Source organism: Euprymna scolopes, chromosome 1 (assembly GCF_053919585.1).
Source record: "Euprymna scolopes isolate OS-2025 chromosome 1, ASM5391958v1, whole genome shotgun sequence".
Taxonomy (NCBI): domain Eukaryota; kingdom Metazoa; phylum Mollusca; class Cephalopoda; order Sepiida; family Sepiolidae; genus Euprymna; species Euprymna scolopes.
The window spans coordinates 9,356,060-9,419,062 of NC_136482.1; the positions used below are offsets into that span (position 1 = coordinate 9,356,060).

A 63,003-nucleotide genomic window follows, 5' to 3' on the forward strand; every position below is an offset into this window, starting at 1 on the left:
TTGAGTGGCTTTTGGGCCTTGTTAAGTGGTTACTCCATGGAACAAAAAAAAAAGGAAATTAAAATCAAGGAAAAAAAAAACTGAATGGACCATGTTGAAATAATATTATTATTTACAAAGCCATTCTTAACATGGGACTGAAGACTTTGTTAATTATTCTGTACTTCACCAAATAACTAAATAAATAAAAGGACAATTCGGAAGCTTAACTCATTGTTCTAAGGGTGATAACTATTTTACTAAGAATTATAAAAAATGATTTTTTTAACTACATTTAACATGTCACAGTTTCAAAATCACCACCTCCATTTTTCTTTCTTTCTTCGCTCCCACTGTTCTCTTCTGCTTCCCTTCCCTTAAACAAAGGACGCGATAGGCTAACGTGAGCTAAACATATGAACATATATGGGTTCAGTGAATACATTCACCTTCCCTTTCTTTTCATCATCAACTTTGCTACACACGTCGGAATTCATATATATCAAACAAAATGCAAATAATTCAGGCAATTGACTTTTTACTTTTTAGATGAATTTAACGTAAATGGAATCAACAAACTCCCAAGCTACTTTTAATTGCATAAATTTCGTTCTGGAATTAATTAGAGTTGTTTATTTGTCTTATTGGGAGCGACGCCTTTAACATCACACTGGCCAAATGAATACAGCCAGCCTCGGCCCGATCAGCGAGTTTCGGCCGGGCACCAGACCCGGCTAAGAGAGTAGGAGGAGACTCCGAAGCGACGACTGACGTTACCAGTCAAGTCGACCAAATCCACCAGCCGAAAGGATTCCCAGCAGCAGCAGCAGCAGTTCAAACAGCCATTATCAGGGCTAAACAACAAGCCCTTATCAAGGCTAATAAGTTTTTCTACTAATGCGATTCACTACTGCTTGCCTCCTGAGACCCACCAGCAGTGAACTTCACTCTCAGTCTCCAACGCTTCCAGCTCACTCCAGCGGTTTCCTGCTCATTCCAGCAGCCTTTCAGCCCTTGGTGCCTCCAGCGCCTCACTCCTACAGCCTTCCAACCCTTGGTGCCTCCAGCTCACTCCAGCCTTCCAGTCCTCAGTGCCTTCCAGTTCCTCCTGCAGCTTTCCGGCAACCTCGCTCCTCCGGCCTGCAACCTCGCTTGCACCTCATTTCTCCGGCCTGCAACCTCGCTTGCACCTCATTTCTCCGGCCTGCAACCTCGCTTGCACCTTGCTCCTCCGGCCTGCAACCTTGCTTGCAACCTCGCACCTCCAGCCTGCAACCTCGCTTGCACCTTGCTCCTCCGGCCTGCAACCTTGCTTGCACCTTGCTCCTCTGACCTGTGACCTTGCTCCCTACTGATCGTCTGTTCCTTAACACTGACCCCTATGCCCCCAGTGTCGTCCATTCCTTAACACTGACCCCTGCATTCTCAGTGTTCACCGACTGTTCTGGATTGCCCTGGCATCCAGCCGATCATTTCAGACCCAGCAAGCAACTCTAAATCATGCTACGTTTAAAGTACCAGTTCCAGCCCTCCAAACCTTAGTCTCCAGTGACATGCAACTTTTCGACCAGCATCCAGTTCATACGATTTTTTGCTTCCTTTGCAAATAAAAGGCAAACCCTCACCTTTAACCAAACAACCTGTGTCTGTCATTCTTCTTTGCCTTTTTGCTGTTTACTTTTTGCCTGTATCTACCTTGTTAGTTGCTGGGTCAATTGTCCCCGGACGACTGGCCCCGCAACAAACGTAAAAAATTTTTCTAACACTAATAACACAAAAAAATGTAAAATGCGACGATATTGTAATTTTTCTTAAACAAAACATTAAGTAAATGTAAGAAAAAAATGATTTTTTTTTTCCAACTATTTCCGTAAAATAAAGTTACTTACCTTAAAACAATGAGTTAAACTTTCGAATTGTCAACAAAAGATACCGTAAAAGTGAATTTAACTTGAGAATCATATTAAAAGAATATGACTACTTAAAGGCCTACTTTCCAACCTTGTATAGATTGGAGATGTTGACTCTAATTAAAAAAAAAAAAAATGATTGAAATTTCTGCCATGTATTTCTATCGTGTTTGTCAATTATCGTCTGTTGAAATTTCATTGGCGGCTTATGTAACCTGCCGGAAAATGCCGACGATACGTCGGTTTTTAGTACGGTCCGTAAAATGGGGCAATTCCTTCTGAAATATTAAATATCTTTACGATTACGGTTTCAACTTTACTTCCGGTTGTATCTCCTCATGTTAAAAATGTTTTTTTCTTTACCCCCCCCCCTAAATAACATTATTGGCGGAGTGTACAACCATCACCCCATGCGTAATTTCTATACTGATAGTTTTTTTTTGAAATTTTTTCACTGCATTATTATTGATTGGACACTAACCAGATTATGAAAAAAAAAAAAAAAAAAAAAAATTAATACAATTGAAAAAAAAAATCATTATTTTTTATTGTTTGAAAGAATGTGCTCACTGTTTAGTTCTAACATTATTTAGGAAAACCTTTCTTAACGTGGATGGGTGGGTGTTTTTTTTGTTGTTGTTGTTTTTTGTTTTTTTTACCTTTACTATACTTTCACCTAACAATTTAAGGTGAAAGTGCACTGGGGGACCACCCGATTATTTACCTTTAAGTCGTTGTTTTTTTTGATATTCGACTGTTTACAGCTGCAGTCGGGTCTGCTGCTTAAAAAAAAAACACATTTTATAGTGTCGCTGACTAGAATTATGAGCAAAACTGACACATGCATTAGCTCGTGGTTACTAGTATAGTAATGTCTAGCCGCAATTTTTTGGGTTTACTGTCATCTACGACGGTGAAGTGGGTGCGCATGCGCAAAAATTGTCAGTGATTGTAGCAGATGATATTTCTTTTTCTTCAGTTTCAGCATTTACTGCAAACGAAAACCACTCCAAATTAAATCCTAAAACATTTTCTTAATCTTTTCTATGCCCCCCCCAATTTTTTTTTTTTGTTTTCATACATTTATCTCTTTATACATTTATTTCTTTCCATTTTTTGTGTTTTTGTTTCTGTAAAAAGTTTTTTTTAACATTTTCTTCGAGGCGGGGGGGGGGGGGGAGATGAATACCAATACTGTGGATTCCTGTGACGGTTGTAGCAACAAATATTTTGATATAGTAAAGGCATTTCACAAAGAAGAAGACACGAGCAGGCAATTTCTGCGAAGACATGGTGTTTTGCCGACAAGCGTTACCTGTCCGCAATGCAAGAACACGTGTTCGTTCCGAGAAGGTAAACAAATCTGGAGGTGCAGTGGAGTGCACGCACTACACAAAAGTGGGAACATCAAAAAAAAAAAAAAAAAAAAAAAAAGAAAAAAGAAAATATTGCGGTTTCACTGTCGCCGAAACAACAGGAACATTCATTGCTCGGATGCCAGGATGGAAAGTAATAATGTTCGTCAATCATTTTTTAAGCACTATGTGGAACCACCGGACAGTACGCGAAAATCTGGACATTTCGCGCCACTCCTCAGTTGATTGGCGGTCCTTCTGTTCCGAGGTCTGTGAGGACTGGCTTAACAACCAGGAACCCATTGGAGGCGACGGGATAGCTGTCGAAATCGATGAAACCCTTATCGTGCGCCGAAAGTACAATAGAGGAAGGATGATGGCTAGTCAAATATGGCTTTTTGGCGGAATCGAAAGAATTTAAAAAAAAAGTTTCGTCGCCGCATTGACGGGCCCAGATGAAAAACGGGACGCCAAAACTCCGCTGGTGCACAAGTTTATCCTTCCGGGCTCAAACATTTTCAGTGATTGTTGGAAGGCATATAGTAACATCGACCGGCATTTTCCACATTACACCATAAACCACTCACAAAATTTTGTGGACCCTCAGGATCCCAGCATCCACACACAAAATATAGAACGCATGTGGCTAGACATAAAACAGTGGATTAAGCGGCCTGGTATTCGAGCAGAATTCATGCAGCATTCAGCATTACCTAGCCAGGTATTTATTTATAAGGAGTGAGACAGGCAAGACGAAACTGTTGCATAAATTTTTTTTACAGGCTGCTGCAGACACAAGTCGGAACTTCGAGAGATTTCTTGTTAAAAAACCCCCCAAAACCTTCCTTCCCTGTAAAACAAACAAACAAAAAAAAACCTTCCTTCCTTCCTTCCTTGCAAAAAAAAAAGAAAAAAGGGAGATAAAATAAATTACTCTCAACTTTTTTCTTCCTTTTTAAGCAAAAAACAAAAGTTAACTCTGAACTATTTTTCTGTGTAAAATTAAAAAAAAACAAAACAGAAAAGGTGTGTGTGTGGGGGGGGGGGAGGATATTAACCCAAACCCTTCCTGTAAAAAAATAAAAATCTCTACAAAAAAAAAAAAGTTCGCTGTCTTTTTTTTTTTTGTCGCGGTTTGTTGCCGGCTGTCTTGCATGGCAAGAAACATGGTGGCCATTAACTATTACCGAAAGCATTGTTTTTTTTTCCGTGTTATTATTGTACATAATTCTAGTCAGCGATACTATAAAATGTGTTTTTTTTAAGCAGCAGACCCGACTGCAGCGCAGCTCTGTAAACAGTCGAATATCAAAAAAACAACGACTTCTTAAAGGTAAATAATCGGGTGGTCCCCCCCCCCCCAGTGCACTTTCACTCAATTTAATAAACAAATGATATCGAAAAAAAAAAAAAAAAATCAAGTAACAACGAAGGAGAAACCGAAAGTGAATTTCAAACAGAAACCGTAAAGGTAACCAAAAATTCCATTCTTAACTGATATTTATTTTTAATAAAAAATAGACAAGAATTACGAAAGTCGAGAATAATCTTCGTTGACATGTTGCTTAGCAACAATATTTACTATGTTTCTAACTGGAAACTTTTTTCTTGCTGACAAGAAGCGACATTTCACGGACGCAGTAATTCTGTGGAACGCGTAAGAGGTTGGTTTATTCCTACTTCAGTCACGTAAATTATTTTGAGTGAAATGGGGTCCGACATTAATTCTCTAACAATGATGTTTTAATCGAAAAAACAAAAACATTAAAAATCAATAAGTTGTAATATGTTTCAGCGTACACGTGAAATAAGGAAATGAAAACTCGTACGTAAAAATATAGTTGCCATCTTTATAAACAAATCGAGAACGGAACTAAGCGTAATAAATTCAAATTCATAATTTTCTAGTTAAAGTATGGGACTTGGCTATGAGCAAAATGTAGTATCTGTTTCGATACTACATTTCATCTTTTCTATCTTCGGTCAAAAACAAAGGAGAAATCCTTCTATACTATGGCAATGTTGGGTGATTTAGCAGAGAATCCAACAACAACAACAACAACAACAACAAAAAGGGTAAAAAAAATGAAAATATACAATAAATAGATGTTACTATAACCAATAAAAATTACTTTTGTACGCCCTCTTGCACTTTAAGGAAACAAAAGTACGAGGAATAAAATGGGACATAAGTCGTATTACACCGGTTGAAAGAATGCTATTTGATTGGCTAGTGAAATATTGACGTCATTGCTATAAAATATTGATAGAATTTAAAAATTGAAACTATTGTAAAAGAATTTAATAAAAAATAATTATTGTAAAAGAATTAAATAACTAAGTATGTAATAAGAGTATAAAAATAATTATTGGAAAAGAATTTTATAACTAAGTATGTAATAATTAATAGTATAAAAATAATATTGTAAAAGAATTTTTTAAGTTAAGATAGAATTTAAAAATTGAACTTAATTTAAGAATTTAATAACTAAGTATTTAATAATAGTATAAAAATAATTATTGTAAAGTCATATTTAAGTAACACAATTCTTTCACCTATTTATAGTGAACTATTTTACTTTTATCTTAAATTAAAAAAAAAACTTACTTAAAAAAAATTCTGTTTTCTAATAATGTAAATTTCAATATTCCTTTTTATTTATAAAATGACATCAATATGTCGCTATCCAATCAAATGGCATTCTTTAAACCGGTATAATACGACATGTCCCATTTTCTTCCTCGTACTTTTGTTTCCTTAAAGTGCAAAACGGCTATTTACCTGGTTTATTTTATTTTATTCTCTTTTTTTTTTTTTTGCGTTTTAAAGTAGTTTTAATGCTTTCTTTTAATATCAAATATTCAGTTTTTACCAACGGTTTTACAAGCAATAATAGCGGCAGGTTTTCTGACGGCCGCCATCTTGTTTGCGAAACTGCTTGTAAAAACCGAATATCTGAGATTTAGAAAAAGCATTCAAAACACACAGACACAAAACTGTTAATGTGTAATTTAGCAGCGTAAATTATTTGACATCATAAAACCATAAAATACTATTTATTTTTATATAAAGCACATTATTAGACCCAAAGGCTGAAATTAAAACCACAAAAAGTATTTTTTTTTTTTTTTAATTATTATAATTTATTTATTTATCCCCCGCCCCACCTTCACCCCAAACAAGGAATATTTCTACTTGGACGTGGGACCATGCCTGAGAAAGATGTTGATTTACGTTGCATTTGGACTTTCTACATATCAGTGCAGTTTACGAAGCAGGTAGAAGAAAGAGAATTCCAAAGACTAGCCGTTCCAGAGAAGAAGCTATCAGAGTAGAAAGCCCTCCGACATTTAGGGACCTCAACAGTGAAGGGCCAAGGGGTGTGATTTCGCTGCTAAGCGAGTTTGTCGGGATATGCACGTCGATGCAATGAGTTCATCAGAGCACATTCCATTAAAATACTTGTAAAACAGGCACAGGGATGCAGCAATGCGGCAATGGGACAGGGGTTGGGGCCTAGTTGACAAAGTCGGACCTATTTATCTTTTTTTATTAAATTAAATGTACGACATTCGAGGCCCCAGAGTGTAGCCGCCATATTGTTTTAACAATTTGGCCTTTTTAAGGTTTGACAGATTGGCCTCTTTAAGGCCAAATTTTGCCTTTTTTGAAGCAGTTTCATGGAACCATGATTTGTTTTTTTTGTAGTAAATGTGCACTTCAGGTGCGTAAATTATTGTTAAGACATTGATGGCCTTTTTTCTTTTTTTTTTTATGTTAAACTGAAGAGACGTCTTTCCAATTTTGATCCGGGCCTCTCGAATCAGTATGGATGGAAGTGTTAAAGTCCAGGTTGGATGTAGAGTGGTATTTGAACTTTTACAAATATTGTAAAGAATATATTTGATGAACTTACTGCACTTGAACTTTTCAAATGAAAATACTCCCAACTTACCCAACTGAAAGAAAAATTCCATCTCTTTATGGTAACGGTCCCTAGATGTCAGAAGATTTTTTACTCTGACAGAGTAAATAATATGAGATAGGGATGGAGTTGAGAAAAAGAGAGATAAATGAAGATCTGTCTAATCAATTTCTAAAAGCCGTCCAACACATGTCAGCATGTAAAACAGATATTAACCCGATGATGAAGATGATCAACAAAATTTGATTACTTATGAGGAAGGTTTATGACAAATGTTTATTAAGATTGGATGTTTTAGTCTACAGAGAGGCAGTCCATGGTATTGTGTTCCACAGATGTGAAGTTCTTGAAAATAAACTCTGTTTTGGGAAATTCTGTTTCATGTTAGGCAAACAGAGAAAGAAAAGGAAGTTCTCGCTGTGAATGTTTTAGGAGAAGGATTCAAAGAATGAAGCTTAGTCGAGCACCTTTTATGAAAATAATGATTTCAGTGAAGGTTTTTTTTTTAAACTGTCCATCTCACAATGGTAAAGGAACATAATAACAAACTGTTGTCCCAGATGTGCTAATAATTTGAATTGATCAAGAGTTTATGTCATCTATATATGGAAAGCAAATGTTCACTAGACAATACTTAAACTTCATCTCCCACTAGATGGTGAGTCTAGATGTAATGAGTCTGTTCATGAAAGTACACACTGACAAGATGCAGATGGTGGTACACGATAAGCTGTCTTCAGATGCCTCATTGAAGGAATGCACTTAATAGAGATGTTGACCTTCTGTGTAGAGACAACATACTTTGTGATGGGATTTGATATATATCAGTAGGAAGAACGTTTGTGGATGAGATCACCATTATCCTCAGTACTGGCAAATGTATATGTGAAATGACGTTAGGATCAACATCACTAAAGCCAACAATGTGGCTGCGATATGTGGACAACAGATTCATACTCTGGCCTCACCAGGAAGATGTTCAAACATTACTGGACCATCTGAACTCTATCCGTCCATCTATACAGTTTACAATGGAAAAAGAATATAATAACAAATAGTCCTTCTTAGATGTGCTGATAACTCGTACGAGTCAAGAGTTTATGTCATCTGTATATTGAAAGCCAACTTTCACTGGACAGTATCTAAATTTCAACTTCCACCATCCATATAATGTAAAGAAAGGAATCATTCATTGCCTACAACACCAAGAAAAAGCAATATGTAGCAATAGCAATACATATCAAGAGGAAATGGATAGTTACGAGAAACCCTTCACTGAACCAGGGAGCATGACGTCAGCTCCAAGAAATCTGAACCAAACACCAAAAGACCCCACTCAAAAACTCACCACAATTTGTATACGATACATGAAAGGTGCTTCGGAAAAACTCCAAAGAATATTTAATCCATATGACATAAGGACAGTATTCAGAAGCGATTCGACTCTCAGGAAACAGCTTTTACGAGTCTCCCCCCCCCCTACAGAAAAAATCATAACTATGAACTGTGTATATGAGATCCCAAGTAAATGTGGAAAATTATACAACGTGAGACATGTCATTCACTAAAAGTAAAGTTGGAAAGAACATCGAAAAGCTGTGATATGTGGAGAGACTGAAAAGTCAGCTTTGGCTGAGCACATCTGGCATTAAAAAGGATACATCCTTATGGGATGAAGTAAAAATTATAGACAGAAAAGAATGGTGAAGAATAAAACGACTCAAAGAATATATATACTGGGCGATGGTCACCTATTAAGCAGACCAAGTATAGAATTTAATACAATATGGAAACCATCAATTATAAATAATATATATATATATATATATATATATATATATATATATATATATATATATATATTTATAGTAATAATACATAGTGATATAAAATATATATAGTAAAAATATGTAGTAATAAATAGTGAATATAATATATATATATAATAATAATATATCTATAAATATAAAAGCGAAAATGTATGTATGTATGTGTGTTCGCTTTTTCTGTGTGTCTACAAAAGGCTTCTTTCAGAGAAGCGGTCGGTCAGTTCACAACTTTTTAAAACTTTTTATATCACATATAAATCGTAATATCTCACAGTTAACAACGAAGCTCGCCTGTCTATTTAATTTGCTCGATTTCGGGAAGATAAATATTCAATATTTGTCGCTCGCCGCATATGGGTTAGTCTTTTTCCTATAACATCTTGGGGGAGAAGAAGCGTTCAGCAGTAAATGAAATCCAGTAGTCAAACTTGACCTCATTAACTCATTAAAATGCGCACCTGCTAAATCCAAGTAATTAAATAAATTCAAACACGTTTCTGTTAGCATGTCGCGGTGGGGCAATGGCTAACGTCACACTTTTTTTTTCACAACTTTGCCTCAACGGTTTGGGTTCGATCCTCATACTTACTTTTTTTTTTAAACCCCCCCCCCCACACCTCCAAACACTCGGGCAACGCCGGGTACCCCTCGCTAGTAGTAATATAAAATATATATAGTAAATGTATATAATGTTTGTTTCCAAACAAAATCAAACTCAACTTCTACACGTTTTTGACTTCTTTCTCTCATCAGGATTTCATAAGGATGGCTGATCTTCTTTCAAAAAATGCCGAACACCTGGCGGTGCAGTTGGTTTCCAACGACAATGATCCAGTTGAAAACCAGATGTATTTCCAGAACATCAAGATGCCAGCTGGTAGAAGAGAAAGAGAACTGCTGCAAAAACAGATGAGTCTGCGAGCAAAGTTGCCAGTTTTAACCACTAAAGAAACCACCAAGTAAGTACACGGAGGGTCGCACACTCATTCACGCAGTTAATTTTGAGAGTTTGAATGACTTAATAGACACCATCCTCGAATGGCTTTGGTCTCTCTGTACAGGGTACATGAGGATACTTCACACTACAATCATTTCTCTCTGATAAGTTCATAAGAGTAGGGGTTGATGGGCAGAAATCAGAAGCTCATAGTATTAATGCTGAAGTCCCTCAGTGGTCCATCCTGGGTCCAAGAAATCTTCCTGATCTACATCAATGATCTTCCAAATCACATCCTTAGATCATTCGTAGACACTACCATCTATCGCAGCACATCAAAGACTGTAAATGACCAAGTTCTCTTTGATTCTCTTTCCTCTGATATTGAGCATGTGATAAAATAGGGGGAAAAGTGGCTGGTTACTTTTAATGCATCTAAAACCAAGCTTCTATCTTTAGATCATCAACACTCTGATCCCCATCTAGCATCAATTGAAATGAATGGCTCTCGTCTTGGGGAAGATCCATGTTTTGACAAGCTTCTGGGCTTAACCTTTACTGCTGATCTAAAATAGAACAAATAGTTGCCAAGGTTGCTGGAAAAAATGGTGGGATCCTTCTATCAATCCAGTAGATATTTAGGTAAAGAAATGCATCAGCAGGTAGATATCAACTGGATTGATAGAAGGATCCCACCATTTTTCCAGCAACCTTGGCAACAGATTTGACGTATGTTTCCATTTCAGATCAGCAGTAAAGGTCAAGACCAGATATATAGGTGGAGAAGTCCAAGGATTTTTGTTTTTTACAAGGTGGTCACCACTTATCAAGGCCCGGAAGCCACTCAGGGATAAGGGTTATTGTATGTATAGCACGTTAGTGTTCAGATTTGATAAAGTGTCTTACTTAAGGGGGCGGTTTATCAGGAATTTGTTTATGTTGGACTTGAAGGCATCCAGGTTGTAGTCAGGTGGGAAACAGACAGACGGAACAGAGTTCCACAGGCGCGCACTTCTTTGTTCATGGAATCTAGGTTTTGATTTTGGCACAGATAAAGAGTGGGGAAAATTTTTGACAGTGGTTTCAGCTAGACTGGCATCAATTGAAATGGATGGCTCTCGTCTAGGAGAAGCCCCGTGTTTTGACAAGCTTCTGGGTTTGTCCTTTACTCCTGATCTGAAATGGAACACGTACATCAAGTCTGTTGCCAAGGTCGCTGGAAAGATGGTGGGATCCTTCTTTCGCTCCAGAAGATATCTCACTACTGATGCAATTCTCTATCTATATAAAAGCCAAGTACGTCCAAGGATGGAATACTGCTGCCATATCTGGGCAGGAGCTGCTAAAAACAGCCTATCCTGCCTTGACAGAGTACAAAATAGACTTCGTGTCTTAGTGGGTGATGCCCTTTTCTCTACCCTGCAACCTCTCTCCCACAGAAGAGATGTTGCGAGCCTATCCTTGTTTTATCGTTATTTCCATGGCAGGTGCTCGTCTGAACTCCAATCTCTGGTCCCCCCCTCGCCAGTCTTTCACGAAAAACACCCGTCTAGCTGAATCCACTGTGAAAAATTTCCCCCACTCTTTATCTGTACCTAAATCAAAACGTGGATTCCATGAACAAAGCTTCTTTCTTAGAACTGCACGCCTGTGGAACTCTGTTCCGTCTGCCTGCTTCCCACCTGACTATAACTTGGATGTCTTCAAGTCCAACGTTAACAAATTCCTAATGAACCGCCCCCTTAAGTAAACACTTCATCAAATCTCCACACTAACGTACTATACTTGCAATAACCCTTATCCCTGAGTGGCTTCTGGGCCTTGATAAGTGGTGACCACCGTGTAAAAAAAAAAAAAAAAAAAAAAAATTGGGAAGGCAGCATCCCTTTGAAAGGTGATGAACAATAGAAACTTCCTCAAACTGGTAGAACTGTTTGACAAGAATAGCAGTGTAGAAGAGGTTATTGAAGCTGGGGGTCGTCTTTAGTGTACCTGTACAATGGTAATGATGGAAAAACATCAATCATCTCTGACTAAGGCACTTTAAGGAAAAAGTTGCAAAAAGCTCAAAATATTTTGATGTCAAATCATTGCCATCAACAAGAGCAGCTACGAAATTCCACAGCCTTCGAGTTTATTTCCAAATTCAAGAATGGAAAAGTAGAAACCAGCTAAAACCTGACGAGTGGGGATGGAAACTTTCAGATAGTAAATTACAACCAATCAAAACTGATTTGCCACCTGCTCCTGTAAACTTGTTGGCTATAATTAGGTGTAACTGTACTTTAGATGCAGCTACAGGAAACATGGCATTCACTGTTCAAACTTGTGTGGTAATTGCAAAGGCTTTCATTGCACCAACTCACCACAGCCAGATCTTGATGATAATGAAGTTACCTTTGACTAGTTCTTGATAAGAAATATTGGTCCATTCATGAACTTGTTCTGTGGTGGTTATGCAAGAGCCTTGCTCCAGCATTTGAACAACTGACCATTCCTTTATTGTAAATTGTACTTATTTTACTAAATTTTATTTAAATTTGTACTTATTTATTTTGTACCTGTATTTTATGAAATATCAGGAATTAATGTGAAAATTGATGCTTTGAAGACGGCTACTTAGTCTGTTTTTGTACTTTTTATATTCATATTTATATAAATAAAAATGCATGAAAGCAATGGCATGAGTCTAGCCATTTTCTGGTGTTAGTTTATTATTAAGCATATAGTTACCTATCATTACAATTTAAAACTCCAAAAAAAATGTCAAGCTGGCTTAGGGTGGGCCCTGTGTGGGTTTTCATGCAAAAAATATTTTTTTATTTCTAACTTAATGAAGGTTTTTGTCAGAAAAAAAGGTTTATTTTTGTCAGTAATTGTCAGGAGTGATGGACATACGGGTTTGTATTACTGTACACATAGATTCGAAAAAGTTGTCAAAAAACAAATATAGAACAAATAAATGTTATCAAAGGCAAGATAAGTTACTTTTCTACCTAACTGGATATATTTTTTGTGTTTTTATTCAGTGTAACATGTTTATTCAGCTCGAAAAACATGCAGTGTTTACCGATGTATTAGAAAATTCAAAATGGCGCCCAACCGTCTCTTTAACACGGTAAGTTTGGGAAAAGATGTTATAAATAATAAACTAGACAAAATACTATTAAAAAACAACCGAATATATGTCAACTTATGTCACGGTAACATATATTGAGCGAATTTCTAACAGCATTTTGTCTAGTTTATTATTTATAATACCTTTTCCCAAACTTACCCTCTCCGAGAGAGAGTCGGCCGCCATTTTGAATTATAAGATCACGCTTGAAATTTGTACATATGCTAGAAAAAAGTCAATGGAGTTTTCATACAAACGGAAGTCATCCATTATTTTAACATATATATGCATTTCAAGCATAATACTAAACAAATTTTAATTCAAAATCGTTCCTCATTTACTATTATTTAAACAAAAACAAAACAAGATTTATTGCTAGTACACATTTAATTGCACTATGTTTTATCCTATCCTAGTTGGCAAACATTGAAAATTCTATCTTTTAGAAGAAAGAGATTTACTGCATGCATGGCATTCTAAAGAATGGGTTTTACCAAGGTTATTTGTTAAGTTTAGAAAGAATCTCCAAATCAGATGAGAAGCCACTTGGCTTTGTAGTCATTTTGAAACGAATTTAATATGGCCAATAGTAGCATTGTTAAAAACACCAAGGGAAATAACTCTAAATTCATGATATGTCACATTTAATCAAATTTTCCAAAGTTGGTAGTTTTTATTTATTTTTTTTTAATTCAGTTTTCACCCCAAACAAGGCACAGTGCCACTTTGAAGTAGGGGGGCTACTATCGGGGACATAAGTTGCAGGAATATTATGAAGGGAGATAAGTGGTAAGATGTCTGTTCACATTACATTTGAACTTCTGCATGTTAGTACAGTTGGGAAAGCAGAATCCTGGAAGTGAGTTCCAAAGTCTAGCAGTTCTGGGGAAGAACTATTGGAGTAGAAGGCTTTCTTACACCTAAGGATCTCTACTGTGTAGAGGTGGGATTTAGCTGCTTGTCAGGTTTGTCAAGGGTGTTCACGTCGGTACAAATGCTTGTAGTTCATCAGAGCATTCACCATTAAAATACTTGTAGAACAGGCAGAGGGATGCAACATTCGTCGATGGGACAGAGGCTGAAGCCTAGATGACAGTTCAGGACCTATCAGGTTGGCGACTCTCTTTTGAACCCTGTCCAGGAGTGACAGACAGATAGTAGATGCACCGGACCAAATGTGAAAACAATACTCCATACATGAGTGAATGGTGGCCTTATAGAGGTACAGGATACTTTCAGTCATAAGTAGTTTTTAGCACGGTAGAGAAAGCCCACTTTCTTCGCAGCAGCCTTGGCAATGCTCTCAATGTATCTATTCCAGTTCATGTTCCCTGTAAACATTAAGCCGAGGAGTTTAAAGGAAGTACTTTCAGGTTATGTGTTCTTGGCCATTGCTATTGGTGGTAGAGAAGGTTTCTTGTAATCATTGAAGGAAACAAGCTTAGTCTTGGCAGCATTGAATGTGACCTTCCATTTTTGTCCCCAGTCCACTACAGATTGGAGGTCATCCTCTAGTGTTTCTGCCATTTCCTTAGATATGTGTTCATTTGTTTTCCCCTCGTGCCTGTTATAGAGTGTGGTTTCATCAACAAATATACCCATCTCACAGACAATTTTATCAGGGATGTCATCTCCCTTGATCTATTATTGAATATACTTTATTTCAAAATGACTACATTTTATTGACTGGTTTCCATATATGATTCAACTTGTTGTAACTAACATTTTAATAGTATTTAAAAATAATTTTATTAAAAATATATTGTTTGGAAAGTGTTTTGTTTCCAATATATCAGCTGTTGAAAAAAAAATTTATCAACATTCCTTATTGTAAACATCTAACATGTACAATGTGATTTCTACATTTCTACATATGACATAAGCAAACACTATCCCTGTGATAGGATCTTTCAACAATTACAAAGAACCTTTCCGACCAACATAAGATGAGAGTCCATCACTCAAACTCCTCAGCCTAACATTCACAGGCAACATGAATTGGAACAAATACATAGAAGACATTGCCGAGGCTGCTGCAAAGAAGGTAGTCTCCCTCTACCATACTAGAAAAATATTCACGTCTGACAGTATCTCTACAAAGCCATCATTCACCCACATAGGGAATATTGTTGCTCTACTAACATGCAGAAATTTAAATGTAAAGTGAACAGACATCTTGCTGCTCTACTCCCTATATATATATATATATATATATATATATATATATATATATATATATATATATATATATATTTTTTATATATATATATATATATATATATATATATATTATCGTAATCACTAATAATTATCCTGTAGACATGGTTCCTAATTAACGGAAGCTTCTTACATCTCAGTGGCAATTTGCCTTGTTTGGATTGAATTTATAAAAAAAAAAGATCACAAATAAAATAAGCCTGGGTCTGGTTTTGCCATAACAAACCATGGCCTTTTTTATGATTGGTATAAATCAAAGACCAAGCAGTGGAAGAAATGGATAAGAAAGGAAATTAGACTAGCAATTGAGTGCTATTACAAAAGTAATCCCCACACAAAGAGGTTCGTTTACACATATAGAACATAATAACAAAGTTATCGATTTTTCCAAATTCCATGTATGGTGTAACTTTTTCTTTGCTATTTCCTGTTGCAGCTTTGGGAAATCCTTCAAGCATAGTCTGTGTACAGAATTGCTCTCAGCTGGTTTTCATCTCTCCTTTGACGAGATCTTCAACCTCATCCAAGAGCAAAAACAACACATTTCTCAGAATGGAAAGAAGGTGAAATTGTTGGAAGAAGAAAAAGGGAAGTTAAATATTATCAAAAAACAATTAATGGAAGCAGAGTCTGCAGTTATCGCAGGTAAAGTAATGGAATTCATATAAAAACAAAAACAAATTACAATCTTAAATTATTTACTTTAAAAATATAAAATAAATAATATTTGACTATTTATTGGAATTTATAGGAAACGAAATAAAAAAAAAATCTGTATATCCGTTGTGATGATTGTAGAGTGACTAATGAATAATCAGCCATGATTATCATGTACCTTCTGTGAAGAAACAATATAAGCTAAAACATTAGCTTATATTCTTTCAGGCAACGCCAGGAAACAGGTCCTGCAAGGATATATATATATATATATATATATATATATATATATATATATAAACTATTAATAAAAATGGCAATTCATTCAACATGACATGTAAAATGTTTCTTTAAATATATTTACTGTATTCATCTAACTTTTGAGTGGATTATGAAATTCAAAGCTTACACAAGGTGCAACATAAGAAAAAATTCAAGGGATTAATAAATATTCATAACGGTTTAAAATTGTGAGATTTATAAATAGATTATCTTTTATCTAGAAACATCCAATTGGATTGTAATGAAAAAGTCCAAGACTGAGGAAGCTGAAAGAACTTTATTTTACTGAGAACTAAGCAGGGAATGAATCGCTGCGAATCTGCAGTTTATTTAAAATGGAAAGAAAACTCAAGGGAAGTTACTCACTTCTGGAGAGTATAAGCGGAAGAGTTCTCTTTTTTTTCTTTCAGCACATTTTCCGCCGCTCAGTGAAATTTGAGGCCGTATGATTTCTGGGGACGTAAGGCTACATGGAATCTCAGGAGGGGGGAGGGTCTCTGTTTAAGCTGGAAAAAAGAGAAAAGAAACAGAAGTTCAAAGCTAATAGTTTTCAGTTAGATATGGAGGGCTTTGACGAATTCTAGTAGAGCGTCACAGATTCAACACCTCGTTGTCCTCTGATGATCTCTGTTGATCATCTGAGTGGGGAGGGGTAGGAGCTGAATTTTCTAGGATCTAGTTTTGGGCGTGCTTGGCGAAGAATCTGAATTGTTGCATTGCCAAGGTGTATTCTGTAGGTGTTGGTTCTCCAGCATTGGATCTAGTTCTGCCTCCAAACTATTTGTCCTATCACCCAATGGAGATAAGTGGTGTAGATACACTGTCGTCTCTCGTCCATTATTGAAATAAACATGAGCATAGTTAGGCTTGACTTCAAGTAGGTCTACAGTCTCGACTAAGGGCTCAAATTTGCTTCCGCATACATGTCGCTTTAAAAGGACAAGCTTAGCATTTGTAAGCCAGGTGGGCATGGAATCTCCAGTGGCCAATTTCCTTTGGAAATTGAAGAGACGTTTGTGGGGAGTACAATTAGTGGAGGTGGAAAACAATGAGTGAATGCTGTGAAGGGCTACATCTAGTACTCTTTCCCAACTTGTAATGTAAAGGTTTCTCGATCGCAGACTCACCGTTAGCCAAATGATACTGTTATATCTTTCCACTTGTCTGTTACCTTGAGGATTAAAGGCAGTCGTCCGGCTAGTAGCAATATCTCAAGAAAGCAAGAATTTCTTTAGTTCATCCAACATGAAAGCGATTCCATGATCAGAATGTACAAAAGAAGGATTTCCAAATATGGAGAATAAATTAGGTGTTTCCGAACTGTTGCAGCTGAAACATTGACACAAGGGAAAATGAAAAGAAAGCATGAGTATTCATCAATGACTGTCAGTATGCATCGGTTGCAAGAATTTGAAGGTAATGGTCCTTTGAAGTCCACACTTAGTCTTTCAAAAGACTGACTTGCTTTTACGAGAATCTAACCCAAACTTCTTAACTTTATTAGGGTGGATGAAATTTTCAGAGCTCCCAGTATCGACGAGTATCCTCGTAGGCTCACCTTTGATTTTTCCTCATAAGGACGAATGAGATAGACTTTCTGACGATAATTCATAACAGCTGCTGTTGGGAATCTGCAGACACGTGCAAAATGCCCCTTCTTTTTGCAGTTTTTACATATTGAATTTCTGGCAGGGCACCTTGCCCGATCATGTCTTGGGTTTCCACAAAAGAAGCATTTCTGTCCTGGGAGTTCTGCTGCTGTGGGTTGCTCCTCACACTCAAATCGGCCGTCCTCTTCCTCGGAGTTCGACTGAGTGTATGTTGACAATTGTTTGGGGACTGACTCCAACATGAGAGCTCGGTCATATGCAGTATGCGTCGAGTCTCTTATTCTCTAGAAGTCTCTGTCTGATGTGGGATGATGAAATTTCATTTATAAATGCATCCCACGCTTTCGTTTGTTTATTGGTAATGAATAGACGATAAATGGCTGCAGAAGATGTTGTTCTTGGGTTGAACAAAAACCTCCTCGAGGGTGTTCATGGCTGTCTGGTAGTCATTAATATTGGAAATGTGTTTAAATATTGCCGGAGACACCAGATTAATTAATAAATTTAGTTTTAACTTGTCGGTTACTTGTTAATTGCTAACCACCTCAAGGAATATAGTGAATAACCTCTTCCAGTGTCTCCACATGTCGACAGCGTCTGTTTTTGTAGGATCCAAATCCAGCTGTTCGAGTTTTAAGTATTTCTCCATTCTCGGTAAATAAATTGTAATGAAAAAGTCCAAGACTGAGGAAGCTTGAAAGAAGCTGTATTTTACTGAGAACTAAGCAGGGAATGAGCCGCTGCGAATCTGCAGTTTATTTAAAAGAAAGAAAGAAAAAGGAAAGAAAACTCAAGGGAAGTTACTCACTTCCAGAGAGTATAAGTGAAAGTTAAAGCATTCTTTTTTTTCTTTTAGTACATGGACAAATCAAGATATTTTGCACCTGGAGCAAAATCATATAAGAGTTTGCTTTGGTTGAAATTGTGATTGTATGGGGGTCGCTCCGAAAGTAATGCATCTCATTTTTTAATAAAAAAAGTTGAAGAGCTACGAAGACAGGAGTGGTATTATTAAAATTAGTGACTTTTTGTGCTTCAGAATTTATTTTTCTACATATTTTCTACCATTTGCAATGCACTTTTGCCAGCAATAGATTGATGGCTGTCTATAGGCGTCTGGGGCGTGTTTTGGCACTCATGTCTCTATTGTCACTTTGAAATCAAAGAACCCATCTCCTAACTGTGTTGACATCAACTGAATCGGCCTAAAAAATGTTTGACAGGTGCCAGTTAATGTTGATCGGTCAATTTTTTCTACATGTAAGCTTCTGAAGCATGTCAATGACAAGGGTTCTTAGAGTCTCACATCATCTATATCTGCAAGAGAGAGATGAAACTTTCAGGTCAGGAATGCATAAGCTCAGTCATTATAACGATGCAGTTTGCAATTCCCTCTGATCCATTCAGGTCGAATAAGAAAATAGGAGGTATTACTTTTGGAACATTCCTTGTATGTGGAGTCTAGAAGTGTAAGCCATTTTGAGTTTCAGAACAGTTTCAGATGGTTCGCTGTTACACACAAGTCCTGGGAGGTGACTTGTTTGTAGTAGACAGTTCCACAGAACAAAATATTCTTACCGTGTTGAAACCCGGGAAAGAACATGTGAAATTGCTCCAGAAAAGGTTTAATATTTATGAAGCAATTCTGGTTTCTGATTGGTTGGTAGCAGAACGTGAATTTATTTGATTCGTCAGTTCTTAGCAGCATCGTTTATAAATAGAATCGTCCGACTGTGTGGGATCATACCCCATTACAACTCCAAAATATTGCAACATCCTCCCTATTTTTTATAATGGGGAAGTCCCTTGTGTTTGTTCTGCTTAAAAATAAATATATATTTTTATATTCACTTAGACATAAGAAAAATTAGAAATCATTTGGATCTTAGAATTTTAGCATTTAAAAAGACGCCATTTTTAATTGTGTTCAAATGTCAAAAAGGAAAATTACAAAGAGTTTTATATATTTTTTATTAAAATATTGCAACATGGAGAATAAACGTAACATTAGTTGTAGGCCGACTAAAGTCATGCATAAAATGATGATTAAAATATGATTAATCATTACACTTTACTAAAAATATTACTAAAAATATTACTAAAATATTACTAAATATATTACTAAAAATGATTAAAAAGTGATGATCCTTCACCGCTCAAATAAGGAATCAGTCTTTATTGATACACCTGAAGAATCTCATCAACATTTTGAAGTAAAACCATAGTTTAATGGCCTGAAAATAATGCGATAAAAAAATGAGTACAAGCAATAAATATTGTTTCATCTTGTTTTTGTTAAATATTAGTAAATGACGAACCATTTTAACTTAAAAATCAATTTAGTATTACGTTTGTAATCTAAAGAACACAAATGAAATATATATATAAATGCTGAAAGAATTGCTAGAAAAAAGTCAATGGAGTTTTCATATAAACGGAAGTTATCAATTATTTTAAGATATATATGCATTTCAAGCATGACACTATTTATCGCTTGTACAATTTTTTGATCACATTATGTTCAGGCCTCTAAACTACAGTTTTACTCTATCCTGGTTGCCAAACATTCTTCTGGTGTCCAATATATTTTAGAAGAAAGGAATTTATTGCCTGTATGACATGGGTCGTCTCAGTTTTATTTACAGAGGATGGAAAGTATTTGATGTTCAGTTAAGATTATTCAGCACTGATTATAAGATGATTAAAAATGATTATAAGATGAAACGCCTCTCATATATAAAAATATCACTTCATTTTTGTACTTCATCTCAACACTGGTTGAGTTCCACTTTTTGCATTTCTGTAACCCATATATATATATATATATATATATATATATATATATATATATATATATATATATATATATCATATGATGCTTCAAGCAAATTACACCACTCAATTATTTTTTGTCTTTGCTTTTTAACAAAAGAAAAGCCAGAAGACATTTTTATTAATATTATTTTTGTTTTCTTGGCAGAGAATTATCGCCGTGCATATGAAGCGCGTTTGGTGTTAGCAAATTATTTCAACACTGAGGAGGACAAGTGGCTGTCAGATCATTTTCGTGCAACATGTTTAGAAGTCAGTTGCTTGGTTGATACGGACGAAGGAAAAACTTATGCTGAAGCGTACTGCAACATGGCGTTGGCCCTTAAAGATCGTGGTATGTCTCTTTGTCAACATTTTACACTGAAGAGTGGATACAAGTGATGAATTTTGCTTTGATAATGTATTATCATTCAAAGATTAAAGTAAGTAAAATAAACACACACACACACACGCGCACATATAAAAATAAAGTTTGGAGTCTCTGAACCATTTGTGGACATGATCAAAGCCCTGCGTGATGGGATGTCAGCTAAAATGATCCACCGAAGCAACCTGTCAGGGCCCTTCTCGATCATTTGTGGGCTTAAATAAGGCTGTGTGCTGGCACCGACACTGTTCTCCCTCTATCTTGCAGCCATGATATTCAAAATCCCCCCAAACAACTCCGGGATAGATATTAAGTTCAGGTTTGATCGAGGAATTTGTAAACTGGCCAGATTAAAATCAAGATGAATAATCAACACCATCAAAGTGACGGAACTGCAATACGCAGATGGCAACGATACTGTGGCCCAATACTCAGATGAACTTCAGCAGTCTGTAATCGTGCTTTGACCTAACAGTTAACAAGACCAAGACCGAAATAGTGGCTCAACCACCGCCAGGGGAAGTTGTGCCAGATTTCAACATCACCATGGATGGCACCACCATAGAATGCGTCGAGCACTTCCCATACCTGGGCAACAGTCTTTCCACTCAAGCTAACTGCTCGAAAGAAATCAAAAACTGACTACAGGCAGGCCACACCGCTTTTGGAAGATTGTCCACCAGGGTCTTCAAGAACAAGGATTTAACCATCCAGACAACGATGATGGTCTACAACACCATAGTTGTCTCCATCCTATTAGATGCATGCGAGACCTGGACCATCTAGAGTAAAGACCTTAAAAAACTTGAACAGTTCCACCAGAAAAAAATTGTGGACCATCATGTGGGTTAAGTGGGATGATTATATGTCCAACATAATTGTCCTTGAGAGAGCCAACATCACCAGCATCGAGGTCTTGATCATGAAACACTGACTGAGATGATCTGGCCACGTGACTCACATAAAAGACACTAAACTGCTGAAACAAGTGCTCTTCAATCAACTAAATGCAGGAAATCGACCCCGAGGCTGCCCGCTACTTAGATTCAGCTGGACAAATCTCTAGGTGAAGCCAATATAAATCCAAGCACCTTTGAAGCCTCACCGAACAACAAACATGAATGGAAGAACAGAGTCAAAGTGGGTATAAGCCAATTCGAAGAAAATAGAAGAGTCAATCTAGTAACTAAACGGCAACAAAGGGCCCTTAGAGCCAACCCCCTCCCCAAATACAATGGGACTCACCATCCCGATAATGACTAAAATTCTTACGACTCATAAAATTTTCTCTTCTGCTTCTTTTTTGTATTGGACTTGGGAACGATGATATTTAGACATGAATGCATGCTGCCACCGACGACAATAAGAATAAAAGAGTATTGTTACATTCCAACATCCAAATATTTATTTTTCATGTAGCATATTAAAATTTTGGTACATTGTTTACAGATATGTTTCATTATGCAGAAATAAATGGTTATTATTATGTCAATAGCAACTCTTTTTGTGCATATACACATATATGTATATAAATGACAAAAGTCTATATTCTAAATTTCAAGATGTTGACCATCTTACCGTTTATTTCTTTAAGTATGTTGAAATGTTCAATTCTTGACAACACCTGTTTCATAGCGTAGAATCATTTGTGTAACTATTATGTCAATTTTGGAATTTATTCGGCCCTACACTCATCAGAAGAAAAGGAACTCATCAACTTTAAAAGAAAATAAAGGAATATGGGCATGATTACAAAATCCGATAATCAGAAGAGAAGTTGCAATTGTTTTTCTTTTTATCACACCATCTTTGAATTTGAATTTTTAGAGTCACCAATGTTAAATCCACATATTAATAAATTGTATTCATATTGATATCAATTAACATAAACATATCTTATTTAATATTTTATTAATTTATTATGCATAATTAGTTTATATTTATTTACTTAGTTAATATGCCCGCTAATATATATATATATATATATATATATATAAGAGAAAGAAAATTAAAACTGTAAGTTGAACAAAATTTATTGTTTGACTGAATACTCCAAAGAATCATTTACAAAGTCCTTATTCCGCGGAGTTTCAAAGAATGCTATTCTTATTATTCTTCTCATCATAGGACATAAAGAAATCAGCAAATTATCAAATTAAGTTCAACTTACAGTTTTAAATTTCTTTCTCTTATAATAAGCTGTACTCTCTATTGCGTATTGAGCATTTTTAAATTCGGTTGGGATTGCATTTGCTGTATATAAATACTGTTATTTTTATTAGTTTGAAGTTTACTATTGTGTATATCAGGTAAACACTACATCCCTTTGTTTTCATTAATATACATAGACTCATACAATATCAATAAGCTTTGCCTTTCTTCCTCAACACTGATAACATTCCATTGCTTGCATTGTGATAGCCTTCTAACACTTACCTTTATGCATAGCTTACACATTAATATATATATGTATATATACACACTAATAGGTCACAATTAATTATCAAGGTCAGAAGCCACTTGTGGATAAGATTTATCATCAGTTGAAAATGATTACTGGAATGGACAAAATTTGATAACTTACATGTAGGAATATGTTCATGAGATGAAGAAAGCTGGTGCTTGAATCATCAAATTCTTTTCGCCTCTACCACTGACCAAAGACACGGTGGAGGGAGTTGGGTAAATATTTTTGGATTTGGCTTTAGAATTTTAGAGAAAAATTTTGTTAACCAGGTCTTATAGGTTTCTAAGTTTGCAATGGCTTATTATTTTCACATAGGTGTGTTACCATTTCAGCGTTTGAAAAAGTTTTCATTGATTGAAAATATTTTGAATTAACATGTTCCTGCAAAAACTATTTTGGGGAATGAGAAGGGAAGCGAATTCCAAAAAAGTGGAGAAAGAAAGAATGTAGTAATTAAAACCATTTGCTTTTTAGCATTTGTTGGAATCACTTTGCTATTTCACTACAAACTCCTCTCACTCACTCCATGATATTAGTAATCCAATCAAAAACTGTTGATCGGCTTAAATATGAAAATCGATGGAATTAATTGAAAATTGAATTTTTGTTTTTAAGAACTCAGACCAGTATTTGCTCAAACTGATTGAGCAGTTTTAAGTTGGTACCTTTTGTTAACAACGCTATTATTACTAAAGAAACTTTATATATAAAGAAGTAAAAATGAAACCCCATCTCAGAAGTATTGTCAAATGCTATGTTGGGTTTTATATTAAAATCGTATCAAATTCATAACCACTTTTTAAAAAATTATTTTTTTCACTTCAGGTGAATATCTGATGGCAATGGAAAAGTTGGAATGGTTTTATGATTTAACTGCTGGTCGAGAATGGACAAATGATGAGGGAGTCAATCTCCATCAACAGGCCAGCAGCTATCTTTATCAAATCTACACATTTATGGCGATGAAAATGAAAGAGAGTAGCCAAGCAGGAAAGGCTCTTTTTTATTTACAAAAAGCGCATGAAAGAGCTTTCGAAGGTAAGTTCAAACTTGGAGGAAAAAAATGATTTTTATTATTTGTAAAAGATGAATATTTTATATCTGCATTTTTTATGTTTATGCAGTGAGCACATGTTTGGTTTTCTTTCCAAACAGATGGTCATCATTTTATGTGTTGTGTTATAATAAGAACACATATGAGTTTAGAATAAACAAAGAAATGGTTGGATTTACATACATTTGTATATAAATAAATACGAGGGGTGTGCAATAAGTAATGCCCCTGACCCACTTCCCATAGCAGTAGAGCAACGAAACTTGGCACAGCTATTAGTCTTTCTCTACATAGGAACCACCCAGAGTTATGCATTTCTCCCATCGTTTGATGCAGCTCTGGAGACCATTTTTGTAGAACACCCCAGGTTGGTCTACGACGTGACTTCAGAAATCAAGGCTGCATCATCTGGGAAACGTTTTCCTTTCAAAAACAACTTCATGGCTGGGAAGAGGTGAAACTCAGATGGTGAAAGGTCAGGAGAGTAGGGAGGATGGGAGGTATTTCATAACTACATGCTCGTGCTTCTGATCTGGCAACATGCAAGTTGTGGACCGGAGCGTTGTCCTGCAGGAGGAGGGTACCTTTGCTGATCTTGCCACGCCTCTTGATTTTGATAGCTTGTCTTAATTTCCTCAAAAGTGAAGCATAATAGGCTCCTGTAATTGTGGTACCCTTTGCCAGGAAATCTGTCATCACTACTCCGTCCTGGTCCCAGAAGACTGTGAGCATGACCTTGCCAGCAGAGGGGTGCACCCTTACCTTCTTTGGAGGTGGTGAATCCAAGTGCTTCCACTGCATTTACTGGGCTTTGGTCTCTGGATCATAGTGATGGACCCAGGTTTTATCCTGTGTAATCAGTCTTTTGAAAAACTTTGACTTATCTTCTTGGCACATCTCCAAATTCATCCTTGAGCACTCGACGCGTTCTCGCTTCTGGAATGGTGTGAGCAACCTGGGAATCCATCTGGTAGACACCATATGCATATGCAAATGGTCATGAATGATAGTTTCCACAGACCCTGTATTAATCTTGACATCTTGGGCTATTTGGCAAATAGTAATGTGCTGATCTTCCAAAATGGCAGCCTCAACTTGACGGACAGATGCCTCATCAATGGCAGAAGTGTGTGTGTGGGGGGGGGCGACCAGGTCTGGGAGCTGTTTCCACAGACTTCCGGCCATGTTTGAATTCATGATGCCAGCGTTTTACAAGGTCATATGATGGGGCATTATCACCATAAGTTTCTTTCATTTCATCAAAAGTCTCCTGTGGTGTGCGTCCTTTCAAATACAAAAACCGGATCACTGCTCGACATTCAACATGCTCCATTTCACACCTGACTCAGTTGAAACACCTGTGAAACAGAAACCACAATTAGTTCAGAGCTGTAATTTGCCACACAACCCATAGAGATATAAATAATTGCACATGCAAAATTTCAGCTATATCAGACGACTGGAAGTGGGTTAGGGGCATTATTTATTGCATGCCCTTCGTATATATACTTTCATCCAGTCACATAAAAGTTAGTGAATTAAAAACGTGCCTTTTTCTAGTCCTTGAATGAAACTGTTATAAGTGCTGAGGGGGAATGAGAAAGCAAATGGCAAGTCAGACAACCTCCAGTGGCTTAAATGAATTTGGAAATAAATCCTTTATCTATATAAATAAAACAGTAGATGTATGTATGTGTTTCTGTGTGAAAATATTTAACCGATAAACTCGTAAACTAATGGTCACATGACACATAAATTAACAGGAAATAGTAATCAAGGTTGGTTTATAATGAGTAAAATCTTTGCTTGGATGAATACCGCATACAGAAATATATCAGCAAGTTGAAATGCAAAAATGTTCATTTCAATTTTCCAACATATTTCTATTACTTTTGTGTATGCGCAGATTCATTCTTAGCTTGAAGTAGGTCTATTTTAAACCTTTCTTATTTATCTGCCGATAGCTCACACAGTAGGGAACATGGTTGGAGTAGCCAATGGCACACAAGTCATTTTTTTATATATTAGGTACAATGTAATATTCAATAAAGAATTGGCTCTGTAATAATAATTACGAAATCTGTATGATTTAAAATATATTTAAGTATATTTAAGTGCAAGGCTGATACCACACAAAATAATCATGAAGGATCAAAGATGAAAGAACTGAAAAAAGACAGCACTAACCAGACCTTCACTAGCTAAGTGTGAAGAGTACAGGGACCTTAGGGAGGTTTATTACTACCCGAATTCCAGTGAAGACTAATGTTCATGCTGGTGGGAAATCAATATTAAGTCGATGAGTTTGAATGTTGGACTCTTGGGAAGGGTGCAATCAGCCATGGCATTTGGTGGTTTGGAAGATTTCTAAGAATTGTTAAAAAAAAAAAAATTTGTTTTGGTAGTATAAAATGTAATCATTTTTTATTATCAATGTTATAAATTTTGTTACATTAAAAAAGTCGTCACAACTTTCTTTTTTAAATGTTTTCATTATTAGTTTTTTTTTTAATAAAATGTATTGTTTGATAAATAAAAAAATTCTTAGTTTTTTTTTTAATAAAATATATTGTTTAATAAATAAAAAAAAATTCTTGTTTTTTTTTGTTTTTTTAATAAAATATGTTGTTTAATAAATAAATAAAAATTCTTAGTTTTTTTTTTGTTTTTTTTTAATAAAATATGTTGTTTAATAAATAAATAAAAATTCTTAGTTTTTTGGTTTTTTTTTAAATAAAATATGTTTAATAAATAAAAAAAATTCTTAGTTTTTTGTTTTTTTTAATAAAATATGTTGTTTAATAAATAAAAAAAATTCTTATTTTTTGTTTTTTTTTAATAAAATGTGTTGTTTAATAAATAAAAGAAAATTCTTAGTTTTTTGTTTTTTTAATAAAATATGTTGTTTAATAAATAAAAAAATTCTTAGTTTTTTTTTTTTTTTTTTAATAAAATATGTTGTTTGATAAATAAAAAAAATTCTTAGTTTTTTTTGTTTTTTGTAAATAAAATATGTTGTTTAATAAATAAAAAAAATTCTTAGTTTTTTGGGTTTTTTAATAAAATATGTTGTTTAATAAATAAAAAAATTCTTAGTTTTTTTTAATAAAATATGTTGTTTAATAAATAAATAAAAATTCTTAGTTTTTGTTTTTTTTAATAAAATATGTTGTTTAATAAATAAATAAAAATTCTTAGTTTTTTTGTTGTTTTTTTAATAAAATGTGTTGTTTCATAAATAAAAAAAATTCTTAGTTTTTTGTTTTTTTTAATAAAATGTATTGTTTAATAAAAAAATTTTTTTTAATAAAATGTGTTGTTTAATAAAAATTGTAATTCTTCTGCAATTTGTTTTTCTTTTTTGTAGCATTAAAAATTACACTTTTACAAATCTTAACATTTTTAAAAAGTTAGTGGAAAAAGAAAAAGAATTAGTTGCATTGCAGTTTTCTTTAATAAGATTTTCTTTTTTTTGTAATGTTGTTGTTTTTTGAAAAAAATTAGTTGCATCTTTCTTTTCTTATAATTCTTTGAAATAACATTGATTTTAACATCCTAGTGGGTAATTGTTACGGCTTTACCATTTCGTGTGCTACAAAAAAAAATTTTCCAGTCTTTTTGTCTCTTCCTTGTACTGCTCTAACCAAGTATGCTGACCTATTCCACAAATCCCAAAACCTCAACATGAAATATCTCCAGAATAAAAACTCGATTAAACCTAGAACCCCCATCTTCCAACGTAGACCCCTACTACCAGGTCTCCTTCTCCAACATCAGGGGTCTACATTCCAACCTTCCAGAGGTTGAAACCCAATTACAGGAGACGAAACCGAACATATTATTTCTAAGTGAAACTGGAATAGGGCCGACCACTTCCCTAGATGAGTTCATAATTAACGGATACTCTAATTTAACAGCTAAATCTGACACCCAAGATCGCCATGGGCATGGAATATGTGCCTACATTAAGGATGGCTTCCCGTGTGGCAGGGATATCTCTAGAGAAGATCCTAATTTACCCTATATGTGCTTCAGGGTTGCACTTGCTAACACCACTGCATTTATATTTGCCCTCTATAGGCCCCACAACAGCGGAGTTACTATCTTTAAGAGCATATCTGAGAAAATAGACCACATACTGTCTTCACATCCCTCGGCTAACATCCACATCTGTGGTGACTTCAACGTCCATAATGTGGAATGGCTGACCCATTCAAATAAGACAGATGATGAGGGGAGGATTTGTCATGATTTTGCCATTGCTTATGACCTCACTCAGATTGTTCGCGAACCCACCCGTGTGCCCGATACACCCGGTCAATATGCAAGCCTCCTAGACCTTTTTCTCTCAACTTCCCCTGAGCTATGTTCATGTTCCGTTCATTCTCCTCTAGGATCCTCCGACCACTCTGTCGTATCAGTTAAGATAAAAACGAAATGTAAGAAGCCCCCAGATGTACCCCTCCACCATACTGTATACCAATACTCTATGGCTGACTGGGATAGCTTCCGTACATTCATATCTGATTTACCTCTGCACTCCATGTTTAAAAAGGAAGTGTCCTCTATAGTATCAGATCTGACCGAATGGTTAATTGTAGGCATAGACCAATTCATACCATCTAAAAAATTCCAACAAAAACCTAACAGCCAGCCATGGTTCTCCCCAGAATGTGCTGCTGCTATCGCGCACAGAAATCACTTTTTCCATAGCTACCAACGTAATAGATGCACTGAGACTAAAGCTGCTTTCGGGTCTGCCAGCAACCACTGTAAAAGAGTAATAAAAAATGCAAGAGAGCTATATGCCCAGTCTGTTAAATCCAAGGTAGCTGATCAGCGGCTTAGATCCCACCAGTTTTGGCAAATAACAAATAGGATCCTGAACAGAAGTGTGCGTTCTATCCCAACCATTATCAATGGACCAGAGGTCATCTCGTCAGCGTCAGACAAGGCCAAACTATTTGCAAAGAACTTTGCAGCTAATTCTACCCTATGCGACGAAGGCCATCAACTCCCCATATTTCCTCCTATAACACAGAACAAGCTAGGTAACATACAAATATCCGTGCATGAGGTCGCCAAGTTAATAAAGAACCTAGATTCCAGTAAAGCAACTGGCCCTGATGGCATCCCAATTATAGTGTTAAAAAACCTTCAACCAGAACTTGCTCCCATACTTACGAAACTATTTAAGCGCTGCCTTAAGGAGAAGTGCTTTCCGACTCCCTGAAAAACCTCATCAGTATGCCCTGTATTTAAGAATTCAGGTGATAAGTCATCTCCCTTTCAGTACAGACCTATAAGTCTCCTGTGTGTTATGAGTAAGTTGCTGGAATCCATATTAAATAGAGAAATAGTCAACCACCCCAGCAGGAATAACCTTCTTAGTGACACACAATATGGTTTCCGCTCTGCAAGATCTACCGCAGATGTGCTGACGGTTATATCCCACAGGATTAGTGAATCTCTTGACAAAGGCTTCCTTTCTAGGGCAATTGCTCTTGACATATCAAAGGCCTTCGATAAGGTATGGCATAAGCGTCTACTTCACAAGATTTCCAGCTACGGTATAACTGGAAATGTTTTCTCAATCATGAAATCATTTCTCTCCGATAGGCTCATAAGAGTAGTGGTAGATGGACAAAAATCGGAGGCCTGCAATATAAATGCTGGAGTCCCTCAGGGGTCAATCTTGGGCCCAACTCTCTTCCTGATCTACATCAATGACCTCCCTAAACACATACTTAAATCATTCGTTGACATCTATGCTGATGACAGGATCATCTACGGTAACACATCAAAGGCTGTAAATGACAAAGCTCTCTCTGATTCTCTCTCCTCTGATCTCGAGCGCGTGGTTCAGTGGGGAAAGATGTGGCTGGTTACCTTTAATGCATCCAAAACCAAACTCCTATCCTTACATCATCAACGCTCTGATCCCCATCTGGCATCAATTGTGATGGATGGCTCTCGTCTAGGTGAGGCCCCGTGTTTTGACAAGCTTCTGGGTTTGACCTTTACTCCTGATCTGAAATGGAACATATACATCAAGTCTGTTGCCAAGGTCGCTGGAAAGATGGTGGGATCCTTCTACCGCTCCAGAAGATATCTCACTACTGATGCAATTCTCTATCTATATAAAAGCCAAGTACGTCCAAGGATGGAATACTGCTGCCATATCTGGGCAGGAGCTGCTAAAAACAGCCTATCCTGCCTTGACAGAGTACAAAATAGACTTCGTGGCTTAGTGGGTGATGCCCTTTTCTCTACCCTGCAACCTCTCTCCCACAGAAGAGACGTTGCAAGCCTATCCTTGTTTTATCGTTACTTCCATGGCAGGTGCTCGTATGAACTCCAATCTCTGGTCCCCCCTCGCAAATCTTTCACGAAAAACACCCGTCTAGCTGAATCCACTGTAAAAAATTTCCCCCACTCAATATATGTGCCTAAATCAAAACGCGGATTCCATGAACAAAGCTTCTTTCTTAGAACTGCACGCCTGTGGAACTCTGTTCCGTCTGCCTGCTTCCCTCCGGACTACAACTTGGATGTCTTCAAGTCCAATGTTAACAAATTCCTAATGAACCGCCCCTTAATTAAACACTTCATCAAATCTCCACACTAACATAATGTTCTTGCAATAACCTTTATCCCTGAGTGGCTTCCGAGCCTTGATAAGTGGTGATCACTGTGTAAAAAAAAAAAAAAAAAAAATCCTAAATTATCATATGAAAAAATGACTTAGTAAAATGTAGTTATTTCCCTTAACAGAATAACGAATTCTCTAAGAGCGCCAAAAATTTCTTTCTATAAATAAATGCTTGTAGGATAGACAACATTCTGTCAGAATATTATTATTCTATTTATTCCCTCTCTAAGAGTTTAGGCACAAAGTCAAGTGCAGGTTTAATGAAAGTGCTTCTGTGGAAAAAACTGGATTTGGACTTGGTTCACCCAGGTTTTTAGTTCATGTCATTAAACACTTAGCCACTATCACCCGAAATACAATTTTTGATAGAGCAAATAAAATAAGAACTTGTAAATTATAAAAAGTAAAAAAATAATAGAAATTTAAATATTGATTTCGGAGCTTAGTCCAGGAGTGCATAGGGGTGTTCATTAATTTCTAGGAAATATTGAGTGTGCCTCTGGGGCATTAAAAACTATGAATATACCAAAATGTATTTTCAATAATATGATTTACTTACATCTTTCCCTTTTCCCCAAAAAACAAACATAATAAAATATAAAACATGAGATTGAATCAGAGTAGACACAAGATCAGGTTTGATGAAAGTGTTTTTGTGGAACGAGCTGGAGTTTTCAGTCCGTGTCGTTAGCCACTTAGCCATCATTACCTGAGATGCAATCTCCAATAGAACAAATAAAATTATGTGCTTATATAAATATCATTTGTTGTGTTCTTAATTAGTGCAAGAAGACTGCAAACCATTGCAGTAGAAATGAGGAAGAAATAAGAAAAAGGACAAGGTATGTTCTACAGCCTGAAATCTAAACTGTGTATTCTTTATTGACTGAAAACTGACAAATCGTTGCTTCGTCTTATTAACTTTTGTTTCTGAATTTTTGAGATGAGGATTGATAATTCATATGTTTTTGACTACTGTTCTCATCTTGAGAGTTATTTGTAACCTCTGACCTTCTTCAGGTGTATCTTGTTAAACTTTGGTAAAATTAAGTTGTAAGTTACACTCTTCTGGAGATTGAAGGTTCAATCCTCAGTGCGGGCTATATGCAAAATACAATTGTGAATTACTTAGGACTTTTACCCAGACATGACTGATGAGAAATTAAAGATTTCTGTAGATTAAATAAAAGGTTGTGTTTGAAATTTTGTGCTGATTCCCGAATTCGACAGAAAAGGTTCCTGAGTTCAACAAGATACACCTGAAGAAGGTCGGATGTTACATTGACCAAAACATTGTGAAAATAACATGCAGAATGAAAACACTAGTCCTAATATTCCAATAATAAGAATTATCAATCCTCATCTCAAAAGTCCAGAAACATAACATATCGTTGGCATGATCTAAATATCTACTTTTTCTATTTCTTATTCCTTCCTTTCTTTTCCCAGCTAAAGATGAACACGACATTGGTGAAGCCATCTACAAACTGGGCATTGCTTATCTTGATGCTAAGGACCCGGATGTTGCCATTGAGGTGAATAGTTTTAGAAAAAAGAATATTCTTATTACATTACTCCCCTGTGTTATTTCAATGCAATTTGGCTTCAAAGATAAAATGAATCAATTAAGTTTTTAAGAACCCTAGAAAATAAGCAAAACAAAAGGGATGCCTTTGTATCGACGCTGGTTGACTTTCAATGCGCGTACATTTAAAGTCGATCGGAAGGCGTCCGTTCTATTCTTAAGTAAAAAGTTTGACAAGCTTTCCTTTTCTTTTAGTAAGCAGAATCTCAATGAAAGCCAGTAATTATTAGGGATATTACAACAGAATATTCTTTTCATTGTTTCGACTCTCGAGTATATATCCAACACAGTTGGACACAGTTAATCAACCGAGAACCACATCACTCTATATAAAAACATATAAGATATCAACGGATACACACTCGAGAGTCAAAATGATGAAAAGAATATGATGTTGTCCTTTGAGGGAAAAACTATTAGAGTAAAAAACTTTCTGGAATTTAGGGACCTCAACATTGAAGCTGTGAGATTTTGTTGTTAAGTGGGTTTGTCAGGGATATGTATGTTGAGGGGGGTACAAGTGCATAGAGTTCATCAGAGCACATTCCATTAAAATATTAGTAAAACCGGCACAGAAATGTAACATTGTGATGATGGGACAGAGGTTGGAGCTTAGTTAACAAAGTGGGACTTATTAGATTGAAAACACTTTTTCGGACCTTATTCAAGAGGGAGAGACAAGTGGTAGATGCACTGATCCAGATGTGGCAACAATATTCCATGCATGGGCGAATGGTGGCCTTGTAGAGATACAGGATACTCTCAGGTGTGAGTAGTCTTCTAGCTCAATAGAGGGAACCCACTTTCTTTGCAGCAGCTTTCGCAATGTCCTCAGTGTATTTGTTGCAGTTTCTATTTGCCTGTAAATGTTAAGTTAAGGAGTTTGAAGGAAGAATTCTCAGGTAGGGTGTTAGTTGTCATGGATATCGGTGGTTTGAGCGGCATCTTGTATTTGTTAAAAGGAGAGCAACTTAGTTTTACTAGCATTAAATGTTATCATCCATTTGCAACCTATTCTACTATAGTCTGGCGAGTGCTCGACTGAGCTTCAATCTATGCCCCCCTCCCTGCAAAAAATTTTCTAACGATTCTGCCATTGTTTTAGATTTATGTACATCTGTTCTTTCCTCATGCATATTATAGAGCATTGTATTATCAGCAAATATACTCATCTCAAATACAATATTATCAGGAAGGTCGTTTATGAATATCAGAAATAACAGTCATCTTGAACATTATTCTCACAATATTTTAGTCGATTTAACCTGCAACCTTCTCTGGGTGAATCTTGTCAAACTCAGGAATCTTTCTGTCAAGTAGAAGATCTGCTAGAAGTATTTTTTTTACAAAAGACATAGATATTAGCGATATATCATTTTCTTTTCTGAACTACTCTAATTTCTTACTTTGCTGTTAATTTGAAAAAGTTTTGAGCCTTTAGTGAAGATATAAAATTGATAAATGATAAAAATTGTCTCAGCAATTTCTTCATCTTTTCATTTTTGCAGCATTTGAAAGATTTTATGGCCATTTCAAAGAACTTAAATAATGCCGATGGTATGGGAAGAGCTGCGAATGGTATTGCTTCGGCTTATGAAATGCAAGTACATCCTATTTGATTATGATTAATGTTTTGTTTCAGAATTTGTATAATTTGGACTATGGTTGTCATTTTGGATGTAATTCTCACAGTATTTTGGATGAACCTTGCAGCTTCATCTTGTCAAAGTCAGGAATTTTCATGTTGTAATTTTAAAGTGAATTTTTTTTTTAATATAAATTGTTTTCGTTCTGTCAACCTTGGTCTGTCTTCTTGTCTTCTAAGTAATGTCTTTTTCATATTCTTGGTTAGCGTCGTCTATAGTGAGGTTTTCTATTTCTATTCTATCATTATTTTCATGGCGAGTGCTCGACTGCGCTTCAATCTATGTCCCCCTCCCTGCAAAAAATTTTCAACAAATACTCGTCTATCTACAACAACTGTTAATAATTTCCCTCATCAATCCTTAAAATTAAACGAACATTTGATGAACAAAGTTTCTTTCCTAGAACTGTCTGTGTATGGAACATTGTATCATGAGGCTACTTCCCAGCTGATTATAACATGCGCATTTTCAAATCTAATATAAATAAGTTCTTGCATTGAAATAACACGGAAGCTGTCCTCTTAAATAATCAAACCGCACCCAAATTCCACCATTACTAATCATCATAGTGTTGTCTCATAATCTATATGACACTCATTAAACCTATCCTCAGGTGGCTCTTGGGCCTTGATAAGCGATGAACTCCTAGTGAAAAAAACTGCAGAAGACTGTCACTTAGTATTTATTACTTAGACTCATCACGCAACAGATAAAGTACTTTTTTTTTTAATCATGTTCACGATTAAACCCGGATCTCCAACTTCCAACGTAGACCCCCACTACCGTGTCTCCTTCTCCAACATCAGGGGTCTACGTTCTAACCTTCCAAAGGTTGAAACCCAATTACAGGAGATTAAACCAGACCTATTATTTCTAAGTGAAACTGGCATTGGACCGACTATTTCCCTAGATGAGTTCATAATTAAAGGATACTCTAACTTAACTTCCAAATCCGACCCCCAAGATTGCCATGGGCATGGAATATGTGCCTATATTAAAGATGGCTTTCCATATGGTAGGGACATCTACAGAGAAGATCCTAACTTACCCTATATGTGCTTCCAGGTTGCACTTACTCACACTACAGCATTTATATTTACTCTCTATCGCCCCCACAACAGTGGAGTTACTATCTTTAAAAGCATATCTGAGAAAATTGACCATGTTCTATCTGCTTATCCTTCAGCTAACATTCACATATGTGGAGACTTAACTGTTCACAATGTGGAATGGTTAACCCACTGAAACAAGACCGATCATGAGGGAAGGTTCTGTCATGATTTCTCCATTGCTTATGACATCACTCAGATTGTTCATGAACCCACCCGTGTGCCCGACACTGACGGCCAGTATGCAAGTCTCCTAGACCTTCTTCTCACAACTTGCCCTGAACAGTTTCCGTACTGTCTCCTCTTGGATCTTCCGACCACTCTGTTGTATCAATTAAGATAAAAATGAAATGTAATAAGTCCTCAGACGTACCTCTCCATCGTACAGTATATCGATACACTATGGCTGACTGGGATAGCTTCCGTACATTTATATCAGATCTACCTCTGCATTCCATGTTTAAAAAGGATGTGTCCTCTATAGTATCAGACCTGACTGAATAGTTAATTGTAAGTAAAGACTGTTTCATACCCTTGAAAAAGTTCCAGCAAAAACCTAACAGCCAGCCATGGTTCTCTCCAGAATGTGCTGCTGCCATTGCGCACAGAAATCACTTTTTCTATTGCTTCCAACGTAATAGATGTATTGAGACTAAAGCAACTTTCAGGACTGCCAGCAACCATTGCAAGAAAGTGATAAAGAACGCAAGAGAGTTGTATGCTCAGTCCGTCAAGTCCAAAGTAGCTGAGAAGCGGCTTAGCTCTGACCAGTTTTGGCAAATAGCAAACAGAATCCTGAACAGAAGCCTGAACAGAAGCGTGTGCTCTATCCCAACTCTCATAAATGGACCTGAGGTAATCTTGTAAGCATCAGACAAAGACAAACTCTTTGCCAAGAACTTTGCAGTTAATTCTACCCTATGCGACCAAGGCCGCCAACTCCTAATATTTCCTCCTGTATCAGAAAACACACTGTGTGATATACAAATATCTGTTCGTGATGTTGCTAAGCTAATCAAAAACCTTGATTCCAGTAAAGCAACCGGCCCTGACGGTATTCCAATTATAGTGCTCAAAAGACTTCAACCAGAACTAGTGCCCATACTTACAAAACTGTTTAAATGTTGTCTTAAGGAGAATTGCTTCCCATCACCCTGGAAAATCTCATCAGTATGCCCTGTATTTAAGAATTCAGGTGATCGCACCTCTCCCTCTCAGTACAGGCCAATAAGCCTCCTGTGCGTCACGAGTAAGTTGCTGGAATCCGTGTTAAATAGAGAAGTAATCAACCATCTCAGCAAAAATAACCTTCTTAGTGACACACAATATGGTTTCTGTTCTGCTAGATCTACAGCAGATGTACTTAGTTATATTTCATAGGATTAGCGAATCGCTCAACAGAGGCAACCTTACTAGGGCAATTGCTCTTGACATATCAAAGGCCTTTGATAGTGTATGGCATAAAAGTTTACTTCAAAAGATTTCTAACTATGGTATAGCTGTAAATGTCTTCTCAATTATTAAATCATTTCTCTCTGATAGGTTCATAAGAGTAGTGGTTGATGGGCAGAAGTCAGAAGCTCACAGTATTAATGCTGGTGTCCCTCAAGGTTCTATCTTGGGCCCAACTCTCTTCCTGATCTACATTAATGATCTTCCAAATCACATCCTTACATCATTTTTAGACATTTATGCTGATAACACTACTATCTATGGTAGCACATCTAAGACCGTAAATGACCAAGTTCTCTCCGATTCTCTCTCCTCTGATCTTGAGCATGTGGTACAATGGGGAAAGGAGTGGCTGGTTACTTTTAATGTATCTAAAACCAAACTTCTATCCTTACGCTCTGATCCCCATCTGGCATCAATTGAAATGAATGGCTCTCGTCTTGAGGAGGCCTCATGTTTTGACAAGCTTCTGGGCTTGACCTTTGCTCCTGATCTTAATTGGAACACGTAAATTAAATCTGTTGCCAAGTCCACTGGAAAAATGGTGAGATCCTTCTATCGATCCAGTAGATATCTCACTGCTGAAGCAATTCTCTATCTATATAAGAGCCAGGTACATCCAAGGATGGAGTACTGTTGCCACATTTGTGCAGGAGCTGCTAGAAAGGACTTATCCTACCTTGATAGAGTTCAAAATAGACTTCGTAGCCTTGTAGGAGATGTCCTTTTCTCTTCTCTATAACCTCTATCTCACAGAAGAGTTGTTGGGAGTTTGTCTCTGCTTTATCATTATTTTCATGGCAAGTGCTCAACTGAGCTTCAATCTATGGTCCCCCCTCGCCAAACTTTCACAAAAAACACTCGTCTAGCGTAAAACACTATCAATAATTTCCCCCACTCTTTATCTGTGCCTAAACCTAAACCTAGATTCCATGAAAAAAGCTTCTTTCTTAGAACTGCACGCCCATGGAACTGTCTTGCATTCTCCTGCTTTCCAGCTGACTACAATCTGATTGTCTTCAAGTCCAACGTAAACAAGTTCTTGATGAGTCGTTCCACTTAAGTTAACAAATTTACCAAATTTCCATTACTAACAATTACTATATTTTTCAATTGACTACTGTACACTCTTAACCCTTATCCTCGAGTGGTCTCTGGGCCTTGATAAGTGGTGATGCCTATGTAAAAAAGAAAAAAACAACTTCTCACAAGGCATATCATCACTTAGATGTAAGGGGCTAATATTCGGGACTATGCTTAGAAAAGATTAACAAAATGTTGGTTTACATTACATTTAAACTTCTGCATATCAGTACAGTCAGGGAAGCAGGCAGCAGGAAGTGAATTCTAAAATCTAGCTGTTCGAGGGAAGAAACTATTAAAGTAGAAAGCTTTTTGGAATTTAGGGACTTCAACAGTGAAGCGGTGTGATTTTGTTGCTAAAAGGGTTTGTCCAATATATGTACAAGTGCAACAAGTTCATCAGAGCACATTCCATTAAAATAATAGTAAAACAGACACAGTTTAGTTTTACTAGCATTAAATGTTACTATCCATTTATGGCCCCATTTCACTTCAGTCTGCAGGTCATTTTCTCACGATTCTGCCATTGCCTTGGATTTGTGTACATCCGTTCTTCCCTCATGCATGCTATAGAGCATTGTATCATCAGCAAATATACCCATCTCGGACAAAATATTATCAGGAATAATAGTGGTCCAAGAATGAACCCCTTAATGTTATGCTGCTTGGATGTACGTCCATCAATGACAACCTGGGTGGTCCTATTGTCTAAGAAGGATCTAATTATATTTAGTATACGTCCAGTTATACCGTGCAATTTAATTTTCATTAAAGCCGTTCATGCCAGACTTCATGAAATTATCAAAGTACTAAATAATAATCAGTTCTAAATGACAGTTTTCTAGAGGTTAAATGTTCAAACCTTACTACAGGTAATAACTAAAAATGACAAATTGATGCTCGACAAAATAACAAAAATCTACTCCCGTAGATTGAATAAAAGTATCAGTCAGAAATTCCAAAGTTCAATTAGAAGTTTCCAATTTTGATGAAAGGCATCTGAAGAAGGTGGAGGTTACATCAGCTGAAACATTGTGAAAATAACATCTCAGATGAGAATGGTAATGTGGAAAGTACAAATTAATATTTTGTCTTTTTATTTTTTCATCCAATTTCAGTTTATTTTTTCATATCTAAAAGAAGACAACTGTAAGATACATTGCTTTGTATCATCTTGAGTTTTTCTATGTAAGCAACAGCGACGGCCTAAGAAGAACAGGTTGTGAATTGTGAAACCCTTGCTACACTAAACTATTCATGGACAGCTATAAATCTTTCAGTACTAGTGTATTTTGCAAACCAGATTCTCACAAATTTTCGGTAGGGCTGAACCAGAAATTTATGCAAACTGACAGAATATGCAGAGTGCTTGCCAAGTTGATCAGTTAATCAGAAAGTGACAACAAAAGCGATCAGCCAATAAGAAGCCACATAATGAATAGATGACTTTTGATAAATTTTGGAAAAAAAAGAAATTTTTAGTTATTGATTTAAAATCATGAAGTAGCGCATGACAATGAATTTAATCATGCTAGATAAGCTACTACAGATGCTAGAGCAAGTCGTAGAGTATTGTCAAAAAAAAAAAAAAAAATAATTAATAGCATCTGAAATGAGGTGCAGGAAATTTACAAAACAATCTTCTATTCTTAAAAATTTTCTTAAATTATCTTGAAAAAAAAAAGAACTTTTCTTAAAAAACAATGTTGCTAATTATTACAAAAAACAAAAACAAACAAAAATTTAATTCTTAAAACTTAAAAAAAAATAATCTTGAAAAAAATGTTTGAAAGTTTTTCTTGGGAAAAATTAAAAATAAAAAAATTATGGTAGGTTGTTTTTTATTTTTATTTTATTGTTTTTCATTTCTTCGATAGATGTCATCTTTCCTAGCGTTTTTGAGATTTGATCAGTGCTCAGCATATTTTGTCAGTTTACATCAGGTGCTGGTTGAGCTCGAGTGGACATTTATAGAAACCTGTTTTGTAAAATTCACCAGTACCAATCTTTCTTGCAAAATACAGCAACTGAATCACAAAATGGCAACTGAAGCTGTGGACACGTATACCACCATTTTAAGAGAAAAAATCTAACGTCTGCATACTCCCTATATGACACTAATAGCAAGAAGTCCTTTTGTGAGTATGAAATGGCCATTGTCATCAGCAGCGATTTGTGTTGGACAAAGTATTAAAGCTCTGACGTCTAACAACCAATTAAACTTGTACAAAATTATTAACCATCTCGCTTGAGTATCTTTTTGATCTTCATATGTGATCGAGCACATGTGCCCTTGTTTTAAAACAGCACAGCTTCCATGACTTTGAAAAAAATATTTTTCACACTCAGAATTGTTAAAGCATGTAACAAACTGCTTGCATCAATTGTTGGTTGTGTAAATACTGCATCCTTTTAAAACCTTTTTGTTTCCAGAAATTTGCCGAAACTATGCCTGATGTCCCCCGAAACACACGGACACACACACTTTTGATGAGTTGCAAAACATTGTACATAATGGTTTCATAATTTGGATTATTTAGATCATTAGGACTATTGTTCTCATCTTGTCATTCTCACAACATTTCTTCAGGTGTATCTTACTGAACTTAGAAATTTTTCTGTCCGATTCTGGAATCTACACAGAATTTCTAATGAAGCTCCTCATTTAATCCATAGGGGTAACATGTTCTTGTTCTGTCAGCCATGACTGAGTAATGGTCCTAAGTAATTCGCAATTATGCTTTGAGTGTCATCCACATTGATGATTTAACCTTCAACCTCTAGAAAAGTGTAACTTAGAACTGAATTTACCAAGCATTTTATCCACTACACCATAGGTCCTTGTGGTTTGACAATAATTCCAAAACTAATATATATATATATATATATATATATATATATATAATTATTATAGTAAAAAAATAATTATATATATATATATATATATATATATATATATATATATATATAACTACTTAATTTACTCACATAAATTTAATATACGAAAGTATAGATTTATGCATAAACTTTAAGTATTTACTTCAAAAGTGCTCAATACGTAGGTAGAGCTAGTTAGTAAGTTATAAAATGTATATGGCGATTAAGCTACACTGAATATTCCGCGTTTTGTCCACTCTAGGATTCTTCAGGCTTATGCGTGAATTCTGTGGTTGTTTGTCGTTTTTATATGCACATCTTCTATTGAGATTTTAGTTAGCCAATCAGCTTTCTAGTATCCACGGCGCCCTTCCTATCAGCCAATGAGCATGCATTTATCGGACAAAGGCCTATTTGACCTCTGGTTGACCTGTTCCTTTGTGTGTGCTCTATTTAGCCTGAATATTTAGTCTCTTGATCTGTTTTAAATCTAGTGTTTTTTTTGTTTTTTTTTTAAATGTTAATTTATATATAAATATATATATGTGTACACACATATATGCACATATATATATACATACATATATGTGTTATCGTTTATGTATATTCATGTTTATTTAATTTATTTATTTGTTTATTTTCTATTGTTTTTGTTAGGTTTAAAACTATTTTGTATCGCTATCCTAGAGTAAATTTTATCTTGTGAACACAGTTGTTTGCTATGTCTCTTCTACAGTTTAATAGATGTTGGGGTTCTTTAAAGTACAGGATAGCAAATTTAAAGGTTGCACATTAAGGGAACCATCTATCATCCAGAGCATATTTTTGGCACATTTTTACAGCTATAAAATGTTTCAATTATAGTCATTTGTTTTCCTAGTTTTGCATATGAATTACAAAATATTTGATATTTCCCAAAAGCTTCTGGCCTCAAGAACTAAAGGAGAAACTAAAATTTGCTGTCATGGTTTCAAATGATCTGAAATAACAGCAAGAAGAGACTTGATTCCAAATATTTCTCATATGTTATATCTCCCCTCTTTGGTTTTCATACGTAAAGTAAATTTCACAGTGTATAAGGACATATTCGGAATCGCACCCTATTTTCAAAAGAGGGGAGATATAACATATGAGGAATCAAGTCTCCCCTTGTTATTTCAGGTCATTTGAAACTATAGTAGCAAGTTTTAGTCTCTCCTCCATCAAGGCCAGTGGTTTTGGGGAAATATATCTGTGTGTGTGTGTGTGTGTGTGTGTGTGTGTGTGCTTTTTCATATTATTTGGATTCTTCGAACTATAGTTATCATCTTGCGTGTTATTCTCACAATGTTTCAATCAATGTAACGTTTGACCTTCTTCAAATATATCTTGTTGAATTGAGGAATCTGTACGTAATTTTAAATGGAAGCCTTTATTTAATCTACAAGCATATCCTCTTGTTCTGTCAGCCATGACCGGCTAGAAGTCTTAAGTAACTCGCAGTTATATTTTTAGTATCGCCTGCACTGAGGATTGAACCTTCAACATCCAGAAGAGTGTCTCCTAGAAGTGGATTTTATTTAGTACTTTATCTGTTACGCCACGAGCTCTTATGCATTAAATCAATAGTTGCATGCTTAATATCTCCTTTGTAGTGCCAGCATGATTAAGTGCCAAATACACTTTCGATCGAATACTTTTTGTCATCACTGTGCATATATGTCATTGGCACTGTTTTTGTTGTTGATCAACAGTCTTTATTAAGGTATGATCAGTTAACACGATGCTAAAACTTTCAACGTCGATAGTTTTAAATGATGATTCACGATATCTGACAATGATTTTTGTCGATAACCTGATTTATTTAAAGTGATTCACAGCATACCACACCTGTTTCATATGTCGGGCAGAAAATAATAAAAGAAAGTATATCTATATTTACATATATTAATTGAGGAGTATAAAACTCACTATGTCTGTGTGTCCGTCTATCTGTCTGTATGCCTGTCTCCATTTTTTCAAACTGCATCTCCTCCAAGATGCAAGGTAGCAAAGCGGCATGAGGCAGACCAAATAATTGTATTCTTTGTGGATTGTTTTTTATGGTCAGTAAAATAACTGCTTTTTATGGTCAGTAAAATAACTGCTAACGAGTCGAAATTGGAAAAAATTGAAAATGGGCCGGTATAAGTTGACTTAAAGTGCTATTGTATGCATGTGCAAATATACATTTAAACTTTATAGACGGTTCATTTTTAACTATTTCTTATCCATCTAACGATAGTAAATGGTAACAACTAAGGATAGAGTGCTATGTGTTTTTGTTTTGATTCTAGCTGATGGTACCCAAGTCACAGTTTTTTTTTAAATCATTACAATACAATATATAATAATCGATAGAGAATTAACTCTATAATAACAAATATGGAATATACATAATTTTTTTTTTTACATAGGCATCACCACTCGAGGATAAGTATTAAAGAGTGTACAGTAGTCAAGTGAACAATATAGTAATTGTTATTAATAGAAATTTGGTAAATTTGTTAACTTAAGTGGAACGGCTCATAAAGAACTTGTTTACGTTGGACTTGAAGACAATCAGATTGTAGTCAGCTGGAAAGCAGGAAAACAGAAGACAGTTCCACAGGCGTGCAGTTCTAAGAAAGAAGCTTTTTTCATGGAATCTAGGTTTAGGTTTAGGCACAGATAAAGAGTGGGGGAAATTATTGATAGTGTTTTCAGCTAGACGATTAAATTAAAATATCATATTTAAGTATATTTTACGACCGGACGCCCAGCTAGTTGAGAATGAAAAACTCACATATTGTTTCTGTTTTATGCAAAGCACACAAGATATTCTCTTTCGGAATTCATCAAAAGTTTTCTCCAAATCCACAAAAAACAAACAAAAAAACAAAAAACAATATAGGTTCTTCTATAGCACCTATGGTACTTTGCCTAGGCATGAAACCAAACTGTATTTCATCTACAAGTGTGGTTCCAAAATGAATCCTATTTTTTAACTAAAAAACAAAGTTGAAGAGTTAAGAAAACAGGAGTAGTACCATTAAAATGAGCAACCTTTTGTGCACCAGAATTTATTTTACTACATTCTTCATGTCAGTGGCGGCTCGTGCCTGGTGCTGTGGAACTGCAGCACCCCCAAGTCATTTCTACTCATCATTATCGATACACGTTAAAAAGAATACGTTTATTTTTTTTCTTTCTATGTGATAATATATCATTATATATATATATATATATATATATATATATATATATGTATATATATAATTACGTCTGCCTGACGTAATGAACATTTAAATTAAAATGTTTAAAATTCAACGCTATTTCACACGGTTAATAGTAGCCGAATGGATGCGGCCTCCGCTAATCGAGCCAGAGATGTCTCGTGTCGCGGGGTTCGAATCGTTCGACTGGTAGTAATCGTGACACCCTACACTGAAGAATCCTGAAAGGATGAAACACTAGTGTCTGTAGGTATTTAATTATTATAGTAAAAAAAAAAAAATAATTATGACAGCCCCTTTAAGAAATTCGTTTCTTATCGTTGAGCACTTTCAGTTGAATTAAAAAGTCGGTCAATTTAGCTCTTATGCGTAGATCATCGTATAACGATTTGATCACTGTCTGCCTGACGTAATGAACATTTAAATTAAAATGTTTAAAATTCAACGCTATTTCACACGGTTAATAGTAGCCGAATGGATACGGCCTCCGCTAATCGAGCCAGAGATGTCTCGTGTCGCGGGGTTCGAATCGTTCGACTGGTAGTAATCGTGACACCCTGCACTGAAGAATCCCGAAAGGATGAACCACTAGTGTCTGTAGGTATTTAATTATTATAGTAAAAAAAAAGAATAATTATATATATATATATATATATATATATATATATATATATATATATATATATATATATATATATATATATAATCCTGAAGCTTAATGTCGATAATTGTCCCCATACTCATATAAGCATAAAAGTAAAACTTTGCTTGGAGCTGCGAAATTCACAGTTAGACACATTCTTAGTGAAGTTTACTTGTGCGCATGCCCGATCTAGACGGCAAATATGAGCTAATTTGGAACTGTTGTTTTCGCAGTTCCAAACGCTCGTAAAATGCGGTGTTTGCGCGTTTTCACTTATTTTTTTTTAAGAGGCTTGTTTACAAATGTTTTCTTTTTATTTTTATTAAAAATGTAACGTGTTCTTGTAAATAAAATCTCCACCTTAAAAAAAATTCCCACACTTTAAAATGCGATTTAAGCAGACAAAAATATACAATATGCCAAACTTGTTTATTTATTAAAAGTGTTCGGGCTATCAACGCGACTAATGTTATTTTTGTTTTTTTACCTATATGGCTTATTTTGTTTGTGTTTTTAAGTAGTTTGAAATCTATTTACTTTGTAGTAGTTAAACTTTACAGAATAATAAATATTTACATTTTTTTTTCTGTAGAAAAGCGAAGAAAATTTTATTTTTAAAATATATTTTAGTTAGAAATGTTTTTATCTTATATATATATGTATATATAAATATATATATACATATATATATATACACACACATATATATATATATGTACACACACATATATATACACACACATATACACACATACATATATATACACACACACATATATATACACACACACACATATATATACACATATATATATACACATATATACACACATATATATATATACACACACACGATATATATACACACACATATATATACACATATATATACACACATATATATATACACACACATATATACACACACATATATATATATACATGCACACATATATATACACACATATATATACACACACACACATATATATACACACACATATATATATACACGCACACATATATATACACACATTATATATATATATATATATATACACACCCACATTATATACACACATATTATATATATATATATATATATACACACACTCACATTATATATATACACACACATTATATATATATGTATATATATATATACACACACATTATATATATATATATATATATATATATATATATATATATATATATATATATGTATAAGCTTTAGCATTTATTTACCTTCCACGAGTACAACGTAAGAAGTTTTACACTTTGAACAAAGTTTTTTAAATTAAAATGTGCAATAACAAAACGAGTAAGTAAAACCGTTTTTATAATAAGCAAATAGTAAATAGCAAAGTTTGTTTTGTTTTTATATAAAAAGTTGTAAAAAGATTTGTAAATAAAATTATGTATCTTTAAATGTTTTTTGTTTGCTCATAGTACAAACATGTAAACTTTTTTATTCTATATTTTATTTACAAAGTTTTGTTATAAACACACATTTTAAAATTTTGAATAAAACTTTTATCCAATAAAACCATTTTTAAATGGTAAACTCCTAACTTTACCATCGTTTGCAGGCAAGTAAATTTCAAAGATTTTGTTTTTATGAAAAAATAAATTATTAAAAAATTGTAAATAAAATGTATATAAAAAATGTTTTTCGTTTGTTTGCCTGCGGAAAAGCCCGTAAAATTTTATTTAATCTGTAAAGTTTAAAAGAAATATATTTGTATATTTTTTTATTACTCTGTAAAGTGTACACAATTTAAAATAGTGTTTTATTAAAATGTTTTTGCGTATTACCCCTTTTTCGACGACTTATAATGGCAAAGTTAAAAATATTTGTATTAAAAAAAGCAATTTTAATGACAAGCTTATTTTGTTATGCGTCTATTTTTAATTAACAACAAGCTTTTTATAAATAAAACCGTTGTTAAATAGTAGAACTTTTTTCGTTAATAAAAATCTGTGACCTGAAAGTTATAAAAGTATGATTCAACTCAGTTGAATCGCAAAAAGTGGATCACATAAACATTGTATTCCTTCTACCTTAATTGATATTTTACTAATAGACTACCTAGTACTTACCTTTCTCAACAAAGTTGATATAAACAGAATTTAACCATGGCCTCCTTGCAAGAAATAACTTCTGCGACAGTAAGTGAACTTCAACAGATTGAGTTTTCACAGCTGTCTCTCCATGATAAAGTTGAAATTAAGAAAAGAAGCCGTTCAACGCCTGATATTCAAATATCTCAGCCAGGCATTAGCAACAACAAAGTGTATATTCGTAGCTTTAATGGTACTGACGGAAAAGTTTGCTTTGCGGCTGTGAACTAAAAAAGGCATTGTTCTGCTTTCCTTGTTTGTTGTTAGGGGGTGATGTAACATGGACAAAAGATAGTTTCAGAACTATTAGCAAAATGAAAGATAGAACTGAAAAGCATGAGAAGCACGTTGACACTGTAGTTTCCCTATCAATTTGTGGGACCATAAATAGTAAAGAAAAACTTAGTGAGGCATTCAGACTTTCAATCAATCATCATAACATGAATGTTAAGAAGAACCGTGAAATTTTATCTAAAATAATAGATTGTATTTTCTTTTGTGGGAACTTTGAAACTCCCTTACGAGGACATGATGAAACAGATGATTCAGTAAATCCAAGTGTATTTAGAGGATTTTTAAATTTTGCATCTTAATTAGATCCAGATTTAAAGAATCACTTAGAAACCAGTAATGTCTTCAAAAGTGTTTCCAAGACTATTCAGAATGATATACTTGACTGTTTTTTACAAATATACCGTGATGAAATAAGGGCAGAAATTAGTAAAGCCTCCTTTGTAGCTGTCATGGCTGACGATACAACAGATGTGTCTGAACATACAAAAATGATCATTGTTTTACAATACGTCTTGGATGAAAAAATACTTGAACGCTTTTGGGGATTCTTTATTCCAGAAAACCAAACCGTTGATGGGATATCAAAACGTATTCTACAGCAATTAGATATAATCGTACAAGGGAATCGCCAAAAACTGATAGCTCAGACATTTGATGATGCAAATGTCATGAAAAGCAAAAAAGCTGGTACTCAGGCGAAAATAAAAGCAGTTTATAGTAATGCACATTTCACTCACTGTTATGCGCATCAACTTAATTTAATAATGAGGAATGCAGCAAGCATTACACAAAATGCTAGAATATTTATCTCTAACATTTTGGCTATTCCGACTTTCTTTTCTAGATCACCACAGCATCTGTCCATTTTTCAAGAAGCATCTAGATGTAAGCATTTTACGTGTATCCGCCACAAGGTGGAACTTTAACATACATAAATAGAGTTCATGAAAATGTTCAAGCATAAAAAATCTGTCACTGAAATTCAGTCAACATCATATGCAGATGAGACCGTTGCAGAAGCGACAGGAATTCTGAAATATTTGAACGATGAAAATTTCATATTTTGGTTTGAACTATTTCATAAAATTATGCCTCATGTTGAAATTTATTCTCGGGAAATTAGCATATATAAAGTCAATGAATACATAACAAATTTCAAAACTGCTATTTTAGAGACAAGAAACCCCAAATACTGTGAAAATCCTTTATAAACACTCAAGGGCGAAGCTAAAGAACTGTGTGACTATATATCTGTTGATATAACGGACAGATATTCTTCAACTAAACATTTAATACTTGCTAAATTGTTTTACAAGATAAGCTTTGCTAGTTTTAAGAAAAGAACTACCTACAGAAGAGATATCCTTGACAACTGAAGCATATCCCATGATTGACAAAGAAAAGTTTGAAACTGAGCTAGAAATATTTTATAGTAGGTCAGATATCCATGAATATTGTAAAGTAATTGATCTGAAATTTATTTTGGAAAACAATTTAAACGATGTTCTTAGTGAAATCACAAAACTCATAAAAATTATCCTGACAATTCCCATGACTACATCAGAGGTAGAACGTTGTTTTTTAACTCTGAAAAGAAAAAAAAAACATGGGTTGCGAAAGAGTAAACGAACTTGCAGTGCTTTCAATTGATAAAAAAGTTCTTCAGCAGTCATTCAGAAGTTAAGGAGAAAATTATCAATCTTTTCTCACAAATTAAAACAAGAAAAATGGAGTTTACTTTCAAATGAATGTAATAAGTAAAATATTTAAAATATTTACATCTATTTAGGATTCCTTTAAGTTATTGTATTTTTATACGTGTGCATACGTATAAATTATATTTTTTATGCTTGTTTTATTTTACACAATATTAAAACAATAGGTATTTTCTTTAAAACAGCACCCCCACTAATCTTAGGCACGAGCCGCCACTGCTTCATGTACTTTTGCCAGCGATGGAGTGATAGCTGTGTATGGGTGTCCGGAGTGCGCTTTGCCATTAACATCTCTGTTTCCCACTCTGAAATCGATGAACCTATCTCCTAACTATGCTGACATCGACTGCATTGGCTTTGTAAACGTTTAACAGGCGCCGGTAAATGTTGTTTGATTCAATTTTTTCTGCATGGAGGAATTTAATGATGTATCTTTGCTTCTGATGCACGTCCCAGACAGGAGTTGTTTTCTTAGAGTCTTACACCGTCAATACCTGCAGGAGAGAGATGAAACTTTCAGGTCATGAATGCATAAGTTCAGTCATCATAAAGATGCAATTTGCAATCTTCTCTGATCCATTTGGGCCGAATAAAAAATAGGAGGCATTACTTTTGGAACGCCCTTCGTAGATGAAATACAGTTTGGTTTCATGCCTAGGCAAAGTACTATAGTTGCTATAGAAGAAGAAAATGTGTTTTGCTTTTGTGGATTTGGAAAAAGCTTTTGATAAATTGCAAGAAAAATAGGAGGCTTTACTTTTGGAACAATTCTTGTAGGACTAAGCTTGCTCTAGACACGCATGCGCAGTCATCATTCATTGCTGGCAAAAGTGCATCGAGAATGATAGTGACTATGTAGTTAAATAAATTTTTGGAATATAAAAGGTCACTCATTTTAATGATACCACTTTCGTATTCGTAGCTCTTCCACTTTTTGAGTTAAAAAAAAAAAAGCAAGTTTTATTTTTGGAACAACCCTCATAGAAATTTCTATATATTAGTTGTAAATGAAAATTGTTGCATGAAAGGAAAAAACAAAACCTCTTTTATCACAGCAACGAGAACGTTTATTTAATTCAAAGAAAATTGAACAGTGTTTAAGTGCAAAAAAAGAAAGTTTTTTGAGCTGTCGAAGGTCGGCTGGTTGTTATCTTCAAGCGAAGATTGTTGATGCTTGGGTGTCCAGTGAACTAGCACAGGAGACAGAGAGAAGCGACGAGTCCCCTTGTTGCTTAAAGAGTTCTCTCTGCTAACTGGTCATGATTCTCAAATAAGCTAAAATAGTTTTTTAGGGAACAGATGAAATCAATGCATCCTGCAATCTGATTGGTCAGTGTGTGGCCAAATTGCCTAGCAGGGACATTTCCTCATGAAAGAAAATAAGTGTTTATTTGTGACCCAAAAGATGCTTTATGCTGGTGATTTTATGCTTGTCTGTGAAACAATGGAAGACCTTATGAAGTTGAAAACTTGGAGGAATTCTATGAGAGTGAATGTTACCAAAAAATCAGAAAGAGACAAAAGTTCTCCTGCCTACTTTGTGGAAAAAGGATTGGAAGCAACTTAATTGTATATGGTACTTGTAAGCATTAGACATAAAATAAATTTTTTTTTATATAGAAATCACCTCAGCAAAGCATGAAGCCACTTTCCAGGAATTTACAGGTACAAAAGATGAAATAATTATACATTGTAAATCAAACTTAATTATCAGTCTAATGTTTTTTCCGTGTATCAAGTGCAACTAATGAATTCATGTGAATTTTACAAAGTTATTTTGTTAGTTTGTGTTAGTAATAAATAGGATAGTATTTTTGTACATAATGTTTCTACATCTGATAATTGGTGTATTCATTAGTATACATACTAGAAAAGGGGACCCGTTGGGTCACCCAATTCAGTTTGGATTAAATTGTATGAATATGGGAAAAGCCAGTTTGTAAAGTCAGTTAAATTTACAAGAATAAAAAGACAAATTTTGCCACTTTCCACTCACTTGCTATACTCTCCCCTCTCTTTCTCTCTCTCTCTCGCTCCACCTCTCAATTTGTTATCCAGCTATGGGTTAAATAGTATCACTAGTTGATGTGATATTCTCTTTTATATTTCTAAATTTTGCACTATTTTGCTACTTTGTATAGATATTGTGAATAAGTGCAATGGAAGAAATAAATCGCTAAAAAAATGTGTACAAAATGAAAAAAAATACGCTTTAACCAAAACAATTCATTGTGTCAGACGTTGATCACAACAATGGCAACACTAGTCCCACATCCATCCCATTCTCCAAATCTAGACCCAGCAATTACTGACTATTTGCAGATTTCAAAATAATACTACATAGAAGGAGATTTGGATCTAGTGGAGAAGTGATTTTAGAAATTGAGGCATATTTTGAGAACAAGGACAAATTGTTTTAAAAACACAATATCAAATTGTTTTAAAAACACAGTATCAAATTGTTTTTAAAACAATATCAAATTTTTTTAAAAACACAATATTAAATTGTTTTAAAAACACAATATCAAATTGTTTTAAAAACAATATCAAATCATTAGAAAAGCATTTGAATCAGTGTATCACCTTAGAAAGAGACTATGTTGATGAATACAATCGATATTTTCCTCTAAACGATGTTGTTATGTCATTTATTAAGTGATGTGTTAACTCTGATTTTTATCCTTGCAGAAAGGGTGACACTGACACATGTATGTCCTACTTGCGAATGTACGTTGATATTGCAGAAAAGAATGGTCTGGAACAAGCGTACAGCATTGCATGCCATCATCTGGGAAGCATCTGTTATTTACTTGTAAGTTGTTTGAAAGTTTCTTTTTACGTTTCATTAGTTTGTATGTTGTTTTTATTTCTTTCATTGTTCAACTTATTTCTTTTTTAACAACTAAAATTAAATGTCTGCTATCATGTGCAGGCAAAGTCTCATTATGCTGGCAACCACTGCAATTTGATTCATTTACTTCAATATTGCTGCAAAAATTAAAGAAAGCCATTCTTAACATGGAAAAAAGGGGGATTTCATGTTGACATAGTGTGTTGAAAATTATTTTCAGTTTAAAAAATTTTTTTTTTACTTTAATGAATTTTATGCTTTCATGAAATTTATCATTTGACAGCTGATTGGCTAATTGCTTCAGCATCATCCAACCATCAGAAGATGCCTACGCGAAGTTGCCGGAGGTTGGGTCATAAACTGGATAAGTACCAGAATTCTTTCTAGTAAGACATCAGATGCTTACAGGAGAGACCATGTGAAGGTTGCCAATATCCTAAGTGAAAATGTTATCTGTAGAATGAACTGGATTAGAACTTGGCACATCCAGGTCGTCAATCTGCGTCATTAATCACAGCCACCATCACTTCCTGCTAGTTGATCGTCTATTGTATATCTAGGAGAGTGGAAAGTGGACACTGGGTTTATGTTTGAAGGCTTTGTAATTCTTGCTTCTCTCATTTTGTCCTTTAGTCCTCACATTCCATGAGCAATCTTTCTGACAAAGGAGGAAGAATTGCTGTTTTCTAGGTCACAATCTATTTCATCTAACACTAATTGTTGGCTGGTTTTTGACCTTAAAGTAGTATTTTTTTTTTTTTTTTTGAGCTTCTTACATCAAATGGCTTCATTTCTTGTCTTTGATGCTTTTGACAAAGGAGGAAGAATTGCTTTTTTCTGGGTTGTAGTCTGTCCATCCAACACTTATAATTGGCTGGTTTTTAACCTTCAAGCCATACTTTTTTTTAGCTCCTTCATGTCTTGTCTGGAGTGATTTCCATTAAAAAATATATACCTGATTTTAAGATTGATTGTGACAAAATATTTTTGTCTTTTGAAATGTTGAATTCTTTCTTTTGAAGGCGATGCATGAAGAAGCAGTGGAGTGGTTTAGCAAGGCCTACAACATTTCACGTGCCCTCAATGACCTGCAGTCCCTAGGCGCCAATCGGGTTCAGTTTGGTGCAGCTCTTGCACACAAGATGAACGTGCTCTATATAAAGAATGTGCAGATGCCAAATACTCAAGGCTTGCTGAAATGGAAGAGTTTCCGTACTGAAGAATTCATTTCAGATGAGAAGGCCGAGAAAGGAGGAAAGGCCAAAATAATTCCGCCTATTCAAAAGACAGAAGAGATGAAGATGGAAAGAAAAGAGCCCAGTGAAAGTATCCAGAAAGAAAAAGAAGAAACAGATAAAAATGCAGATAATGAGGAAGAGATGGGAAAAAGTAACAAGTGACCAAGATAAGAGTCAGATTGATTATGGAACTCAGATATTTATTCTGGCTAGGAATATCTAAAAAAAGGGAACATTTTTCAGATTCTGATAAGAAGGAAACATCAATAAAAGGTCAGTTTTTTTATGTGTCCTTTGCAAATTTTTTTAAAATGCACACATCATGGAATACCTTATATCGACTATTCAATAAAGACTATAATGCTTAAAGTTGATTAGTTATTTGAAGATATAAAGAACTTGAAACATAAAAAAAACAAATTCAACATTAAATAACCTGAAAAGGGTTGATATGCTGTAAAACAAAACAACTAAACCAAACCTTCAGGCCTCAGATCAGAAACAAACAGAGGTTAAAACCTATAAATTTGCCGACATCTATTTCAATAAATGCCACTGTACTTTTACATCTTTCCACTTAATTAATGGAACCCCCACCCTCCACCCACCAAAAATTCAATATTATAAAATGTAAAAAATAAAAATAAAAATGTAATATTGGTGTTAGTGAGTCGGGAAAATGATTCCTTTTTTGTTGTTGAATTAATAAAGAGATCACTTTTGGTCAGTGAGATAGACAAGAAAAACAAAAGAGAAAGAAGATGAAAACCAAATATTTCTTCAATTCATTTGTTTAGCAAGGTATGTTTGTATAAATAAAATTTATTTTGAATATTTTCTTCTTCTTCTTCTTCTTCTTCTTCTTCTTCTTCTTCTATATAATAAAGTAAAGCCGGTCAATATTTCAACTTTTGTCATCAATACATTCTCTCCTATACTATCAATATTTAAATCTGCATAGTCATTTTATATTCTTTAACGTTGGGCCATATGATTAAGAAGAATAAAAATTAATTTGATGGCTAGGAATACTTTTCAGATGGTTGCCCTCTTTATTATCAACAGCATATTTTAATTAAGATGGTGGCCTTCTTTTTTCTCAGCAAAAATTCAGATACCGAAAGTAAATTCTATAACACACAATTGCATTTACTATAAATGAATTATAATTAAATAATATGAGATAATTAGTTACTATAAATGAATTATAATTAAATAATATCTGATTATTAGTTACTATAAATGAATTTCATTTATAGTAACTAATAATCTTACATTATTTCATTATAAATAAATCTATAGTAACTAATAATCTTCTATTATTTAATTATAATTAATCTATACTAACTAATAATCTTTTATTATTTAATTATAATTCATTTATAGTAACTAATAATCTTATATTATTTAATTATAATTAATCTATAGTAACTGATAATCTTGTATTATTTAATTATAATTCATTTATAGTAACTAATCTTTTATTATTTAATTATAATTAATCTATAGTAACTAATAATCTTTTATTATTTATTTAAAATTCATTTATAGTAACTAATAATCTTCTATTATTTAATTATAATTAATCTATAGTAACTAATAATCTTGTATTATTTAATTATAATTCATTTATAGTAACTAATAATCTTATATTATTTAATTATAATTCATTTATAGTAACTAATAATCTTATATTATTTAATTATAATTAATCTATAGTAACTAATAATCTTGTATTATTTAATTATAATTCATTTATAGTAACTAATCTTTTATTATTTAATTATAATTAATCTATAGTAACTAATAATCTTTTATTATTTATTTAAAATTCATTTATAGTAACTAATAATCTTCTATTATTTAATTATAATTAATCTATAGTAACTAATAATCTTGTATTATTTAATTATAATTCATTTATAGTAACTAATAATCTTATATTATTTAATTATAATTCATTTATAGTAACTAATAATCTTATATTATTTAATTATAATTCATTTATAGTAACTAATAAACCGACATATTCACTGTGACACTAACACTTAAAATGACAACAGTAGTCAGATTAATCCGAATAATCCAAAACTTATCAGATATATAATTTATTTGCTGGTTAAACACTTGTTTTTTTTTACACATGGTGTGTCATATTTATGGTTAAGTATTCATTTTTTTTCTTTCAATAACACTAAAATTACAATTGTTAGTATGTGCAAGCCTTTTCTAGTCTCACACAAAAACACACGTTCTTATTTCAAGCCACTTTTCTTGTCAAAAACATACGCGCACACGTACACACACATGCATATATTCATGTTTGCGTACATAGACTCACATTCACGTGCATACACACACACGCCAACGTACACACACATGTACGCACACATGGACAACGTCACTTCCCCTTTGAAGGAAATCCACACATGCGCAAAAGACCACCGGAAACAACTATAAAAGCAAGAGACAAGCTGTTTCCTACCCTTTGCAATTCGGCTTCCTTCCATAGGGAGAATTTGAATCAACAATACGAGTTGAGATGCACCACGCACACTGATAAACTCACAACTGGAAGTTTCGCTGACAGCCGGCAACCACAACTACCGTTCAACACGAATGAATGTGCAACAAACGCCCGTACAGACAATGTACACACACTAACGCAGACTCACTTGCGAAGACACCGTCAACTTGACACACGATGTCAACACGAAACAAAAATTTTCCTTCCAAACGAACAATTCTTGTCCTAGCAACTCGTTGCACATGTCAGCACGCAACAAAAAAAACAAACAAACAAATGTCAGACTAAAAAAAGAGTAAACGTCTTTTCCACGCGTAAGTAAATACTTTTTTTTTACGAACACACTCCATTTTTGATATTTAAAAAAAAAAAAACACACCAACAGAAAAAAAAAAAAACAGGATGAAAAATCAATTGCCGAAAACATTACTTACAAAAAAAAAATATATATATATATATATATATACACACATATATATATATATATATATATATATATATATATGGCAGTGTTGTACTTTGTCCCGAAAATGTTCGATAACTCTTGGCGGTTCACAATTTACTATGACACCGTCTAAGCAGGTACGCGTTCATATTAATTTGATTTTATGCAAACGAAATTGAATAAAATACACCGTCTAAAAAGCACGCGGTCGCTTTTTCATTAAAGTTTCGATAAATTTGCACGTTTTTTTTAATACGCACGTTAAAGTTATTTCAAGTTATTACAAATACACAATTAATTTATTTAATTTGCACGTTTTAATTTTTTAAGTTCTTTCTAGTTATTACAAATTAATTAATTTATCTTTATATTATTTATTTAGTTTTTATTTATCTGTTCAATATGAGAACAGAAATTGTTAACCGTGTGTTAACAATTGCCGAAATACATGAAACGAGTTGGACATTTGCAAAGTTTACCGAAGTCATTGGAACTGATCAGACGCTGCAGCTTCTTTAGGCCTGATACAGAATACCAGCGTATGCCAAAGTTGCAACAATCGTAGGGTTCTGCATAAACGGTCAAAAACTTCTGATGGATATGTGTGGAATTGTCCCTCAGATTCTTGCAAATCCACAGCCACTGTCAGGAAAGGCTCCTTCTTCGAAAGAAGCCGCTTGCCAATAAGTAAGTTGCTGACATTAATATTCTGGTGGAGCATGGAAATGATCCAGCGCAGAATAAAAGATGAATTCGGTGTATCGGAACACACAATAGTTAACTGGATGTCTTTCATCCGAGAAGTATGTGAAAAAGATATCATAGACAACCCAACTGGGTGGAATGCAAATAGACAAATGTACCAAAAGAAGTTGAGATCGACGAGTCTCTATTCTTCAGAAGGAAATATAATAGAGGGAGAGCAAAAAATGGAGTGTGGGTTTTTGGAGCCGTAGAAAGAGGTAGTAGTCGATGCAATCTTGCAGTGGTAGAATGAAGGGATCGGGACACACTACTTCCAATTATAAGATCTTGGATTCTGCCAGGGACCAGGATCATCAGTGACGGATGGGCGGCCTACGGAAGTATGCCCAGCAGTCACGATAAGGCGCTCCAGTCTCCACGAACAAAATTTCATAAATCCAGTAGACTCATCAGTCCACACACAAACTGTGGAGGGATTTTGGTCCCACATAAAAAGAAAACTTAGGAGAGTTAGCGACAAATGAGAATTTATTCCACTCATCTCATGGAAGAGTTGTGGAGACGACGTGAGAAGGAGCACGCATTTCCTCGCATCATTAAATGCATTCGAGAGCAATATGCTTAAACAAATGTTCTTAAATAATTATCATTTTATTCAATATTTTGTTTGTTCGTGTTAAATAATTTTTATTCAAAAACTTAATACAATTGTCATTTTATTCAATATTTTGTTTGTTCGAAATTAATTTATTTGTAATAACTTGAAATAACTTAAAAAAAATTAAAACGCGAAAATTAAAAATAAATTAAATAATTTTGTATTTGTAATAACTTGAAATAACTTTAACGTGCGTATTAAAAAAAAAAAGTGCAAATTTATCGAAACTTTAATGAAAAAGCGTCGGGTTATTTATTCAAATTCGTCTGCGTAAAATCAAATTAATATGAACGCGCACCTGCTTAGACGGTGTCATAGTAAATTGTGAACCGCCAAGAGTTATCGAACATTTTTGGGACAAAGTACAACACTGCCATATATATATATGTGTGTATATATATATATATATATATATATATATATATATATATATATATATATATATATATACACTGCATATTTTTTTTTTCTGGAAAGGGGAGTATTGTGCAAGCCTTTTCTAGTCTCACACAAAAACACGCGTTCACATTTCAAGCCACTTTTCTTGTCATATACATACGTGCACACAAACATATGCGCACACGTACATATATTCACGTTTGCATACATACACTCACATTCATGTGCATACACACACATGCTAACGTACACACACATGTACGCACATGTACACACACATGGGCAATGTCACTTCCCCTTTGAAGGAAATCCACACATGCGCAAAAGATCACCGGAAACAATTATAAAAGCAAGAGACAAACTGTTTCCTACCCTTTCCAATTCGGTTTCCAAGCTGAGAGGTCGACGGACCAGCCGCCTCCTTTTCGGGGTATGCACGCCCGCGCACATCACGTCCCCTGCTACTGTATGTGTGGTGGCAGACAGTACGTACACTTTATACGCTTTCTCTCTTCATGAACTGATTTGACTTTCTCACTATTTCTTCCCTTTTGCCTGGGTTCGCCAACCAGACAAGTTCGCGTCCACAGCTCTTGGCCTGAAGACATTTCCACGTGGACGAGTACCGCCATTATTGAGCACACAGCTTTACTGATGTCAACCCTCTATCTTTTTCTTTGTCTACACGCTGGACTGTCATTCCCATTTCCACTACATTACTCACTCCTTTTTCCACGCGCGGACATGAACACGTGTTACACCTAAAACATTCATTTTTCAACAGAAAATAAACAACACGTTTATTTTATCCAGCAATTGAGTTTTGTTTCCTTCTTTCCATTCGTTTCATTATTTTCTGTTGTAGCGAGTTAGGATATTTATACCCTGGCCCGCAACAAGTATCTCTAACAATCAATGACAACATAATTTTTTCCTTTTTTTACTTTCAGCAAATGATGATCCTCAAGTTGCAAAAGTTCCAACTTTTTAAAAATGCCTCGTTGCATATTTATTTTATTTTCTTAATATTGAAAAATAAATTTTTATTTTCTCAAGCCCATCATTTGTCCACTTTTCAATTCTATCACTGCATTATTCTCTTAGTTCTTTATGCAGAATCATTCGTGTCACACTTGCTTGGCTATGATGACAATGGCTAATCATATAGTAGCTACTACTTTGTGCAGTGTGAAAATTTTATAATATTCATGTTTACTATCTGTAAAAATAAAAATAAACTCAAATGTTATGCAAAAAAATGGCTCAGGATTAAATATAGAATAAAATATTAAAAACGTAACAGAGACAATCAGAAGGGTCGTTGATAGTGCTCAAAGAGATCAAATTTATCATTTTTATTTTCTTTATGTAAATACAGTCATATCTTGCTACGATGTGCAGACTGTTTCGATCATTATTGATCTCATCAGGCAAGAAAAAATTTTTAAATTAAAAAAAGTTGAAAAATAATTTTAGAGGAGATATTTTGCTATGTCTAACGTGTAGCAGTTCACCGAATTTGGGTTAGGGTTAATCTGTCTGTCTCCAATTCTGGGTACGCGTTCAAATTTATTTTTTTATGTTTTATGTTTAGAATCTTACTATAACGTTTTTTTAAGATTAAATCTACTTTTTTAGGGGCCGAATTAAACTCCAATTTTTATATACTTTTTAGTTATATTCTGATTAAATTTATTTATTTTTTACTCTTTTTAAATTTTTATCCTAATGAATTTATACATTTATTTAAGAAATTTACCAGATATTGTTTATTTTAACTTTTAGTTTGTTTATATATATACATACATACATATATACACATGCACACACACATACACACAACACACACACACACACACACACACACACACACACACATATATATATATATATATATATATATACACATATATATGTGCACATATATATTTTGTTAAAAACATTTATATAAAAGGAAGCGATCCCAATCTAGACTGCTTTCCAGAGGTTTTCTAAAGTTTCCAAAATTCTACTTAAAATCACATTTATTTAAGTAGCTTTATCAAAATCAAATTCTTAACATTAGGAGGGATTTCTGTAAACTATTCTGTACCTTCCCTCTTTGAAAAAAAATTTTCATATTTTTTCTCACAAAGTATACGCATTTGATCGATTACTACTACTACAACTACTACTACTCCTACTACTCCTCCTCTTCCTACTACTACTACTACTACTACTGCTAATAATAATAATACTAATAGCAGCAGCAGCAAATATATTAATCCTTTTAGCTAAATCATTTTCTCAAAATAGAATTCTACATTTTTAAATGATTATGTGGTGAAAAGAAAAAAAAAAGTTATTTTAAAATTTTGCCTAGCAAAACTGTTTCGCACATAAAATTAACGTAAAATGAATATCATTTCCAACCCATTTTTGCTTAATCGCTCAAAAGTCAAAAATTAAACAAAGTACTCGTCCAGCATAAAACTTTTGATCGATTGTTAACATTTATTAATGTGTTTCTACCAGCGTTTGTTTAATTTTCAATTTTGAGCGATTATCAATGGTTCTTCTGCTGGGGTTATTAGGCAGTCATTTTTTAAATTCTCAAAGAGGAGACACTAAGTTCGTTTTAAACCAAAAACACACTTTAAAAGAAGTTTACTATATTCTCCAATTTCCAATTTCTACTGTACAATCTTTAACCCTTATCCTCGAGTGGCCTCTTGACCTTGATAAGTGGTGATACCTATGTAAAAAAAAATGTTTAAACACAAATAAATTTATTCGGCTTTCTAGAAGAGTCTTGCCTTTGGTAACATTTATTTGTTGCATATTTGTTTATCATTTCTTTTTCTGTTAATAACAATAATAAATGTCTCAAACCCATTCTTTATTTTGGGGAAGTTTAAATGTTGATATAATTTCCTTTTTAATTTAGAAAATCTTCAGAATGTTTTCTCTTTATGCATTTTATCCAAGATTTTGATAAACTCATCAGAGATTTACATCTATATTTTTCACTTGCATCCAAAGAGAAGCACCATAAAACTTTAATTATTTCAAAGAAGCCGATGACAGACACTGCCAATGTACAGCTGGCACCATTGAAATTTACAAACCCTGTCCAGAGCATTTAAAACCTTTTAATAATCAAGTGAACTCCCTCAGATGGAAGCATGTAGACATTTAGCAAATACATGCGAAAAGTTTACAAAGGGAATAAGCAAGTTGTCTCTTGATAAATAAGCAATGAATAAAATAAATTAAACTCTGTGAATCAATGTTAAATCTATAAATGAGATTCATAACCCATTCTGTGGCCCTTCTCAGTCTTATGTTGTAAATGAACAACTAATAAAAAAAAAACAATTTGTGCTTGTTTCATTTTTTATTCTAAAATAAAAAAGAAAAAGAAAAAGAATGAGTTTGGAATAAGAAATTAGGCTATAATTTTTCCGATTCCGATACCAATTCTGATACCTCAAAAGTTAAGCTGATTCCCGATTCTGATTCCGAATAATCGTCCCTACACTAATATATATATATATATATATATATATATATATATATATATATATATATATATATATATATATATATATATATATATATTATTTTTAAGATGTAATATATATATATACTAGCTGGCAGCACGGCGTTTCCCAATCATACAATATGCTTAAATGTGATATGTTAATTTATGTAGATTGCATATGTATTATTATAGAATCAATCCTCTATTAATTATTATATATTATGAAGAATAATTTGCCGGTGGACTAATTCGTAAAAAAAATAATTTTTTAATGAAAAAAATATTAATGATAATTGTTTGAACGACAAATTAGAACGAATTTAAGAATCCAATCTAAGGGAAATAACTCCTACATTTTCAGAGAAGAATTGCTTCCCCTTAACCATGTAATGGTTCCTAGGATTCTCGTATGTAAACACAGGAACGAGAACACAACGACGATACGAGATTAGGACGAGAGGCAGGGAGGGAGTCTGCGATTGGCACAATGGAGGAACGAACATCGTTCTTCGTAGTAGAGAAATTCTTAATTCAATCTGTTCCATCTGAGTATATATTTTTATGTAATCGTTATGTTAACAATCAATAAACGTTGTTAACCGTTAACCATTGTTTTTGTGATTCATTACTGTTTTTTTTATTCCATTTACCCACGTCATAACAATAATCTTCATCAAATTTCATCTGTTTGTTTACAATATCACATCAGCTGTAGCAGTATCAGAATTTTTGTAGGAATTTTTGACACCCCTAACACGAAACTGCGAATACAATATAAAAATCTCGTAATTTCTCTGTTAAAAGTGGGTTATTTATTTTCTTTATGGATTATACTTCCAAAATAAACTATTACAGTTGTTTTAAAAGTAATAAAAATATTTTTTTTTTTTTTTTAAAACAGTAATGAATTTTCCGAACTCAATATTTTTCAATTTTTAAACTCAATATTTTTAAATTTTTAAATTTTAAAAATCTATCAAAATTTTTCTATTGATTCTATTTTTACGATATTTTCAGGGTCAATGTGAAATTTTATGTTCTTTCCAATAAACCGAATATAATATTTTAGACAAACGTTTTTTTTAAATTCACGCCCCCCCATTTTCACGCCCCCCCCCATTTTCACGCCCCCCCATTTTGAAATGTCTATTAAAAAGTAAATAATTAATTTATGTTTAATAGGTTTATATATCACAAATTGAAGAGAAAAGGTCAATAAATAATATATTCAAATTTAAAACAAAAAAAAAAAAAATCAGTTTTTTAGAAATTTACCTGTAAAGTCCGAAGTTTAAAACCTTATTTTATAAGAACACATTTTTTCTTTATGTCTTTTTTTTTTTTTTTTAATGAAACCTTGGTCCTTGCTCCTTTAATTGAAAAAAAATTAGGGCTTGAATTACATTTTTCGAGGAGTTATAAGCTTAGAAAGATAGGGGGTCGAATAATTTACGCCTCTCATTTTGAAATGTCTATTAAAAAGTAAATAATTAATTTATGTTTAATAGGTTTATATATCACAAATTGAAGAGAAAAGGTCAATAAATAATATATTCAAATTTAAAACAAAAAAAAAAATCAGTTTTTTAGAAATTTACCTGTAAAGTCCGAAGTTTAAAACCTTTTTAAAAAAAAAAAAACACATTGTTTTGTTTTGTTTTTTTTTTAAATAAAACCTTGGTCCTTACTCCTTTAATTGAAAAA

The 63,003-nt window shown here is 34.1% G+C and overlaps 1 protein-coding gene across 1 annotated transcript; it reads left to right on the forward strand.

Annotated features, from left to right (window-relative positions):
- Window positions 1–3,792: 3,792 nt before the first annotated feature.
- On the forward strand, window positions 3,793–58,836 carry LOC145279886 (tetratricopeptide repeat protein 29-like). Its single transcript, XM_080131361.1, has 10 exons — window positions 3,793–3,965; window positions 9,753–9,958; window positions 15,708–15,916; window positions 20,801–20,986; window positions 24,312–24,524; window positions 32,642–32,727; window positions 34,286–34,377; window positions 51,642–51,765; window positions 52,827–53,315; window positions 58,727–58,836. The coding sequence occupies exons 1-9, from the start codon at window positions 3,885–3,887 to the stop codon at window positions 53,202–53,204; spliced, it is 1,575 nt and encodes a 524-aa protein (XP_079987487.1). The 5' UTR covers window positions 3,793–3,884; the 3' UTR covers window positions 53,205–53,315; window positions 58,727–58,836.
- Window positions 58,837–63,003: the final 4,167 nt, after the last annotated feature.

Excerpts from the sequence above, each read along its gene's own strand:
- LOC145279886 (XM_080131361.1), top strand. The coding sequence starts at position 3,885 with ATGTGGCTAGACATAAAACAGTGGATTAAGCGGCCTGGTATTCGAGCA. Across the intron at positions 9,959-15,707 it reads ACCACTAAAGAAACCACCAA|CTTTGGGAAATCCTTCAAGC; the intron begins GTAAGTACACGG and ends TTCCTGTTGCAG. Across the intron at positions 34,378-51,641 it reads ATTGCTTCGGCTTATGAAAT|AAAGGGTGACACTGACACAT; the intron begins GCAAGTACATCC and ends TTATCCTTGCAG.